The 71,389-nt window shown below is 43.1% G+C and overlaps 2 protein-coding genes across 2 annotated transcripts; one reads left to right on the top strand and one right to left on the bottom strand.

The window, feature by feature from the left end:
- Window positions 1–19,746: 19,746 nt before the first annotated feature.
- Window positions 19,747–31,251, bottom strand: ALG2 (ALG2 alpha-1,3/1,6-mannosyltransferase). The gene is made up of 3 exons (XM_089669462.1): window positions 31,079–31,251; window positions 25,325–25,670; window positions 19,747–20,666 (listed from the first exon to the last, which is right to left on the bottom strand). The coding sequence occupies exons 2-3, from the start codon at window positions 25,634–25,636 to the stop codon at window positions 19,758–19,760; spliced, it is 1,221 nt and encodes a 406-aa protein (XP_089525588.1). The 5' UTR covers window positions 25,637–25,670; window positions 31,079–31,251; the 3' UTR covers window positions 19,747–19,757.
- A 255-nt stretch (window positions 31,252–31,506) lies between these two features.
- On the top strand, window positions 31,507–38,818 carry SEC61B (SEC61 translocon subunit beta). Its single transcript, XM_089669461.1, has 4 exons — window positions 31,507–31,663; window positions 35,161–35,258; window positions 36,790–36,891; window positions 38,475–38,818. Exons 1-4 carry the CDS (start codon window positions 31,661–31,663, stop codon window positions 38,560–38,562), a joined length of 291 nt encoding a protein of 96 aa, XP_089525587.1. The 5' UTR covers window positions 31,507–31,660; the 3' UTR covers window positions 38,563–38,818.
- Window positions 38,819–71,389: the final 32,571 nt, after the last annotated feature.

Here is a 71,389-nt window from a genome sequence, read left to right as displayed (position 1 = left end):
TCTGGCCTTCCTGTTTTTGAGGCTCACCAATGGTTTCCATCTTGTGGTGAACCCTCTGTATTCACTCTGGTGAAGTCTTCTCTTGATTGTTGACTTTGACACACATACACCTACCTCCTGGAGAGTGTTTTCTTCACCAGGGAAAGAATTCTTCGGTCATCCACCACATTTGTTTTCCGTGGTCTTCCGGGTCTTTTGGTGTTGCTGAGCTCACCGGTGCGTTCCTTCTTTTTAAGAATGTTCCAAATAGTTGTTTTGGCCACGCCTACTGTTTTTGCTATCTCTCTGATGGGTTTGTTTTGTTTTTTCAGCCTAATGATGGCTTGCTTCACTGATAGTGACAGCTCTTTGGATCTCATCTTGACAGTTGACAGCAACAGATTCCAAATGCAAATAGCACACTTGAAATGAACTCTGGACCTTTTATCTGCTCATTGTAATTGGGATAATGAGGGAATAACACACACCTGGCCATGGAACAGCTGAGAAGCCAATTGTCCCATTACTTTTGGTCCCTTAACCATTTCAATACCGTGCAATTTTACACCTTCCTGCCCAGGCCATTTTTCACGTTTCAGCGCTCTCACACTTTGAATGACAATTGCGCGGTCATACAACACTGTACCCAAACTAAAATTTTATCATTTTCTTCACACAACTAGAGCTTTCTTTTCATGGTATTTAATCACCACAGGGGTTTTTATTTTTTGCTAAATTAACAAAAAAAGACCAAAAATTTTTTTTAAAAAAACACATTTTTCTTTGTTTCTGTTATAAAAGTTTACAAATAAATAATTGTTCTTCATAAATTTAGGCCGAGATGTATTCTGCTACATGTCTTTGGTGAAAATAACCCAAATTAGGATGTATTATTTAGTTTGTAGGAAAGTTATAGAGTTCACAAACTATGGTATAGATCTGAAAATTGATCAATCCTGAAGTACTGACAGCCAATCTAATTTCTTGAGGTCCAAGAATGTCAGAATAATACAGATATCCCCAAATGACCCCTTTTTGCAGAGTAGACAGTCCGACGTACTTCATAAGAGGAATGGTGAGTTTTTTGAAGTTGTATTTTTTTTGTCATAATTTTTTCGTAAAATTAAAAAAATTAAAAAACTTATTTTCACTATTTTTTTTTTACATACTGTCACCAGTGCAGTACAGCATCATCAGTACTGGCATGGCGGTGAACAGGGACACTGACTGGTGACAGTATGAAAAAAATATATATATATATATATATTTTTTTTTTTTTTTATTATTTTTAATTTTTTATTACATTTTTTTAAAAAAAAAATTTAAGATTTTTTTTTCATATTTTACTATAACCAAAGTAGTACAATGTTACCATAGTAACATTGTACTACTTTGGGGAAGTGATCAGTATTTTTTTTACACAATTTGCTTATAGCAAAGAATTACTTTGCTATAAGCAAGCATTTACCTGAATGAAATCGATTCATTCAGGTTTTTTTTTTTTGTGCATAGCTGTGATTTGGTCACAGCTAATCACATGACATGTGCATGTGATTAGCTGTGACCATTCACAGCTGGGCACTAGTATACAATGGATGGCATGAATGAAGCCATCCATTGTATACAACTGTCATGTGACCTGCTGTGATTGGTCACAGCAGGTCACATAGTACCAGCAACGGGGGCTCATACTCAGATCTGTCATCGGCCCTGTCTGAGGTACACGGCCGGTGACAGATCGCGCCGCTGCGCGGCTCTGCATTAGCGCAAACTGCGCATGTGCAGGAGCACACCAAATGGGGTGCACCCGGAATGCCGAAGCACTTTTGAAGCCGCCAAACGGCCATTGGCCGGGCGGCTAATGGTTAACAAGTGGGAGGCACATATGCAAACTGTTGTAATTCCTACACCGTTCACCTGATTTGGATGTAAATACCCTCAAATTAAAGCTGACAGTCTACAGTTAAAGCACCTCTTGTTCATTTCATTTCAAATCCATTGTGGTTGTGTATAGAGCCACAAATTTTAGAATTGTGTAGATGTCCCAATATTTATGGACCTGACTGTATAAACAAAAAAAGATTGAACATTTTGAAAAAAACTGTATTTTTTACTTTCAGCTATAAAAAATATATAGTAAACTCACAGTTAGTCATAAATTTAGGCCAAAATGTATTCTGCTCCATGTTTTTGGTAAAAACAAAATCCCACTAAGTGTATATTGATTGCTTTGTGTGAAAGTTATAGCATCTACAAACTATGGTATAGATACTGCAATTTACGCCATTTTTTGCTATAAAGCGCTGCGCTAGTTTAACTGACAATTGCGCGGTCATGCAATACTGTATAAAAATGAAATTTATGTCCTTTTTTCATACAAATAGAGCTTTATTTTGGTGGTATTTGATCATCTCTGAGTTTGTTTGTTTTGCGCTATAAACAAAAAAAGTTTGGAAAACCCCCCCGATATTTTCTCATTTTTATGAAAAATATCCATTAAACTCAAATTTCAAAAATATCCAATAAACTTGAATTTCATCATAAATGTAGGCCAAAAATGTATTTTGCTACATGTCTTTAGTAAAAGAAATCCCAGTAACTACATATTAATTTGTTTGTGTGAAAGTTATCTACAAACGTATAGACTGGAATTTACACAGCTTTTACTTTCTGACTGCCTATCACATTTCGTGAGGTTCTAAAATACCAGGACAGTACAAACAATCCCCAAATGACCCCTTTTTCGGAAAGTAGACACCCTAAGTTATTTGCTGAGAGGCATGTTGAGTCCATGGAAGATTTATTTTTTTCCACAAGTTTCTGGAAAATGACAAAAACATTTTTTTTTATTTATACAAAGTTGACAAATGATATATTGCTCACACATGCCGTGGGTATATGTGGAATTACACCCCAAAATACATTCTGCTACTTCTATCGTGTATGGGGATACCACATGTGTGAGACTTCTTGCCACATACTGGAGCATGAAATCCAATGACCACTTTGAAAGCCTGAAGGTGCGTAACTTCCTCACTACCTATCACAGTTTCAGAGGCCCTGAAATGCCAGGATAGCACCAAACCCCCCCAAATGACCCCTTTTTGGAAAGCAGACACCCCAAGGATTTTAAAAAGAGGCATGGTGAGTATTTTGCAGATCTCATTTTTTCTCATAAGGTTTTGAAAGAAAAAAAACATGTTTTCGTTTTCTTTCATTTTCCAAAAACTTGTGGCAACAAACAAGATTTGAAAACTACTCACAATGGTTCTTATCAAATTCCTTGGGGTGTCTACTTTCCAAAAATGGCTCATTTGGGGGGTTGGTGCTATCCAGGCATTTCATGGCCTCCGAAACTGTGATAGGTAGTCAGGAAGTGTAATGAGGAAATAAAGCCTGTTAAAGCCTGAAGGTGTTTATTGGATTTTGGGGTCCTGTACACGGCTAGACTAGTATGGTATCCCCATACTAGGGAGAAGTAGCAGAATGTATTTTGGGGAGTAATTCCACATATACCCATGGCAATAAATCATTTAAGTGACAATTTTGTGTAAAAAAAATAAATTATTTTTTGTCATTTTCCAAAAACTTAAATAAATTCTATTGACTCAACATACCTTTCAGCAAATTGTTTGGGTGTCTATTTTCCAAAAAGCGGTCATTTGGAGGGGGGGCATTTGTATGGCCAGCATTAGAAGTTTATGCCACACATCACTCACTCTTCTAACCACCTGAAGACCAAGCCTTTTCTGACACTTTTTGTTTACATGAAAAAAATCTGTATTTTTTTGCTAGGAAAAAAGTATAAAAGAATAAACCTTGAACCCCCAAAATTATATGTTTTTTAAAGCAGACACCCTAGTGAATAAAATGGTGGGTGCTGCAATTTTTTGTCACATAGTACTCGCGCAGAGACTTTTCAAACGCAATTTATATAAAAAAACTTTTTTTTACTTTTTATGCACCAAAACACAATATATTGGCTAACTATTTGGTAAAATATAAAAGATGATGGTATGCCGAGTAAATAGATACCACACATGACATGCTTTAAAACTGCGCATGCCCCGTGCAATGGTGACAAACTGCATACATTTTTTATATCCATAGGTGACGCTTTAAAAGCCTTTACAAGCTACCATTTTAGATTTACAGAGCTGGTCTAGTGCTACAATTACTGCCCTTGATCTGATGTTCACGGTGATACCTCACATGCATGGTGCAACCACTGTTTACATACCGGCACGGGGTCAACATTCGCGCACTACAACGAATTTTGTTTATTTAAAATTTTTTTTTTTATATACTTTTTTTATACTTTTACTTTTTCTTAGGGGTTTTTTTACTTTTTTTTTTTTTTAACTTTAACCTTAACTAGATTGTAGGGTCTCTCAAAATGCGAAAGCCAGTTTCCTGACTACCTAGCATCTTTTGAGACCCTGTGCAAATATGTGCCCTGAACTGTGCCGTGCTGTACCCTATACTAATACTCAACTAGTGTGTGGTAGCGGCGGAAGCAGTCCTTGAAGCAGAGACCAGTTTGGCCAGGATAGAAGGGACAAAAAAAAGCAGGTGTCACGCCTAATTTGATGTCTGCTCCAGACACGACATCTATTTTGGAGTGTCGTTTGGCTTGGGGTACCAGGCATGGCATCGGGAAAATGCCTCTAATGTTTCCGGCTAACTGCATCTGGGTTGGGGGTTTGGGCCATAGTACATTCTGGATGCAAAAGGGCCGTGATGATCTCTTCCTGGAATTTTAGGAAGGATCCACTACATTCAGTTGCTTTGTAAAGCACAAATGCATTACAGTATATATAGCAAATTGAAATAAGTAAACAGACCAGCGTCTGGCTTTTCGGGAAACTAAGTACGACTTCATCATCTGGTCGTTGAAGTCCACCCTGTGACAATCATGGCATCAGACCCCTGCCCTTCTCACCAAACTCTTGACCAAAGGACTAGCCAATCTAAAACCACGATGTCACGTGTGTACAATGCCACGCCCCGCTGCACCCTGCACAACGATTTTCCAGCTCACTGGACCACAAATCGATGTACCGGCAGCCTAAGCGCGATTGTTACTGAGTCAGGTTAATTACGCAATTAACCCTTCACACTGCCACCGCCTCCTTTTTGAACAGAGAAAGAGGAAACTCAGCAATATCAGCAATAACACTATGATGATTGGATAAGTGTCTGTATACCACTGTCACCGCAGACAGGTTATACGGAGGGTTAAACACACATAGTAGCACCCTTCAGCGGCAGGAATTTGTAAGTTGCATTAAAGAGCTTTAGAAACAGTTCAACATTTCAGAAAGAAAGATTTATTACTAAAAGGTCAAAAGGGTGCAATAAAAATATTTACAGAAAAAATATGTAACCAATATATATATAAATACACAGAGAACAATAGCACAGCAAAGAGATAAAAGAAAGAAGTTTAGGTAGATAACTACTTGCCAAAAAGCCTTGGGTTAAGCAGCTTCAAGTCTCATGAGCCAATAAGGATTTCTTGTCTCTACTGCTAGTTTCAATGTTAAACGCAGAAGACTCTGCTTCCTCTCACACACACACCAACTCCAAGCTTAACAGCCTTTTTCTACAATCTCAGCAGGGTGTCTCCTTACAACAAAGAACCAATTGCCTTATTTGGGGAGGGAAATGTAGGTGGAGACCTAAATTACAACCTGAATCTCCCGTAGCTTATATTTTGGCCCAAAACTTATTCTAGGGGCATTTGCCGGCCTGGGCACTAGTATATTAATGCTCAGCCGCATCTGCGGAATGGTTAGAGATGAAACATGAAATATTCACTTGAATGGTTCAGGACACATACTTTCCTGATTTTCTATGTATGCTAGCCAAGAAGTGTGACATATCAAACGGTTTGTCTTATCGTGACCAATCTGAAGATATGCCTGGTTTTTATGTAAGTCTCTCATATTCCAAGATATGAGACATAGGGGGAAAATGGATTTTGAATGTGGTATCTAGTTTATTACTCCTCTGGAATGTCTTTGAACTCAGGGAAAGGCTTAGGTTATACTTTTACGATATGCCAGATTGCACAGTTTCTTAGACAGCCAGGCCCCAGCTCCATTGGTAGTTTTATAGCTTGGAGCTCACTGCTGTGCTTTGGCTGCCTGTGACCTCTGCCAACACACAGGCCACATGTCACTGTGGATGAACAGAGAGGGAGGGGGGATGATCAAAGAGGGGGAGAGGGATCTACAAGATGGAGGGGACAGCCTGCTTTGGGAGTGAGAAATGGTATAACACAGAAAATTCTTAACAAAATGGAGGGCCGTGTCCGTATCTTTGTGCATGATTGCTACACACCCCTCCCATGTTAAGGTTATAGTCGTGGACACAGTGGGGCTTCTCAACAACAGCTGCCGTGGTAATTTGGTTGGTTGTGTCTGCGTGAATTGAAGACAGGATGAAAACATCCCGTTTGTCCTTCCACTTCAGTGCAAGCAATTCATCATTTCTCAAGCAGGCTTTTTCCCCCTTCCTAAGACGAGTATTTGCAAGCCGTTGGGAGAAGCCCCGGCGATTAGGACGCACAGTGCCACATGTGCCAATTCCAAGATTGTACAAATGTCGAAATAGTGGCACGCTTAAATAAAAATTTTCAACATATAACATAATTTCCATATGGAAAAAGGGTGACACCAAGTCCCAAGCTATCTTGCCACAGCTCCACATGTAGTCTGGGCATCTGGGGGGCTTCATGTGACTATCTTTTCCCTTGTAAATCCGAAACTTATGTGTATAGCCTGTTGCCTTCTCACAGGTCTTATACATCTTGACCCCATATCTGGCACGCTTGCTGGGGATAAATTGGTACTGGTATGTATTCTTATGTACTAGGCCGCTGGTGCTCACAAGTTCACTGAAAGGTAAAGCGGCACTACATACATAGTTACATAGTTATTCTGGCTGCAAATAGACAAAATTCCATCCAGTTCAACCATTAAAAAAAAAAAAAGTTATAATCCTATACCCACAGTTGATCCAGAGGAAGGCAAAAAAAAAAACAGCAAAGCATGATCCAATTTGCTAATGCAGGGGAAAAAATTCCTTCCTGATTCCCCGAGAGGCAATCAGATATTCCCTGGATACCCTTTACCTATAAATGTTAGTATCCAGTTATATTCCATGTATCTAAGAAAGAATCCAGGTCTTTTTTAAAGCAATCCACTGAGCTGGCCAGAACCAAATCTTGAGGGAGTCTATTCCACATTTTCACAGCTCTCACTGTGAAGAAACATTTCCGTGTTTGGATATTAAATTTTTTTTCCCTCCAGATGTAAAGAGTGCCCCCTTGTCCTCTGTGATGACCTCAGGGTGAATAACTCTACACCAAAGTCACTATATGAACCACTGATGTATTTATACATGTTGATCATATCCCCCCTTAATCTCCTCTTCTCAAGAGAGAATAAATTCAGTTCCTCTAATCTTTCCTAGTACTGGCACTCTGCTGCACATGAGAATCATGTGATTGTAACATCTCAGAAACCTGAGAATGGGGCCAGGTACACCTGACCTTAGCAGGGACCTCTTCTCCATTGTCTGAACTATCTGTCAAGGGGTGCCACTGCTGTCGCCAGGTTCGCATTCTGAAGCAGATTCTGTCAGTGAGGCTTCCACTTCGCTCTCATCTGAATGTCAGCATGCTCAGAATCCTGAAGGCCTCTTCACTAGAGTACCTTTCCAAGGACATTTTGGCCACTAAAATTATAGGTACCTACTGCAACTCAAAAGATCACCTGGCTGTCAGGGACTGCTTGAACCACTACAAACAATTTACCTGCCAGTGCTAACAGAAATCAGGCCTGATTCTGCAAACACTGTAGTTTTATATGCAATATATCAAGTGACAATGATCTATTGTCACTGCACTTGCTGGGGGGGAGGGGGGTAAGCGTAGGGGCTAATAAAAATGTGAAAGAAGTTGCTCTGGTCAGATGAGCCCAAAATGGAACTTTTTGGCCGAAAAGCAAAACACTATGTGTGGTGGAAAACTAACACTGCATAAAACAGCAAGACAATGACCCTAAACATACAGCCAGAGCTACAATGGAATGGTTTAGATCAAAGCATATTCATGTGTTAGAATGACCCAGTCAAAGTCCAGACCTAAATCCAATTGAGAATCTGGGCAAAAATTTCACTCTAGATGTGCAAAGCTGGTAGAGATATCCCCAAAAAGACTTGCAGCTGTAATTTCAGCGAAAGGTGGTTTTACAAAGTATGAACTTCAGGGGGGCTGAATACAAATGCACGCCACACTTTTCAGATATTTGCAAAAAAGTTTGAAAACCATTTTCCTTCCACTTCACAATTATGTGTCACTTTGTGTTGGTCTATCACACTGGTGGGCAACCTTTTTTTTCAACTGAGCCAAATCTCACCAAAACCACGATTGAAATTTATTTTGAGAGCCACATTTTTAAAACTGAAAATACATCCCCCATATAGTAATTCATCCCCCATAGTAATTCATCCCCCATAGTAATTCATCCCCCATATAGTAATTCATCCCCCATAGTAATTCATCCCCCATAGTAATTCATCCCCCATATAGTAATTCATCCCCCATAGTAATTCATCCCCCATATAGTAATTCATCCCCCATAGTAATTCATCCCCCATATAGTAATTCATCCCCCATAGTAATTCATCCCCCATATAGTAATTCATCCCCCATATAGTAATTCATCCCCCATAGTAATTCATCCCCCATATAGTAATTCATCCCCCATAGTAATTCATCCCCCATATAGTAATTCATCCCTCATATAGTAATTCATCCCCCATAGTAATTCATCCCCCATAGTAATTCATCCCCCATATAGTAATTCATCCCCCATATAGTAATTCATTCCCCATATAGTAATTCATCCCCCATATAGTAATTCATCCCCCATATAGTAAGTCCCCCCGTGTCAATTCACTTACCTTTGCTCCGCGCGTTCCTCTCGCCATGTTCCCGCGCCGTTCTGGTCTTCAGGGCGGACAGTGAGAGGAGAGGAGTTCGTCACGCTGCCCCGCCTACATCCTGGCTGCCCCGCCTACATCCTGACAGCTGCAGAGTCCTGACTTTTGGGGCGGCTGCCCGAGAGGAGGGAGGGGAGGGGGCGGCCGCCCGAGAGGAGGGAGGGGAGCGGGCGCCCGGCACATAGAAGAGCCGCATTGAAGTTTGTAAAGAGCCGCATGTGGCTCACGAGCCGCGGCTTGCCGACCACTGGTCTATCACATAAAATCCCAAAAATATACATATTAATTGTAACATGACAAAATGTGGAACATTTCAAGGGGTATAAATACTTTTTCAAGGCAATGTAAAGATTAAAAACTTTAATGTTGTTTGAGAGAGTTTAGTTCTGTTTTAAGCTTATTCATACTAAAACAATCAATTGCAGTGTATTAACGTGCGTTGCTTTAACCATTTCCATACCGGGCAATTTTACACCTTCCTGGCCAGGCCAGTTTTCAGGTTTCAGCGCTCTCACACCTTGAATGACAATTGCGCGGTCATACAACATTGTACCCAAACTAATATTTTATCATTTTCTTCACACAACTAGAGCTTTCTTTTGGTGGTATTTAATCACCGCCGGGGTTTTTATTTTTTGCTAAATTAACAAAAAAAGACCTAAAATTTTGAAAAAAAAAAAGTTTTTCTTTGTTTCTGTTATAAAAGTTTGCAAATAAATAATTGTTCTTCATAAATTTAGGCCGAGATGTATTCTGCTACATGTCTTTGGTGAAAATAACCCAAATTAGGATGTATTTTTTAGTTTGTAGGAAAGTTATAGAGTTCACAAACTAGGGTATAGATCTGAATATTGATCAATGCTGAGGTATCAACAGCCAATCTAATTTCTTGAGGTCCAAGAATGTCAGAATAGTACAGATATCCCCCAAATGACCCCTTTTTGCAAAGTAGACAGTCCGACGTACTTCATAAGAGGCATGGCGAGTTTTTCGAAGTTGTATTATTTTTATAATTTTTCGGAAAATTAAAAAATAAAAAAAATTATTTGGTCACAGCAGGTCACATGGTACCAGCAACGGGGGCCGATACTCAGATCTGTCATCGGCCGTGCCAGAGGTACACAGCCGGTGACAGATTGCGCCGCTGCGCCGCTCTACAGGAGCGCAATCTGCCCATGTGCGTGAGGATGCCATATGGCGTCCACCCGGAACGCTGATGACATTTGCCGCCCGCCATTCGGCCATAGGGCGGGCGGCAAATGGTTAAAGTGATACTAAGTCTAAAAACTTTTTTTTTCTCAATGCATTGCTTGCATTAAAGTGGTGTTCCACCTGAAAAAAAATAAAAGTCAGCAGCTACAAAAACTGTAGCTGCTGACTTTTACAATACAGTCACTTACTTGTCCTTCGATCCTCACCACCGCTGGTTTCACAGGCTATCTCCTCTCCCTAGCGCTGTCATCTTCATTGTGGGCACCTGGCTGTGACAGCTTGCAGCTTCACAACCGGGTGACCACTGTGCATGTGCGAGAAGTGTTGAACTTTGTGAATGGCACCGTAGTCTTCTGGGACCTGTCATGTGTCCCACAAGACTACGGAGAAAGGGGGAGGGGGAGGACAACTTCCGCTTCTGATCACCTTAGGCGATTGCAGCGGGAGTGGGAGCGGGTACCTGTCAAATTCGGGTAGCCGCTCCCCCTCAGGTGCCAATCCTTAATGGGGAGCGGGAGACAAAGACTTAAAGCAGAACTTCCCCTTTTGGGTGGCGCTCCGCTTTAAGATAAAGTTGTTCTGTGCTCCCCCTTGAGAGGGGAGAAGAGATCAGCGCTCAGCACGGCTGAATCTCTTCTCTCCTCTTTTCCTCCTCACACAGTGTCAGGAATGGACTAGCCAGCAATGGTGGGACTCACCTGCCTTTTGATCTGCAGTACCAGGGCTGGCCAGCGGATGCTCCCAGCAATCAGAGACTCAACTTTGCAGCCAGCTAACACCTGGAACTGATTATGCTGGGGTATTTAAGGGATGGCCAGACTTGCAGACTCTGCCTTGGTGTTGTGTTTCTCTTGGGCCCTGTATCCTGTTCCTGCTCTCTGTTCCTGTCTGATTCTCTGCTACCTGTTCTGATCCCTGGCTTGTCTGACCATCCCTCTGCCTGACCCTCTGTACTACGCTGCTTGCTACCTGTTCTGATCCCTGGCTTGTGACCCTGACCATCCCTCTGCCTGACCCTCTGTACTACGCTGCTAGCTACCTGCTGAACCTGGCCTGTGACCCCGACCAATCTCCGCTTGCTCCCCCTGTACCTACCTGCCCTATTGATATTGACCCGGCCTGCCTGACGATGCTTGCTTGTATGTACTGTTATCTGTGGGTGGGTGGTTGGTTTGTTTGCACTGTATTATGTTTAGTATTGCACTGCGTTTATGTTTGTATTGTTAGTGTTAATAAATTATATTGTTTATCACATATCTGAAGTCTGCGTTTCCCTGCGTCAGTCACACATCTCTGGTCACACCTGGGAGCCCTGACATTACACCAAGGCCAATCCTGACCAGAAGTGGCTGCACAGGGAAGCCATCTTGGCTTGTTGATGGGAAGGATGGATCTGGATGAGGTTGTGTATTTATATCTGCTAGTGTTTGATGACAGGGAGTATGCTTATCAAACTCTGAAGGAGTATCCCAGGGATCAACTACTAGAATGTATACGGCTCGCTCATGTTCTAGTAGATCAGGGCACAGAGTTCTCTGAGGTGCAGCCATTGATTGAGGTTTGTGCTGAGTTGGTTTCATCTGGTTCCCCCGAATGCAGGGATGAATTTTTGCCACCATTTAGTGCAGACCAGGTAGAGTCCCTGGTATGGTTATTAGAGGATGATGTGGGTTACTTTCTGGAGCGTTATTCCACATGTTCACCACAGACACTAAGAGATTGTATAAACGCAGTGCAGTCATTGACCAGACAGGCTTTGTGTAAGCTCAGCTTTGTTCAACCCATACTGCAGACATGGACAGACTTGTTGCACCCAGCCTCAGTCAGCTTACAAAAACCCAGTCCTGCTTCTAACTCTACTCCTGTATTCCCACCAGCTCCTCCAGTTACAGCCCAGTATACTTGGCTATCTACCGCATGTCAGTACCCTGTTCCCACTCGCTGCACCTATCCTGCCTTTAACCCTGTAAAAAAGCCCTCTGTAGCAACTGCTCCCTCTCCTGTTCCATCCTCCAGTTTTTCTCTGTCTCCAGCTGCTCCATTCGTTTGCAGACCTGCGTTTACTTGCAGTGCTCCAGTAGTTAAAACCAGAAAAAAGCGAAAATTCTTTCCAACCAATACCATCCTGCCAGTATCCAAACCGGAGTCCTGCCCGATGTGCCTCTGCCCGGAGTCCTGCCCGATGTGCCTCTGCCCGGAGTCCAGCCCGATGTGCCTCTGCCCGGAGTCCTGCCCGATGTGCCTCTGCCCGGAGTCCTGCCCGATGTGCCTCTGCCCGGAGTCCAGCCCGATGTGCCTCTGCCCGGAGTCTAGCCCGATGTGCCTCTGCCCGGAGTCCAGCCCGATGTGCCTCTGCCCGGAGTCCAGCCCGATGTGCCTCTGCCCGGAGTCCTGCCCGATGTGCCTCTGCCCGGTGTGCCCCTGCCCGGTGTGCCTCTGCCCGGTGTGCCCCTGCCCGGTGTGCCGCTGCCCGGAGTCCTGCCCGGTGTGCCGCTGCCCGGAGTCCTGCCCGGTGTGCCAGTCTTTGATATCCCGCCAGTTACCAGACCCGGGCGGCGGAACATTTTGCCCAGCTAGGACTGTTTGGAGCGTCCTGAGGCCGCTCCTTGAGGGGGGGGGGTACTGTCAGGAATGGACTAGCCAGCAATGGTGGGACTCACCTGCCTTTTGATCTGCAGTACCAGGGCTGGCCAGCGGATGCTCCCAGCAATCAGAGACTCAACTTTGCAGCCAGCTAACACCTGGAACTGATTATGCTGGGGTATTTAAGGGATGGCCAGACTTGCAGACTCTGCCTTGGTGTTGTGTTTCTCTTGGGCCCTGTATCCTGTTCCTGCTCTCTGTTCCTGTCTGATTCTCTGCTACCTGTTCTGATCCCTGGCTTGTCTGACCATCCCTCTGCCTGACCCTCTGTACTACGCTGCCTGCTACCTGTTCTGATCCCTGGCTTGTGACCCTGACCATCCCTCTGCCTGACCCTCTGTACTACGCTGCTAGCTACCTGCTGAACCTGGCCTGTGACCCCGACCAATCTCCGCTTGCTCCCCCTGTACCTACCTGCCCTATTGATATTGACCCGGCCTGCCTGACGACGCTTGCTTGTATGTACTGTTATCTGTGGGTGGGTGGTTGGTTTGTTTGCACTGTATTATGTTTAGTATTGCACTGCGTTTATGTTTGTATTGTTAGTGTTAATAAATTATATTGTTTATCACATATCTGAAGTCTGCGTTTCCCTGCGTCAGTCACACACCTCTGGTCACACCTGGGAGCCCTGACACACAGGACTCGAACAGCAGCAGCGTGCTTGGCCCAAACAAATTATGTAAAGTGTACCAAAAGATGGACATGTGCAATGCGGATTGAAGCTTAGGTTTCAGTTAATTGACAGTAGTTGTTCATCAGTTCAGGCCAGGTTTACATCAGGTTCAGGTCAGGATTGTATCCTGTTCACACATGTACGGTTTAGAAATGGTTCCCATTTCTATGGCAATAGTCTGTAATCCGCACCTGAACCGGACCGCACTGCTCAGAAAGCAGACAGCAGTCTTTTTCAATCCGCACTGAAAGTGCACCGGACATATGTGAACAGGCACCAAAGGAAGCAATGTAACTTCATATGTCATTAGGATTCGATGCGGTTCTAACTGCATCCAATCTGCATATACAGTTAGGTCCATATATATTTGGACACAGGCACAATTTTCATACTTTTGGCTCTGTATGCCATCAGAGTAAAATAAAACGAAACAATCCAAATGAATTTGAAGTACAGACTTTTAGCTTTAATTCAAGGGGTTGAACATAAATATCAAGTACAAATATTAGGAATTGTAACCATTTTTATACACAGTCCCTCCATTTTCAGGGGCTCAAATGTAATTGGACAATTGAATATATTCACAAATAAAATGTTAATTTTTAATAGCTTGTGGAGAATCCTTTACTGGCAATGACTGCCTGAAGTCTGGAACCCATGGACATTACCAAAGACTGGGTTTCCTCCTTTCTGATGCTTTGCCAGGCTCGAACTGCAGCTGTCTTCAGTTGTTCTTTGTGGGTCTTTCTGCCTCTAGTTTTGCCTTCAGCAAGTGAAATGCATGCTCAATTGGGTTGAGATCAAGTGATGGACTCGGCCATTGCAGAATATTCCACTTCTTTTCCTTCAAAAGCTCCTGGGATTTGCAGTGTGTTTTGGATCATTGTTCATCTGTTCTGTGAAGTGCCATCCAATCTTTGCTGCATTTGGCTGAATCTGGGCTCACAGTATATCTCTAAACACCGCAGAATTCATCCGACTGCTCCTGTCACATCAACAATAAACACCAATGACCTAGTGCCACTGGAAGCCATGCATGCTCATGCCATCACACTGCCTCCACCATGTTTTACAGATGACGTTATGTGCTTTGGATCGTGAGCTGTTCCAAGCCTTCTTCACACTTTTTTCTTCCCGTCATTCTGGTACAGATTAATCTCAGTTTCATCCTTCCAAAGAATGCTTTTCCAGAACTCGTCTGGCTTTTATTAGATGTTTTTTGGCAAAATCTAATCTGGCTTTTCTATTCTTCAGGCTTATGAATGGTCTGCACCTTGTGGTGAACCCTCTGTATTTGCTCTCATGAAGTCTTCTCTTGATTGTAGACTTTGGCAATGATACGCCCACCTCCTGGAGAGTGTCCTTCCCTTGTGTGGATGTTGTAAATGGGTTTTTCTTTACCATAGAGAGGATCCACCACTGTTGTCTTCCATGGACGTCCATGCCTTTTTATGTTGCTTAGCTCACCAGTGCATTATTCTTTCCTCAGAATGTAACATACTGTTGATTTGGCCACTCCTAATGTTGCTGCTATCTTTCTGATGGATTTGTTTAGTTTTGAAGCCTTACAATGGCCTGTTTCACTGGCATGGACAGCTCCTTTGAACGTAAGATGTAGGTTCACAGCAACAGATTCCAAATGCAAATACGACACTTAGAATCAACTCCAGACCTTTTACCTGCTTGATTGATGAAGAAATAACAAAGGAGTAGCCCACACCTGGCCATGAAACGTTTGATTGAACAAAGTCCAATTACTTTTGATCCCTTGAAAAAGGGAGGGGGGATGGCTACTCTCAAGAGCGGTAATTTCTAAACCCTTCCTCCAAGTTGTATGTACATACCCTCAAATTAAACCTGAGAGTGTGCACTTTCAGCCCATATCCATTATATAACTATAGCTTAAATATGTTTTGGTAAATACCTGAAAAAAATCTAAAACTGTGCCTGTGTCCAAATATATATGGACCTATCTGTATGTAAACTGGCACCTAAAGCCCAATTCACATTTGCAAATGGGGCCATTTGTGATTACTTTTGGAGACTCAGCAGGGGATCTATGCAAATAGGTGGTGGCGGGCAGCCCCATTGAAAGCCATTAGTGGCCATTCACTGCCCATGCAGTGATTACCTGCAACTGATTAGATCTGGACACAGAGGGTTCCCACAGGCATCAATTTGCAAAGATATCTGCCGATTCTCCTGTGGGTAATCACAAATGGCTCCATATGCAAGTGTGAGTAAGGGGCTTAAAGTGTTACTAAACCAGAACCCTGCATTCTCTATATCTGGGCTCCCAGAGTACAGAGAACATGGAAATTCAATTATTTTAGGAAATATAAACTGCTAAATACCTTTTCTCATCAGCAGTATATAGCCGTCTTGTGACTTCTATCAGTGTCCAGCTGACACTGGCTAAAGCTTGTAGGAGGAGTTTTCATTCTCCTCTCACTGTCCTATGCAGCTGCATAACCCCGGACCCTCTGCCTGGACAGTGCTGATTTGCCCTGTGCAGATCACATGCACCCTCCCAAAAGAAAAAAAAAAAAAAACACTTTCTAGCAATACACACCAGATTCAGCATATGCAGAGTAAATCCAAGAGCTCTTTGCGATCTGGAGATGGATTGGGGACAGAAGAAAAAGGGGAGGAACGGAGAAGACAGGATCAAACAGCCTTTTCACGCAATGTGGCGGATTAACCCCTAGGTATCACAGTGAGTATAACAAGCATGCTTTACTGCATATACAGACTGATTTTACTGCTGTGGGTTTAGAAACCCTTTAAAACTTGGAAATCTGGTTAATACATTTACAAAAGCATTTACTATTGTCTCTCATTTTTAGTACAAAAGTGGGGTATGGGCCTAGCAGCCATATTAACCACTTGAAGACCAGGCCTAGTCTGACACTTTTTTTGTTTACTAGTAAAAATCAGTATTTTTATGCTAGAAAATTACACCCAAACATTATAATTTTTTTTTTAATATACTTTACTGAATTTTAATGCAAAAAAAGAAAACCACACAATATACAGTATCTCACAGAACTGAGTACACTCCTCACATTTTTGTAAATATTTTATCTTTTCATGTGACAACACTGAAAAAAATGACACTTTGCTACAATGTAAAGTAGTGAGTGTACAGCTTGTACTTAGGGGTGTACTCACTTTTGTTGCCAACAATTTAGACATTGACTGTGCCGAGTTATTTTGAGGGGACAGCAAATTTACACTGTTATACAAGCTGTACACTCACTACTTTACATTGTAGCAAAGTGTCATTTCTTCAGTGTTGTCACATGAAAAGGTATAAAAAAAAAAAAAATTTACAAAAAATGTGAGGGGTGTACTCACTTCTGTGAGATACTGTATAACCCATTTTTTATAACATATAAAATAATTTTACGCTGAGTAAATAGATACCAAACATGTCACACTTTAAAATTGTGCATGCTCGTGGAATGGAGACAAACTAAAATATTTTAAAATCTCCATAGGCGATGCTTTATAATTTTTTATAGGTTACCAGTTTACAGTTACAGAAGTCTAACACTATGATATCCAAGATACCTTACATGTGTGTCGCTCGAGCATGGAGGGAGAGGGGCACATTTAAAAAAATTTTTTTTTGTTTTACACTGTCCTTTTATTTTTTTTATTCCTTTCATAAGAAATGTAAACATCCCTTGTGATAGAAATATTGGATGACAGGTCCTCTTAATGGAGACATCTGAGGGTCTATAAAACCCCAGATCTCTCCTGTATCCTGAAAGCATGAGCTTTTAAAAAAAAAAAAAAAGTGTTTACATCTGCCAGAACCGGAAGAGATGGCATGATGTCACTTCCAGACTCCAAGACCATACAGACGGCCAAGTACTGGAAGGTCTGTGATAACTAGGCAGCACCACCGGTTTCCCCAATTGCACGGGAGGGCACGGAGAAGCACCGGTGGGTGGCGGGAGGGAGAGTGCCTTCTCCCACCACCTGTAAAAGCAATCCAGTGGCTAATCAGACGCTAGGATTGCTTTTAGATGAAAAAGCATCACCAGCTGAAAAAAAAAATACCGGGATTATGGCATACAGCTGCAGCCATAACCCCTGTATATCCACTTGAAGACAATCACGTCCATGTACATGATTTGGCATCAAGTTGGTAAAGTGCATTTGAACATCACAATATAACACACTTACTGCCCTTGGTAGTTATGTTCATTCTTCCACTGTATCGATGAAGGAAGCCATGGTTGCCATCCAGGCCAAATTACATATATCTGCCTTTTTTATATGAGGGATGGGTAAATTTGTAGTAGACAGAAGAAAGATAACATTGTTTTTTTTTTCAGTGCAACTCAAAGGAAGTGATAAAAACATGTGCATACCCAAAAAATGTACTTCAAGCAGAAAGCAGATTTGAAACATAAAATTCTTGTTCATGTACTGATGGTTCAGCAAAACAATTTTTTTATATAGAATGAACATTCTAAACATAAAGAACAGCTGAAGCCAGCTAGGCCATAGATTTTTTTTAAACAAGTGATTTATTTACTGCAGTATATAAAAGGCTGCTGTTCCACCATAAGTTCCAGAAGTGTTTTTACAATGTGTTTATAGAACTAGGTAACAGCAGTTAATGTCATAGGGATAATAATATTTGTCCATCCATCTATAATGTTCATTCCATTTGCAAACATGTGAACTTGTGCCTGGTAAATCATGGGGGAAAGGCCAAAAGCCAACAGCCAATCACATTATCTAGCAGAGGTGAACAAATCCTTTTATGACTGTTTTCTGGTCACTGTGTCTGTTTTCTAAGTACCTTGTGATGTGATTAGGAGCTTGTGCGCACCATGTCCGTTGAGCTGCGTTTTTCTGCACACGGCTGCACATGTATGGTGTGAACCAGGTACAAAGAAAATAACTTTAAGTGCCCGATTCACACCATACATGTTCAATAGTGAGCAGAGAAATGGACATGGTCCAAGCAAGCCCTAAAACTCCGCCAGAGTCATATCACTTTGGATACCCACTTTACCTGATGAGCGGTCCTCTTCAATGACTACAAGAACAGTAGTTTACTTTTCTATCTCATATTTGTGCATCCAGTTACACATAATGAGAATGTTGCGGTTGTAATCACAGAGGAAAGTTTTCATTGTAGTTGCCCTTTCAGGCAATCTTACTCACTGCTCCTAGATACAAGATACATTCTAAAAACCTATAAGGAATTGTAATCACACATTCTGTACAGCAAGGCAGACTTTCCAATTTAACCCTGTTCAGTATCAGTAACAAAAGAGTCTGTATAGAAATCATTTATACTGCAAAGTGAAACAAAAAACAAGAAGCGCACCAACCTTGCGCATTACCTCAGTAACAGAATTTATTAATAAAAGATAGGTACTCACAAACAGCGAATAAAATCAGGCATGTAGTCCTCAAAGGGACTTCAAAGATAAGAAGCCAGCGCGAATCCCATCATGGGGGTAGACCAGTGGTTCTTAACCTGGGTTCGATCGAACCCCAGGGGTTCGGTGAGCCAGTCTCGCGGGTTCGGCGGAGGTAAAGACCCACACCCGACTCATATGATTCGTGCAGTAAATATTCATTATTATGTTTTTGTGTGAAAATCATGTTTTAATGGTTTTGTTCTTTGTTCTTAACGGTTTTGTTCATTTTGTGCACCTATGTATAAATATATACCTATGTTTTGAATTTTAAAAATCATATTTTATTTTTCCAATTAAGAAGGGTTCGGTGAATGCGCATATGAAACTGGTGGGGTTCAGTACCTCCAACAAGGTTAAGAACCACTGGGGTAGACACTCAGTATAGCTGACGCGTTTCAAAGGCTATGCCTTCTTCCTCAGAGCTCTGAGGAAGAAGGCATAGCCTTCGAAACGCATCAGCTATACTGAGTGTCTACCCCCATGATGGGATTCGCGCTGGCTTCTTATCTTTGAAGTCCCTTTGAGGACTACATGCCTGATTTTATTCGCGGTTTGTGAGTACCTATCTTTTATTAATAAATTATGTTACTGAGGTAATGCGCAAGGTTGGTGCGCTTCTTGTTTTTTGTTTCACTTTGCAGTATCAATCGGGCTTCCCCAGCCCTGTTTTGGAGCTGCACAACCTTGAAATATACTGGTGGTCGCTTGCTCTGGTGTTGGTTCCATCTATTTGCCACCAGTCTGGGCCCTAGAGCGCAGGAGAAATCGCAGCTGGTCTATAGAAATCATTTATATTCAGTTAGTTTACATATATAATGATAGATTTGATCAGTAAATGCTTGAGAGGAAAATTTTTCAAGAACTCTTGCATGTCCAGACTTTCCCATTGTTACTTTAAGAGATGGGTCTTTAACAAATTTTTCCATGGCATCAGCAAATGCTTCTGCAATAGGGGGGCACAGAAAACCCGTCACATTATTTACAATTGATTCAAGAGGACCACCTGAATTGACAGCTATTACTGGGCAGTACATGTACATAGCCTCGACTGGAACAATTCCAAAATGTTCATTACTGGGAGTGTATAATATGCATGTACAGTTATGTAAAAGATTCAGTTTTTGCTTGTCAGAAAATGATCTTAGAAAAGTAACATGGTTACCAATTTCAGATTTTTCTGCAAAGCTTTTCAGTTCTTGATAATGTTCAATGTTCTCCCTGACTCTCTCATCATAACCCCCAGCGATGATGAGTTGAATCTTTTCCCAGTCCATAGAATTCAGTTTAGCATGAAGAGCACATAAGGATTCAAGTGCAAGAATAAGATTTTTCTTCCGCTCATATCTATTGATTGAGAGAAATACAATTTCTCTGCCCACTGGAACAAGTTCACTGAGATCATCAAAAATGCTGCATTCAAAGTTGCTAATATTTAACGATGGATATAAGACATCTGGCTGTATATGAGATAATGAAGAAAAGGTTTCTTGGAAGATTTTAGCAGTGAAATGACTGTTGACTACAATGCAATCGGCCATGCCGGTGGTCTTCTCTTCTAACCAGTCAATGGGAGCTCTGTAGACTTTCTTAACTAGTGAAATCCTCTGAGTAAGGAGCTGATCAGGAAAATGGCAATAAAATAAAACAGGTTTTCTGTTTCTAGACAATTTGAAAACAGGAATGCATGCAGATACCTACAAAAGAGCAAGAACAAAAATTAGAAATGCATTTTGTTACACATGATGACTACCAACATATAAAAAGGTATAGAAAAGACTCACCCCCACCCTTTAAAATAATCACATTTTCTTACTTTGCAGCCTCAAATGAAGACAGACACAGTTTTTGTTTTATCCAGCTGTATTTACGAAGTGCAACTTATAACAACTAAGTGAAAGGTAGAACACCAACATGCCAGAAAAAAAATTCATAAACAGAATCAGGAGTTGGAAAAAGGATCACCCCGTGTCAGTATTCTGCTTAACCACCTTTTGCTTTAATTACAGCCTTTCGTCTGCTGGGATATGTTTCTACTAATTTTGCACATCTAGACTTTGCAATATTTGCCCACTCTTCTATGGAGAACTGCTCAAGTTCACTTAAAATTTGATGGTGACCGTTTTTGGAATGCAGTCAAGTCATACCACAGATTTTCCATGGGGTTTAGGTCTGAGCTCTAACTAGGCCATGCAAGGACAATCACCTTTTTCTCTTTCAACCACTGTGTGGTCATTTTTGCTGTGTACTTTAGGTCATTGTCGTGTTGGAAGATAAACCTTCTTCCCATTGACAACTTTCTAGCAGAAGGCAGCAGATTTTCTTCAAGAATTGGATGGTATTTTGCCCCATCCATTTTTCCTTCAATCCTGACAAGTGCTCCAGTCCCTCCTGCAGAGAAACACCCCCATAACAGGATATTACCACCTTAATGCTTTACTGTAGGAATGGGGTTATTTGGACAGTGAGCTGTATTGGATTTCTACCAGACATACTGTTGTGTTGAGGCCAAATAATTCAATTTTGGTCTCATCTGACCATGACACCTTTTTTCCATATGGCCTCAGAATCTTCAAGGTGCGTTTTGGCAAAGCTCAATCGTGACTGCATGTGGCCTTTCTTAAGGCTTGGCTTTTTTCTTGCAACCCTCCCATACAAGCCACATTTGTGGAGAATTTGTGATATTGCTGTCACATGCACACGATGACCACCCTTTGTCATACATTCCTGCAACTGCTTCAGAGATGCTGTAGGTCTCTTGGTAGCCTCTCTGACCAGTTTCCTCCAGGCTCTTTCATCCAGTTTGGAGCGATATCCTGATCCAGGGAGGGTCTGTGTTGTACTAAATACCTTCCACTTCTTTATAATAAACTTCACTGTGCTTCTAGGTATTGACAAAGCCTTTGACTTTTTTTTTTTGTATTCATCTCCTGACTTGTGCATGTCCACAACTTTATTCTAGAGATCATATGACAGTGTCTTGCCACCCATTGTTGAAAGCGCTTTTCATGCTGAGCTAATCAAAATGACCATAGCTGATCACAGTTGAAAGTGAAATGGCTTTGTGCGCCTTTGAGAAGGCGATTAGCTACACCTGATTGAGTTTACAAGTAATTTTTAGGAGGGAGGTGATTATTTTTTCCAACTGTAAATACAGCTGGATAAAACAAAAACTTGGCCTGTCTTAATTGCAGGCATTATTTTAAGGGGGGGGGGGTTGATTATTTCCTATCACCACTGTATAGCTGTGTTTCCAGGATCCTTCCAACACTGATCCTTCTGGTCTCAGCATCTTCAACAATAGAGTCACCGTCCTTTCCTCCTTCCCTGGAAGCCTTTGTATTATGTGAACTCATTCACAAAATACAAAGGCTTCTGTGAATGGGCAGCAAAAAAGGGGGGAGGTAGGCACAGTTGCTCTGTGTACTTCTCTCCTCTCTCACAGCCCTGAAGCAGAGCCATAAACCTGTCAGATATAAGTAATAGAGATAAGAACACAAAGCAGCATGCACCAACTTGCCCATAGTGTGTCTTCTCTTTTTACAAAGTGGCTGAATCCCTTGAAATCAGCTTTAAAAAACAAGTAGATAGTAAATATAGGAAACTATATACTAATATTAGCAGCATAAGGAATAAAAAAGTCAATGTTGGTTAAGTGAAGTTCTGCTTTAAGTAGGCTTTAATGTATTTTGAAACTGTTTTCAAGACCTGCTTCCCACATTGATTTCGAAATTTGTAAGTGTATGTTACAATAGCCCTTGGCAGTAAAAACTTTGTTTCATCCCTCTTCCATCAGTTTTCATTGTGCGGCCCTGCCCATTACTACACAGCCTCTGCAATGAAAACATCCCCACCAGGTCCTCCTAACGTGCATGTACAATGGTCTAGCACTACTATGATATGTATTATTTTGCATGTTCTTGTGCTATTAATACTGTGGAGGAAAGAGGAGGAGACCTGACAGTTTGAGGGAAGCATCTGTACTGGATGACAGGAGCTCAAAGCACCGTTTGCCGATCTTTGGTTAAAGAGAGGCAATATTTTCCGGGGAGTAGCTGTCCATCTGAATTGGTGGAGGGACAAGTCAATATGCACTGAATTTATGTTCTTTTATGCTGTTTACACAAAAAAAACACAGTGGTTTGTTGATGAACTTTATGCAAAGGAAGGACTGAATCACACGTTTTCGGGAATTTTTTAGAAACTACGGTTTTAAGATTGTTTTTTATTTTCTTCACATATTGCTATAGTATGGGATATTCATGCAGTTATTGTAGCACTGTATTGAGGGGTGGATAGTTCAGTTTTTTATTCTACTATATTTCAAGTACATGTCAGGGTTTAACTGCTGCCAGTCAATAAATGAACATTACAATCATAATATAGGCACTGGGAATAGTGAGTGCTGCTCTGTACTGAGTCCAGTATACTGGGAATGGTGTGTCAAGCTGGGTCCAGTATACTGGGAATGGTGTGTCAAGCTGGGTCCAGTATACTGGGAATGGTGTGTCAAGCTGGGTCCCGTATACCGGGAATGGTGTGTCAAGCTGGGTCCAGTATACCGGAAATGGTGTGTCAAGCTGGGTCCCGTATAATGGAAATGGTGTGTCAAGCTGGGTCCAGCATACCGGAAATGGTGTGTCAAGCTGGGTCCAGCATACCGGGAATGGTGTGTCAAGCTGGGTCCAGCATACCGGGAATGGTGTGTCAAGCTGGGTCCAGCATACCGGGAATGGTGTGTCAAGCTGGGTCCAGCATACCGGGAATGGTGTGTCAAGCTGGGTCCAGCATACCGGGAATGGTGTGTCAAGCTGGGTCCAGCATACCGGGAATGGTGTGTCAAGCTGGGTCCAGCATACCGGGAATGGTGTGTCAAGCTGGGTCCAGCATACCGGGAATGGTGTGTCAAGCTGGGTCCAGCATACCGGGAATGGTGTGTCAAGCTGGGTCCAGCATACCGGGAATGGTGTGTCAAGCTGGGTCCAGCATACCGGGAATGGTGTGTCAAGCTGGGTCCAGCATACCGGGAATGGTGTGTCAAGCTGGGTCCAGCATACCGGGAATGGTGTGTCAAGCTGGGTCCAGCATACCGGGAATGGTGTGTCAAGCTGGGTCCAGCATACCGGGAATGGTGTGTCAAGCTGGGTCCAGCATACCGGGAATGGTGTGTCAAGCTGGGTCCAGCATACCGGGAATGGTGTGTCAAGCTGGGTCCAGCATACCGGGAATGGTGTGTCAAGCTGGGTCCAGCATACCGGGAATGGTGTGTCAAGCTGGGTCCAGCATAATGGGAATGGTGTGTCAAGCTGGGTCCAGCATAATGGAAATGGTGTGTCAAGCTGGGTCCAGCATACCGGGAATGGTGTGTCAAGCTGGGTCCAGCATACCGGGAATGGTGTGTCAAGCTGGGTCCAGCACACCGGGAATGGTGTGTCAAGCTGGGTCCAGCACACCGGGAATGGTGTGTCAAGCTGGGTCCAGCACACCGGGAATGGTGTGTCAAGCTGGGTCCAGCACACCGGGAATGGTGTGTCAAGCTGGGTCCAGCACACCGGGAATGGTGTGTCAAGCTGGGTCCAGCACACCGGGAATGGTGTGTCAAGCTGGGTCCAGCACACCGGGAATGGTGTGTCAAGCTGGGTCCAGTACACCGGGAAAGGTGTGTCAAGCTGGGTCCAGTACACCGGGAATGGTGTGTCAAGTAGGGTCCAGTACACCGGGAATGGTGTCAAGCTGGGTCCAGTACACCGGGAATGGTGTGTCAAGCTGGGTCCAGTACACCGGGAATGGTGTGTCAAGCTGGGTCCAGTATACCGGGAATGGTGTGTCAAGCTGGGTCCAGTATACCGGGAATAAAGTGCAATGCCCTGTACAGTGTGTTGTAGATGGTGAGCGATGCAGTGATGATTGTCACGTTCACTGGGAATAGTGACTTGCTTTGTCCACTGTACTAGGAATGGTGTGTGTGCTTCCGAGTGCCAAGTCCAGGATGCTGGGAGTGGTGTGCGCTGCTGTGTCCAATGTGTTAAATATGGCCTGCACTGGGCTTGGAGTTTGATGCATGCTGTGCCCTGTTTAATGCACTGGGTATAGTGTGTATTGCTTTTATGCTATGCCCATTGTTCTGTCCAATGCAACTTCACTTCCTTCAATCACTTTAGAGTTAGTAAAGTCCAGTGTGGGCACAGCAATAGACTTTGGCTAAATATTAAACAACTTTAGGGAATAATGGGGGGGGGAAATAATAGGAGGGCACACAGCTAACGTAACGCAATGGTAGCTCTGAATCTGCAAATGTGAGATCCAAGTGTTCTATGTAAATTTAGAAAAAAAAAAAACATTTCCATTAACATACCTGGTCACAGAACACCACATCAAACTGCTCCCCGCTGAGAAATACTATATAAAAAGCTAGAAATATCATGCGAATATAAGCACAAAGAGCAAAACATTTCCCAAAAATACTTCGAGGAAGCCAGTCTCCACAACATCTAATAGAAATTCCAGAGTCCAGGGTCTCCGAAAAACAGTGGTTAGGGTCATAGTGAGCTGTCCACACTTGTACTTTACAGCCACAAGATTTCAAGGCCAGAGCTGCATCTACAACCAATCTCTCAGCACCACCAATTCCTAGGTCTGGATGAATGAAAAGCACGGTCGGTCCCATGACTATTGGCAACAGCACGCAGGCAGGAAAATAGCTATGAGAAACAAAATATTACATTAATTTACATTGGTATTTTCTTTTAAAAAGCTTGTAGTAAAATCATAAGTATACAGTGATTTTAAAGAGAACCAAGAAATCTGGCCAAAACAAGAAAGGCGACAGAACTGAAGATCACTCAAAATAGGCAAATAATAAAATGCATATCTACAGGAGGTTGCTGTCAAATTCTAAAGATATTACTAAGCATTTGATTGATGGATGGCTTCACTTTTAATATAAATATCTAACCTCAGCATCTTATTTTATAATATTCTCCATTATAAGTTCTGCCTATGAGTAGACCCCTCAAGATATTTCCAATTGACTTTTTTAGCCAGAACTTTCTCTTTTGTAACTTTCTGTTTAACCACTTCCAGACCGGACACTTTTACCCCCTTCCTGTCCAGGGCAATTTTCAGCTTTCAGCGCTATCACACTTTGAATGACAATTGCGCGGTCATGCAACACTGTAGCCAAATGATTTTTTTACCATTTTTTTGAGACAGATAAAGCTTTATTTTGGTGGTATTTATTCACAGCTGGGATTTTAATTTTTTTTGCTCTGTAAATGAAAAAGTCCAAAAATTTTGAAAAAGTGTTTTTTTTATAAAATTTTGCAAATAAATAATATTTCATCATAAATCTTGGCCAAAATTTATTCCGTTATTTTTTTAGTAAAAAAAAATCCAAATTAGTTTATAACCAAAAATTATAATTTTTAAACTTTTTTTTACATTTTTATTTTTTTATATTATTATTTTTTTTACATACTGTCACCCTAGCAGTACAGTGTCACCATGGTGACACTGTACTACTTGTGGGGGGTGATGAAGATTTTTTTTTTTTTTTACACATTGCTTTTACACCCATATAGGATGTAAAAGCAATCATTTCTCTTTCTCTCTGTCTGCATTCTTGCACTCATTGAGAAGAAGTACTGAGTGAGCTGTGATTGGTCACAGCTTGTCACATGGTACAAGGCTGTTGTGAATAGCCTTGTACCATGTGACCTCTGTGATCATTCACAGATTTCACACGTAGTAAGCAATGATGTCACAAGTGACATCTTGCTTACTACTTTGTATGTGATCACTGATTGGCCAATCAGTGATCACATGATCGGGAACTCGTACAGAGGTCCCGTCCGACGATCGGCGTTTCACTGTGTCCGGAGGACACAGCGGGCACTGGATCGCGGTGCTGCGCGCTCCCAGGGAGCGCGCACAAGCAGGGTGCGGGGAGGCCGTTTATAAACGGCCACCCGACCCTGCAGTGCCACCGTCCGGCCGTTTATATGCAACAGCCGGTCGGGAAGTGGTTAAGTTTTACTTTGTTATTTTGGTCTGACTTTCCCTGACTTTTGGCTAATTTTCACCATCTGCCACCCCCTTGCCTGGTGACATTGCCCTTACTGGATACCAAGACAGGCTCATCAGTCAGTGAAATGGCAGCTGGCAGAGTTTAGCCAAGTCTGACCTGCCTATCAAGTTGTTATTCCAAACCTAGGGGGGCACAGAGTGGATAATAGTTAGAACCTCTGTCCATTTTTATTGCCATCTATGCGAACATATATTAATATTTTTAGCTACACTACCAAATTGAAGCCAAACTCCAGGTCATACTTTTTAACCAATTACAGCAGTTTTTTTCCTTTTGGGATAAAGATTTTACATGAATAAATAAAAGCTGATCATTGTAAACACCCCTGCTAGTGGTAAATGGTTTGTCTCATACATTCTGCTGCAGAGCTTACACTTCTGAAAAACAGCTGACTGTCTCGAGTGGATCACTAGACAAAAAGAAAAGAAAAAAAAAAGCCACAAAAAAGGAAACTAATACAGACATCACATCTAAGAATTGATGCTACAATACAATAAATGTTTTCTTTTGGGTGTAATATTGCTTTAAAGTGTTACTAAACCCAGGACAGCATTCACTGTGTCTTGGGCTCCCACAGTACACAGAACATGGAAGTGCAATTATTTTAATAAATATAAACTGCTAAATATCATTTCTCATCAGCAGTTATAGCAGTCTTGTGACTTCTATCAGTGCCCAGCTGAGCACTGGTTAAAGCTTGTAGGAGTTTTCTTTCTGCTCTAGGAGGATGCAAAACCCCTGACCTTTGTCTGGACAGTGCTGATTGGCCCTGTGCTGATCACATGCATCCTCCCAAGAGAAAAAAAAAACTCTCTCTAGCAATACGCAATACACACTACACTGTGCATGTGGCTACGGGTACAGTCTGTCTTAGGTGGACATCTGAACAAGAGGAGAGGGCAGAGAGACAGGATCAAACATCCTTTTTACACCATGTGAAAGATTAACCGGGGCAGCACAGTGGCTTAGTAGTTAGCACGTCTGCCTTGCAGTAAATGGGTCATGGGTTCGATTGCCGACCATGGCGCCTCCTGCATGGAGTTTGCATGTTCTCCCTGTGCTTGCGTGGGTTTCCTCCGGGTGCTACGGTTTCCTCCCACACTCCAAAGACATGCTGGTAGGTTAATTGGATCCTGTCTAAATTGGCCCTAATATGTGTATTTATGAATGTGAGTTAGGGGCCTTAGATTGTACGCCCCTTGAGGGTTAGGGGCCTTAGATTGTACGCCCCTTGAGGGTTAGGGGCCTTAGATTGTACGCCCCTTGAGGGTTAGGGGCCTTAGATTGTACGCCCCTTGAGGGTTAGGGGCCTTAGATTGTACGCCCCTTGAGGGTTAGGGACCTTAGATTGTACGCCCCTTGAGGGTTAGGGGCCTTAGATTGTACGCCCCTTGAGGGTTAGGGGCCTTAGATTGTACGCCCCTTGAGGGTTAGGGGCCTTAGATTGTACGCCCCTTGAGGGTTAGGGGCCTTAGATTGTACGCCCCTTGAGGGTTAGGGACCTTGGATTGTACGCCCCTTGAGGGTCAGGGGCCTTGGATTGTACGCCCCTTGAGGGTTAGGGGCCTTGGATTGTACGCCCCTTGAGGGTTAGGGACCTTGGATTGTACGCCCCTTGAGGGTTAGGGGTCTTGGATTGTACGCCCCTTGAGGGTTAGGGACCTTGGATTGTACGCCCCTTGAGGGTTAGGGACCTTGGATTGTACGCCCCTTGAGGGTTAGGGGCCTTGGATTGTACGCCCCTTGAGGGTTAGGGACCTTGGATTGTACGCCCCTTGAGGGTTAGGGACTGATGTGAATGTACAATATATACATGTAAATGGACAGCGCTATATAAGTACCTGAAATAAATAAAAAATAAATTAACCCTTTCCACAGTGAGTATAACAAGCATGCTTTCCTGCATCTACAGACTGATTTTACTGTTGTGGGTTTAGTAACACTTTAAGGCTTCATGTACACAAGCAGCCCCTTTTTGTGGGTTTAGGAGCTTTTGGTGTTTTTTTGCCAACGCTCCTAAACTCAACTCCAGAACAGTCTATGTGTCCATGGAACATAGGCTTTTAGCAGAGTTTAGGAGCTGCCGTGTTTAGGTGAGGTCAAACTTCCCTCTCCTGAATGTAGAAGACCACAGGAAAACGCAAAAGGCAACAAAAACATGGTAGCGAGGTAGCCGTGATTTGCTTCTTCCCACAGCCGGTGGTCAGAGTAGGCTCTTGTACATGGAGCCTAAGGCTCCATTTAACCACATGCCGCCCAGCCACTGTAGAAATACGGCGGCAGGATGGCACGGCTGGGCAAAACCACGTTTTAAAATGTGTGTTTGCAAAACAGGTAGGGGGCGCGTGCGAGGCGCGCCTCCGCCCTACCTGTCCCGCCGATCACAGCTGTGGATGTCAGTCGCTGGGACACAGCCGGTCGTTATCGGCTGTGTCCTGCTGATTAGCGGCAATCACTGACAGAGAGCAGGACTGCAGTAGCTGTGCTTTCTGTCAGCTCTTGACATGCTGAGCTGGAGAGAAGAGTTTATCTCTTCCGATCAGCCTGTCCCCCCCAGTACACCCCCCCCCCCCCGCCCTCTAGTAAAACACTCTCCTCACACAGTTAACCCTTTCAGTAAATAAAGTTAACCCCTTCCTCTCCAGTGCCATTAGTACAGTGTCAGTGGGTTTTTTTTTGCACGGATCACTGTATTGGTGTCACTGGGGATGTCAGTGACCCCAAGTCAGTTCCCCCCCAGTGTCAGAATGTCCGCCGCAGTCCCGCCATAAGTCGCTGATTGCCGCCATTATTAGTAAAAAAAAATATAAAAATCCCAGTATCTCTCCTGCCATTTGTAAACGCTATAACTTTCACATAAACCAATTAATTTACATGTATTGGGTTTTTTTTTAGCAAAGACATGTCGCAGAATGCATTTTGGCTTAAATTTATGATGAAATTTGATTTTTAAATTTTTTTTACTGGACATGTTTTATAGCAAAAAGTCCAAAATATTGTTTTTTTTTTCTCAAAATTGTCAGCCTTTTTTTTTTTTAATAGCGCAAAAAATAAAAACCGCACAGGTGATCAAATACCACCGAAAGAAAGCTCAATTTGTGGGAAAAAAAAGGATGTAAATTTCATTTATGTGCCGTATTGCATGACCGCGCAATTGTCCGTTAAACTAGCGCAGCGCTGTATAGCAAAAAATGGCGTAAATTGCAGTATCTATACCATAGTTTGTAGACGCTATAACTTCCACACAAAGCAATCAATATACACTTATTGGGATTTTTTTTACCACAAACATGTAGCAGAATACATTTTGGCCTAAATTTATAACCAACTTTGAGTTTACTATATATTTTTTATAGCTGAAAGTAAAAAATATCATTTTTTTTTCAAAATTTTTGGTCTTTTTTTGTTTATAGCGTGAAAAATAAAAAGCGCACAGGTGATCAAATACCACCGAAAGAAAGCTCTATTTGTGTGAAAAAAAGGACGTAAATTTCGTTTGTGTGCAGCATTGCATGACCGCGCAATTATCAGTTGAATTAGTGCAGCGCTGAGTAGCAAAAAGAGGCGTGGTCATTAAGGGGGGTAAATCCTCAGGAGGGCAAGTGGTTAAATGTGTAGTTGGGGGAGTGCTAAGAATACATGGTTGAGCCGTGTTTTTGCCATTCACCTGCTGCCCCCACAAGAGGTGTAAGCCCATCAAATGTGACACATTCAGGCAAATAGGGAAATGCCTCAAGCGTCCCACAACTGAGTGCATTGCATATGGTGGCTGCGCATTTGTCAACAAAAATGGTCGGTGAGGCGGCTTCACATCACTTCCTCAACACCTATCAATGGCCTCTGAAGCACGATCCAAACACAGATCGTCCTTCAGTGGAAAGGTGTCTACAGGATGCACAGCTAAATCTACCCCAACTGAAGCGGTTCTCGTAGCACAGGCAACACATCGTTTACCGATCCTCCATCACTTTACTCTGGAAATGGCAGGAAGAGAATGAATGCAACACTCCGCTCATTACTCACAGTGAATGGCCCGGTATAGTGTGCTTGTGGCCCAATCACAGAAGACTATGCACTCCAATAACACCGAATCACAGTCATTCATAACAAACTGCAAGGCTTCCAGGAAGAGTGCCTGAGGACCACTTCCCATATCCCCGGCTCTACCACTCACTTCCGGCTTATACCACACCCACGAAGGCCCTCCCCCTACTGACTGACACCTAAACACTTCTTCTGCCAGACAGCCGACGTGTCCCTCACACCCACCTGGCAACTCTACACAAAACAGGCAATAATGAGCGTAAAACACGGCGCCATCATTGATGAGACATTTCCCATAGAATATAATGAGCCGTTATCGTCGACAAAATGGCTGCCTCTCCAAACAGCAGGCCAATAGAACGGAAGACGACGTGGACTAAAGAGGGCGTAGAACAGAAAGGCTGCCCTGCCCGTCTGAGGGAGAATCGAGCAGTGTGATTGGTTAGTGAAGCAGCTTCCTGTTACGCAAGACCTCCTTTCAGCATTGGAGTGACGCTGCCTTCCCATTTGTGCGGAGCGGATTAGCCGGGTGTGTAGTAGGCTTCATCACCTCTCAGCAACATGGTAAGACGGAGAGTGCTACATGCAATGGTCTTCTATCGGTGTGATATCTGGGGGGGGGGGCTCACGGTCTCTGGAGGGGGGTTTCCCTGAATGGATGTGACAGTCATCAGTGTAGGTAACCTAAAAAAAACCTGCAGTGTTGGCAGTTTCGGAGCTTTCTATAGTCCTGTAATTACAGCGATCTGCCTACAATTGGGTCGGTTCAGAGCTCATGTATCACTGCGAAACACGTGCCGTTATTGTGATTGGAAACATTGTGCTGATCTTATTACACATGTTCATGGAGAGACGTTCCTGCGGAATGATCTGTGACGTATGCTGCGTATGGATGCGTACATAATTGTTTTGGTTTTTTTTCCTGGTCATTTATTTTTCTCCTTTTGTTTAGACTTGATTTCCACACGTACAAATGCATGTACATGGTTGTTATGTGTGTAAATGTATGTTCTGTGATGGAAACTTTCCGATTGTGTGTTATGGATCTGAAAGCAGCTCGTGTTTACCTGTGTGAATGGCTCCATTGAAAACCATGCAGATCTATAATTAACCATTTGCTGACTGCTGTAGTGGAAAAATGGCAACAACACAGTTGTTTTGTTCTGGGAGGACATCTATAGATCTCTTTCAAAACCCTGCCCCCCTGTGTGCTCCCGGGGTGCACGTCGGTCGCGCTCTGTGATCACAGAAAGAATATTTGGACAAACTACAGTCCAGGGGCCAGATGTGGCCCTTTTGTTAGCCTTTATCTGGCCCTTGGGGCACTAGTCCTCTAATGACACCAACAGTGGGGTATAATTCCTGACACTGTTGTTGGCATTCTATGGATCCTGTATAAAAATAACAACATCAGTTGCAGGAATTATACCCCACTATTGGTGTCATTGGAGGAACAGTGCCCCATCGTTAATGTCAGTGGCAGGAATTATACCCCACTATTGGTGTCATTGGAGGAACAGTGCCCCATCGTTAATGTCAGTGGCAGGAATTATACCCCACTATTGCTGTCATTGGAGGAACAGTGCCCCATCGTTAGTGTAAGCTCCAACAAGCAGGGCCCTCTGATCCCTCTTGTATCATATTGTAATGTAAATTTAACGTCTGCCTTCATTTTGTAAAGCGCTGCGCAAACTGTTGTTGTTAGTATTATACAGGATCCATATAATGCCAACAGTTTGCGCAGCGCTTTACAAAATGAAGGCAGACGTTAAATTTACATTACAATATGATACAAGAGGGATCAGAGGGTCCTGCTTGATGGGGCACTGTTCCTCCAATGACACCAACAGTGGGGTATAATTACTGACACTAACGATGGGGCACTGTTCCTCCAATGACCCCAATAGTGGGGTATAATTCCTGCCACTGACACTAACGATGGGGCACTGTTACGCCAATGACACCAACAGTGGGGTATAATTCCTGACACTTAACGATGGGGCACTGTTCCTCCAATGACAGCAATAGTGGGGTATAATTCCTGCCACTGACATTAACGATGGGGCACTGTTACGCCAATGACACCAACAGTGGGGTATAATTCCTGACACTAACGATGGGGCCCTTTTCCTCCAATGACCCCAATAGTGGGGTATAATTCCTGCCACTGACACTAACGATGGGGCACTGTTCCTCCAATGACACCAACAGTGGGGTATAATTCCTGCCACTGACATTAACGATGGGGCACTGTTCCTCCAATGACCCCAATAGTGGGGTATAATTCCTGCCCCTGACACTAACGATGGGGCACTGTTCCTCCAATGACCCCAATAGTGGGGTATAATTCCTGACACTAACGATGGGGCCCTGTTCCTCCAATGACCCCAATAGTGGGGTATAATTCCTGCCACTGACACTAACGATGGGGCCCTGTTCCTCCAATGACCCCAATAGTGGGGTATAATTCCTGCCACTGACACTAACGATGGGGCACTGTTCCTCCAATGACACCAACAGTGGGGTATAATTCCTGCCACTGACATTAACGATGGGGCACTGTTCCTCCAATGACCCCAATAGTGGGGTATAATTCCTGCCACTGACACTAACGATGGGGCCCTGTTCCTCCAATGACCCCAATAGTGGGGTATAATTCCTGCCACTGACACTAACGATGGGGCACTGTTCTTCCCACTTGTTGTTGTTATTATTATACAGGATTTATATCGCGCCAACAGTGTTTACAAAATGAAGGTTGACATTACAGTTACAATACAATTTGGTACAAGAGGAAACTGATACGAATGATGGGGCACTACTCTTCCTCCTACTAATCACCGAGCCTGTGGCAATGTGACTACCCCCCCAGAGTCTGCAGGACCATAGACTGGCCCTTTGGAAGGTTTAGAGACCCCCGCTTTAAACTATGTGTGGGAGAATGCTGCTTCAGAAACCTTTAGAAGTGCCAACAAACCTGCCAGGTGTATTACTACTATAATTGTATTGCTGGTCATTTTTAAAGCAGAACTAAACCCTCCTCTCCTCTGCAGTCAAGGTAGCTGGCATCTTAGCCTTTGTTTCAGCTGCAGTTGCCATGGAGCTGCCCATGTGATCAGTGATGACACCAGCCATTTATCTGATGGCTTGACAGGTTGGTTCAGAGCGGAAGCAGCTGTGACCGTTCTCATTCACAGCATACGTTGAGCTTGTGGGACCGTTCTGGGAAACTGTTAAATCGATGGGTTTAGTTCTATTTAAAATTTTTAGTTACTGGAAAAGCATATCATTTTGTTAAACTAAGTTGTATGAATGAAGCTCGGGAATGGATGTGGATAGCTCGGTGCCTGCTGACCATGCACATGAAAATGTGATTGTACAATCTCTTTCAGATGAACCGGTTATGTAGTGCTAGGTGTTGCCTGCTTGGAGCCAAATTCACTGTTTAGGTACGCACCCACATGAACTAGTTCTGGTAAATCTAGAGCATCTCACATGTGTTACAGTCTGACCATATGGTCTCCATACAATCGACTTTAAATAACCAAAGCTATGTAATATGAGCATCCATCTGAACCAGCAGCCAATCTGCTACCAGTCACAGGGCCTCCCACTGCATATTTGGTAGATCTAAAGGAGGTTGTACAGTCCGATTCTAACTTGCATGCTGAGGTTTCAATGTGTTGTAGCCAGGTTGAGGTTGAACCCATTTTTTTCATGTTTATCTGTAAAATGACCCCCATAAGAAGTGTGTTCTTTAAAAATAAAAATCCCTCGTGGAAATAATGGTTTGTAATTACCCAACTGACCTTGCCCTATGGAGGTAAAGTTGCTCTGTGAGCACAAACTCGCCACCCGAACATTTCTGTGTTGGTGGCACAAGGATGGTTGTAGTGCACGTCGTCATTTACCTGTAGCCTAATCTAGGAACCCTTTCATCCTTCAGTTCTAGCCTAGCAATATTGTGGGCCTTGTCCAATAAGCCTATGTGAAGCTAGATCTATGATTCTTCAATAGTGGCTTTTATAAATAATTCCAACTGTACACCTTTTATATTTCAGCCTGGCCCTGCTGCAAGTTCCACCAATGTTGGTGCCTCTGGTCGTTCACCAAGTAAAGCAGTTTCTCCAAGAGCAGCAGGATCTACTGTGAGACAAAGGTAGGACAAACAAACTTTCTGGGCTGGACACTAGTTGGTTTATTCAGTAAAGCTGAAGAGTGCAAAATCAGTCTCACCTCATCATATTTACCAATCAGATTCTAACCTCAGCTTGTTCAATTAACCTCCCTGGCGGTATTCCCGAGTGTAGCTCGGGGTAAAATTTCAGTACCAAGAGAGGTAACCGCGAGCTACACTCGGGCTTATCATGCGGCGTTGCTCAGGGAGTCCCTGCAGCACTTACCTTGTCCTTCGCTCCCGCGATGTGTCCCCTGCAGCGTCCCCGGCCATCTCCTCTGGCCGATACCGGCTTCCATGTTCCGGTCCCTGTGACGTCGGGACGTACGGGGGCCGGAAACGGCAGCAAATTTGAAATTTTTTAAATGTCATTTTTTAAAAAATGATTATTATATAGTAAAACATTGCTGTTTCAATGCATTTCACATACATTTTGTCCCTACTGCTTTGTCCTGCGCCCTGCCTGCATTTTGTCTGTTCTTTCTGCCTGGAAACTTAGAAAAGTCCATGGCGTCCAAAAAGCGTCCCTTTAGGTCAAAAGCGGTTTTAGACCGGCTAGAGAACAGCGATAGTAAATCAGAACCACTTGCAGAATTGAGTGATAATGATTTGTGGGGGAAATTCGTCATCAGACACTGAAAACGATTTTGCGACTTTGCTCAGCGATGTGCGAATTTGCCTCTGTATTTCAAATTTCAGTGTTTTTGGTTTGATTATATTATTGAATTAAATATATTATTATTATATTATTTTTTATGATTTATTAAATTATAAATTATGATTTTGTGTTTCAAGTTTTATCATATCTGGAATGTTTACTAGACTCTTGTTCGGACAGATTTCAGTAAGTTATTCCTAAAAATTACAGCCTACAATAAAAAAAACTACATATTTCCATGCAAAAAAAATGGTACCGCTTTCAGCACAAAAAATCAGAAATAATCAGACCGCCAAGGAGGTTAAGCTTTGACAATACAACCTGGAAGCTGATTGGTTTCTCTGAAGAAGTGAGCCTATTTTTGCACTCTCCAGCTTTAGTAAATAAACCCCTGAATTATACTCTAAAGTCAGAATGACTTTCTGTGGAGTTCGCACGTAATGCATTTGGAACAGAACTTCTGGTTGGTTGAGCTAGATCCATCTAATCAACCAGCTTTTGAATGCAGAGACTTGCTACATCTTGAGGTATTGGCATTTGACACCTAAACTACAGACATGTCTTAAAACGGACCTTACATAAAATCAAAGGTCTGTTTTACTCGTCTCCCCTTCCCCTTCCCCTTACTCCCTCCACCCTCAAAAAAATCATTTGAACATTAGATTGTCCAAAAATTAGGAAAAAAATATTCACTTTGGCCTGGCTTCTCAGGTCTCCAGGAGGGGTAAGTGATGCTGCTGTGCCTCCCATAGAAATGGGCATTCAGAATCTGAAAGCAATTGCACTCCTTCCCTGTGAATGTTACTATTTGTTTCTAAGTACATTCTTTATGATCTCTCCACCTCCAACCAAAAGAAAAACTACAAACAGTGGTGCAAGAAGTGCTGGACGGACCACATCTGCTGGCACAGGAGGCATGTGGCGATTCTATACAGAGGACTCTCCAGGTCTTAAAGTGTAGGTTTTATTGTCTTTTTTTTTTTTTTTCCCCCTCTATATTGTTTAGTTCAGATATTATCAATGTATTCCTACACCTGCAAATTGTGTGTACATTTTTTTTTTTATCCATTCAGTCAGACTGCTAATTATTCAATATAAAGGAGTGATCTAAAGGATTTCTAGGGTTTGTCAGTGTAGGCATTGTTCAATGCAAGTGAATAACCATTTAAATAAAACCATTTCCTAAATAAATATACAAATTCAACTCCCCCACAGCACAATCAACATCTTCACCCCTAAAAATGTGTAAAATAATATAATACAGAAAATGCTACTAAAGAGTTGAAAACTCTTCAATAACACACTACAAGTGAAGTCCAATCCCTAATAAGTCCACAAAATATAAACCATAGTCTTCCTGTGTAATCATGGTGAAAAATTGTGTCCAAAGGAAATCTAAATCCTTCCAACGATTTCCACGATAAATGACCCCTCAAAAAAAGAAACATCACATAGTGCATTATCTTTTATATTCTACATATAAACATGTGATACAAGTGAGTATCCCATCAAAACTTTGCAGTGAAAAAGAACTGTGAATCAAACGGTGAAACAACACTGTGTGTGTGTGAATCACTCTTCAGTGCCCAAACACAAGCCAACACAGGGTACACTTCTAATTATAGTAAGGAGTGGGTACCCTTACCAACAATCCCAAATAATCACGCCTATAATATAATCCAATAACTGGTGAGAAATGGCCCTCCAGTAGATCTTCACACGGCATATACAGTTTCCACGGCACTACCTGGATTCATCAGCCATAGTACTCCATGTGTCCCCATACACCTTGCTCCATTCAGATGTACATATATGAGAGACAATAGTAATGTAATACCGCCAAGATAAATGCAATAATAAACTTTAATCAAACTGCTCACATTATTCCAGCCTTTAAAACCGTTTTCTATACAATAAAAGTAACCTTTCCGCCATCCAGGAAACGTCCAGGCTCTCGCCGGTGATCCTTTCCCTTTTCCAAAATGGCCACCGGTCTACTTCCGGTTCCCATGTGCGTCTTGATGTCACTTCCCTTGACGCGTTTCGTCATCGACTTAATCATAAGGGATACGATCGTTAGACAAGGAAGTTCTTTTTATACCCCTCCTCTGTATGGCGCCGATACACGTGCCGCCATATTTGAGAGGGGAACGTTGCCCTTACTATCGGCTATAAAAAAAATTTCCATAAAGATGAGTATGCGTACATAACTTTTTATGAATTATTTTCCCATTTGTTTAGACTTAATTTACGCGCGTTCAACAGTGTTTACATGTATTTATATGCATAAGTGTGTAAATCGCATGTTCTTGGTTTCTGTTACGTATGTGAAAGCAGCTCTTATTTATGCAGTTGTGTGACTGGCTCCATTGAAAACAATGCAGCTGTGTTCATATATTTTTAATGGCCGCATGAATGAAGTCTCAGCCACTGTGCTGCCTGTGCATCATGTCGCTGTAGTTTACATCTATCACATTGTATGTATGTTCATGGTTATTGCTTAATACCATTTTTTTTTTTTTTTTTTCCCCCCCCTATAGAGGGCCTGTTCCAGTACTGGTGATGAGTCTACTTTTTATTGCTTCTGTGTTCATGCTTCACATCTGGGGTAAATACACACGTTCTTAAACTCGCTCAAGGGTACTTTGGACCAAATAAGTTTTGGACTTCTTCTTCAGAGAACTACCATCTTGCATCTAAGTGTAGACATAACTTGTGGTTTTGTCAAACTTTTAAAATATGATTTTTTTGTAAATAAAACAAAAAAAGATCAAAAAAGTGTAAAATGTGTCTGCTATCATTTAATATTCTGGATGATGTAAATTCACACAAACCTATTGCATTAATTGTATATTACTTGCTAATAAACAAATTAAAAAAATCATATTCTCTTTTAAAGATTTACTTAATGGGGCCACATGAGGATATTGAACAACAGCAGTTTTGTGTGGGTGTGTATACTTTTGCAATTAGGTTTAGATGCACTTTAAGACAAATGTGATTACAAATTCACCATGTCAAAAATATAGTGGAAGAAAAGTTTGTTTTGAAAGACAAAACTAAGGTATAACTAAAGACAAAAATTATTTTTAGTTTTGGACAGAGCAGAGATGGATTAAAACACCTATTGGGTTTTTTATTGCCCCCATTAGGGAGATTCATCCTGTCTACTTGTCCTGTTTACTGTATCATTGAAAGTTAATTTAAAAGAAATCTCACATTTTTGGTTGTCCCCAGAAAAGTAATGATGTGGAAATCTTCCAATGGGGACATTGGTGCTGGTGTCCAATAGCTTCCCTTATTTTTCAAGGATTTCCTCTCGCTTCCTGTTTGGCTGTAGGACAGGAAGTGCAAGTAAATCTCCCCCAATGGGACACAGATCGCAAAAAAACTCTGGCAGAGGTTATAACCCTAACCACTTGCCAACCAGCCTCAGTACATATACTGACCATGATGAAATCACGTGTTAGTCATGACGCAAACTGTAGGCACGTGGTGACGCAATATCCGGCGTGGACGCCATCTTGGTACTCCAAAACTAACCCATGCAAATTACATCCATAGCATGAGGTTGAAATGCTTTGTATCTACTGATACCAAGTGAGTGAGCAGTTGGCATTATTATGGCTATAGATGTATAATAAATGGTATTACACTATGGAGGCTCTCTTTTTCATGTCATTAATATGAGCCATATGAGAGTTGGCTATATTACGGGCACGTACACCTAAAGGGAACCTGAAAGTGATCTGAGATGTTAAACGCATGATATTGAAGTGGCCTATACTACTGCTTGGAAGGATACCACAAAGGGGAAATTGTGGAGGATCCAGTTGTGATCCCAAAAGCGGTTTGACCCATTGGGTCATAGTAAGGAGGTGAGGAGGTAATTCAGCCATTCTTTGGATTTATCACCAGCAGCTGTATTGCACATCCACAGCACCACCTGCATGTTTTGGAAAAATGAGTGGAACACTTGGCTTATATGCACATCGTTTTTGGACTTTTATATTTTTAAGAATTATTTTTGGTTTTTCGTATATTTCACTATATTTTTAGGTATTATTTTGGGATTTATTTTGAGGAATATGCAGTGGGGAGGAGGTTGTGATTCTTAGGTATTGTGAATTTTTGGGAGTGTTTTTTTGGTCACTGAGCACTATTCACTTTATATGAGGATTATCCCCCAGTGCAGGGATTCACTTATATGTGGCACTTGTTTTGTTTGCTTTTTAGGCTGTGTCCAGCCACTGATCCCAATTAGGGATTTGGGTATTGGTTAGCACTTTGTGTGTGTTTACCACATTGGGTCCAATTAGGACCCAGTTAAAGGAAGAGGAGAGAGAAAGCAGGTGAGAAGAAAGGGAGAGGTGGGTTGGCTAACATTGTGAAAAGGCTACATAGCAAAAAAATTTCTTGAGAATAAAGACTTGGAAGTCGACACCCGCTCTAGAACTTCAATCAGATTTGACCACTATGACATCTCCATACTATTCTTGTAAAAATATCAACAAGGTATCAGGCCACATCTCAAAAATATGTTTTTCTTAATCATTCAAAATCTGCCAAATTACCCTATATGACTAGATAGGAGTGAGATTTTGATGAGGATCTAGACCCCAGTGAGTTAGATAAGTTGGCCCTCAGTGCCTCCAAGTCCTATATGAACACTTCAATTATGGAAGGAAACTATAAAGTGCTTTTAAAATGGTACATGGAATACCTTCTTATGTCCCAGGTGCGTCCCCTAATTGTTTCAGGGAATGCAGGCAGGAATTGTTGGAATATCATATTTGGTGGTTGTGTCCAAAGGTCAAAAGATTTTGGATCCAAGTTTACAATTTTATATATTCTTTAACACATATTAATCTTAAAAAACAATTGCCCTGCCAAGCTCATCTGAACCAATCTATTAGAAGAAACACTAAAAAACTGATCTCATTTATTTTCCTAGCACCTTGTTTGTTTTTCTAACACCTAAGACAGAAAATACCAGGTATTGGAATCCCTTGTCCATCTTGTTTTGCATTGATCATCTAAGTGAATGACGTGCACAGTGCTTGTTGTGCCTCCTGGGATATACATGTCACATATCCCAGGAGGCATAGCCCTTTATTCAAAAAGGAGTAGGGGGTGTACCTAGCACCACATCATCAGGAAGCATGCTGGCTAAACCTGAAAGAGTTGGCAGGTCTCTCGATGATGTCATAAGCAACATGGAGAAGAAATGTCACCATAACATTAAGGATTATTCAAATGGGTCCAATACATACAAAAGCAATGTTCTGGAGCCACGCAGGTCCCCTGTATCAGGCAAGTGATGAAGAGGGGCCCCTGCGTGCCTCCGAAACATTGTCTTTGTATGTACCATGTGAACACGAAATAATGGTTTGAACAGGGGCGGACTGACAACTCATGGGGCAATAGGGGATCATGGGGCCCCTTTGTCCTTGCTCAAAATCAAAAAAGCCTATGAAAAAGGTACCAAGGGCATCTCATGGGGCCCCCTACTGACCCCGGGCCCTCGGGCAGTGCCCGAGTTTCCAAATGGTCAGTCCGGCCCTGGGTTTGAACCCATTTGAGGAATCCTTGGTGTGCTGGGGACATTTCTACTCATTGAGTGTCTACGATTCCCAGCCTGTGGTCACTGCAGCACCCATCAATGCTGAAAAGCCATCTTTAGGAATGTGTGGGAATATTGTGATTGGACAAGCAACATGACAGCGCAAGACAAGGTGGTGGCAGAAGACAAGAGGATCTCAGCGGGACAGCGCTGGATCCTCTGTGTGGGTGAGTATCTGAAATGTGCGCAACGGACCACCCAATAAACAGGGGTAAAAGAAAAAAAAACGGGAGAAGGGGGTAAAGATCCACTACTAATGTTTTCTTCTGGAAATACTGTACATCACTTTGGCAAATATGATACATGACTTCCAACTATAGAGACATACATTTTTTATGGCGAAGAAACGCCATTTATGCCAGCAATATATATATCCTATTTTACATGTGTATTTGTTATGGTCGCAAGTGAATCACATGGAAGTTTTTATGTCTTGTTTTTGTACATCACTGTCATCTTAAAAGTAATATAAACTATTGGAAAAGAAAAATGTAAAATTGTGGTGCTGAGCTTAAATGGTGTGACGTATGGGAGCTTTCTGCAACTGCTGGTAAATTTCAGCAAAATACCCAGAGAAAAGTCACAGCTTGAACAAGTAAAAATAGAAGCAGAACTTGCTCAGAGAACAGAATACTCACTAAGGAAACAACTGAGAACAGATGAACAAGTATCCAGTAAATAATGTATTGGACAGTGGCTAGGTGTCTAAAGCTGGCCATTCATTAGTACATTTTCAAGCAAACATTTGCATGAAAATTCACATAAAAGATCTCAGTACATTTGATGTTGATGATGATGACAAATGTTATTCAAAAGTACTTCAAAATTTCGTTTTCTTTTAACATTCAGTTTTGGAATTAATAGACTTTCTCGAATGAAAGCCAAATAGGCTGTTAAAAATTTGTTCCAGAAAAATTTCCATCCTGCTCCTTTGAATTGTCTTGTCACTGCAGTCAAAAATGAACATTGGTTTGACGCCACTAAATGTTAGAAAATCGAACAAATGTTTTTGGAACAAAATTGTTGACCGAATGTAATGTGCATGAAATTCGCTTAGTGGAAGCTATGATTGTTATTTTAAGTTCAACCTGTAGGCTAAACAAAAAAAAAATCTGAACAAGAGAAATCTAATAGATTCCTCCATTCATGCTGAACAGTTGGGAGACGGAGAATCTCCTTGTCTTCTTTTGTATTCTGAGAGCTGGCACACACAGCTGTCAGTTAACCAAAACAGTGGCTGCATTTGATTTGATGCAGCAGCTGTTTGGCTGTCAATTTTCTGCTCAGCTCTTTCAACTTTTCAATTACCCTAGGTAACCTAAGCGTTTTCCGCAGCATTTTGCAGAAATGCACTACAGTCCATTTAACATGATTTCCTATGGGACACGTTCACGTCTCCGCGTTTTCACCCGGTATGTTTTTAATGCAAAAAGTTGCGTTTTTGGTTCTATAGACTTCAATGGAAACGCTGCAGAAAAGCATGTAGTGCATTTTTGAAGCGTTTTGCATTTTAAATCTGCCTAGCAACAAGAAAAAAACAAAAAATGCATCAAAAACGCATGTGCAAAAACGCAATGCAAAACGCACTACAGAAACGGATCAAATGCAAACTGCAAAGGTGTGAACCTCGCCTTATATTGATGTTGGTCCTGCTGTCCAAATGTGGTACCACAGACTAATTAAAAAGATATACCCATATGTACCCAATCAAGAATATTCTACGTTTTTGTTACGAGGATAACTATTCATGCTTTTTAATGCCATGTCATGCAAATGGGGTGCCACATTGTACTTTTTAACTCTTAAAGTGATACTAAACACAGGACCCTGCATTCATTCGGTCATCCTCAGTACACAGAACATGGAAATGCAATTATTTTAAAAAATATAAACTGCTAAATACCTTTTCTCATCAGCAGTTATAGCAGTCTTGTGACTTCAGCAGAGCACTGGTTAAAGCTTGTAGGAAGAGCTTTCTGCTCTAGGAGGATGTGAAACCCCCTGACCCTCTGTCTGGACAGTGCTGATTGGCCCTGTGCTGATCACATGCACTCTCCAAAGAAAAAAAAAAAACATCTCTCGCAATACACACCAAAGTGAGCATGTGTATGTGACTACGGATTCGGTCTGTATTAGGTGTTCATTTCAACAAGAGGAGGGGCAGAGAAGACAGGATCAAACAGCCTTTTTACACAATGCAGAGGATTAACCCCTTAGGTTCTATAGTGAGTATAACAAGCATGCTTTAATGCATATACAGACTGATTTTACCGTTGTGGGTTTAGTAACACTTTAAACCCAGAAAGCTGACGTAATTTTTGATTACTGTGACAAATACCTATTGTGAAGTATATTTCTGTTTCTGGCTTGACATCCTTCTTAAAACAATCTTTTTGTCTACTGACAATGTTGAAATAAGGGTCTTTGGGGAGCAGAACTATGCCGGGCTAATACCATTTGCTAAACTGACACTGGGACAGTAATGTGTGATGTACAGTTGTGTTCAAAATAATAGCAGTGTGTTGAAAAAAGTGAATAAAGCTCAAAATCCTTCTAATAGCTTTTATTTCCATACACACAAATGCATTGGGAACACTACACATTCTATTCCAAATCAAAACATGAAGAAAAATAGATCAAATTTGTGTTGTTCCTCTAAAAAAATTGAAGAAAAGTGAATATTAGACGGTTCAAAAAAATGGCAGTGTTTGTATTCTTCTTTACAAACTCAAACATTCACTATATAAACTGAGAAATGTTTGAAGATTTTGCTTTCCTTTGAATCACTTAATGAATATTTAGTTGTATAAGCACTGTTTCTGAGAACTGCTGTACATCTGTGTTGCATGGAGTCAACCAACTTCTGGCCCCTGTGATCAGGTATTCCAGCCCAGGATGATTGGACTACATTCCACAGTTCTTCTCTATTTCTTGGTTTTTTGCCTCAGAAACTGCATTTTTGATGTCACCCCACAAGTTTTCTATTGGATTAAGATCCGGGGATTGGGCTGGCCACTCCATAACATCAATCTTGTTGGTCTGGAACCAAGATGTTGCATGTTTACTGGTGTGTTTGGGGTCGTTGTCTTGTTGGAACACCCATTTCAAGGGCATTTCCTCTTCAGCATAAGGCAGCATGACCTCTTCAAGTATTCTGATGTATTCAAACTGATCCATGATCCCTGGTATGCGATAAATAGGCCCAACACCGTAGTATGAGAAACATCCCTATATCATGATGCTTGCACCACCATGCTTCACGGTCTTCACAGTGTACTGTGGCTTGAATTCAGTGTTTGGGGGTCGTCTGACAAACTGTCTCCGCCCACTAGACCCAAAAACAACAATCTTACTTTCATCAGTCCACAAAATGTTGCGCCATTTCTCTTTAGGCCAGTCAATGTGCTCTTTGGCAAATTGTAACCTCTTCAGCACGTGTCTTTTTTCAACAGTGGGACTTTGCGGGGGGCTTCTTGCAGATAGCTTGGCTTCACATAGGCGTCTTCTAATTGTAACAGTCCTCACAGGGAACTTTACACCTTTTTTCATCTTCCTGGAGCTGATTGTTGGCTGAGTCTGCGCCATTTTGGCTATTCTTCTATCCATTCCAATGGTAGTTTTTCACTTTCTTCCACGTCTTTCAGGTTTTGGTTGCCATTTTAAAGCATTTGTGATCATTTTAGCTGAGCAGCCGATCATTTTCTGCACTTCTTTATATGTTTTCCCCTCTCCAATCAACTTTTTAATCAAGGTACGCTGTTCTTCTGAACAATGTCTGGAATGACCCATTTTCCTCAGAATTTCAGAGAGAAATGCACTGTAACCAGCATGTACAAGATTTGCTGCCTTCCTTCCTTAAATAAGGGCAATAATTGCCACCTGTTTGTCAAAGAATGAATGACCTCACTAATAGAACTCCACACTGCTATTATTTTGAACACGCCCCTTTCAATTAGTGATTCAATTACACAGAATCAGAAGCATGCATGTCATGACTGTTGGATTTCTATTACTCTACTACACCTGCTAGTAAATTATTTGCCATGTAGAAATGTCATTTCTACCAAAAACAGTGATTGATCCGGTTAGTGATGTCTGACTGCTATTATTTTGAACACAACTGTATATATCCTGGGAAACTGTAGGTGTTCAAATACAGTACCTCATCCTCACCTTGGCGAGGAATATGGAAGTGAAATAAGTTACTGTTGGACCACCCAGACCATGAACTAGAGGAAGGAGGATGATTTCACCAGTTCTTCATCATGCCTGGCAGCACTAGGGTAGTCGGTTCGAATTCTAACAATGGGACTACCTGCATGGAGTTTACATGTTCTCCCTGTGCCTGCGTGGGTTTCCTCCCACACTGCAAAGACATGCTGGTAGGTTAATTGGCTCCTGTCTCAATTGGCCCTAGTATGTGTATGAATGGGAGTTAGGGATTTTAGACTGTAATCTTCTTTAGGGCAGGGACTGATGTGAATGTATAATATATAAATGAAAGTGCTGCATAAATTGGCAATGCTATAAAAGCACCTGAAATATATATATAAAAGGAATAAATGTAAAATTAGTGGTACTGTTCTCTTTGTTTATTTCAGAGTATTATGATATGGAAGAAACTACAGAGGTTACATTCTTCATCAAGCTTCCACAAATGGACCACAGCTTTAAGCTGTGAATTTTTTTAAAAATATTTAGATTGAAATCCCTGCCCAGTCTTGCTTTTATTTGGGCAGGGGTGGTTTTTACGAGTGAAAAAATACTGAAAAAAAAATGAATATTTAAATAATGAAAAGAGAAAAAATTGGGCAGGTGAACAATTTACATTGATTCCCTTTCCATGTCTATATTTATTGATTTTTTTGTTCATTTAAGGATGTCCTGCTCTCCCCTTCTTGCCACCCATGTACAGTCTGACACATCTTTGTATATTTCACTTGGGCCCAGCTTGCAGAAAGCATCAGCTGTTGGCTGTTCAAAGGATGCTGCTGCTTCGTGTTGCTGTTCTCTGAATGGAGCTTGGCATCCTCAAAAGGGAGGACAGGCTGTAACCCTGTCCTTTCTTGCTCCACTCCCTTATTCATTTTATCACTCCCAGTCAGGGGCGGACTGACAACTCATGGGGCCCCCGGGCAATAGGGGATCATGGGGCCCCTGTGTCCTTGCCCAAACTCAACAAAGCCTATGAAAAAGGTACCAGTGCATCTCATGGGGCCCCCTACTGACCCCGGGCCCTCGGGCAGTGCCCGAGTTTCCAAATGGTCAGTCTGCCCCTGCTCCCAGTCTTTCATCTGAGGACAAAAGGAGAGATGTGCATGGCTCCACGTGCAACCAGAGAGAAATGTGAACCTTATGTGGACTATGTCCATCATTATTAAACAGGATTAACTGTTTTCACAGGCTCGCTGAGCTCGGCTGTTTTGGGAGCGATCTGTGTGGATGGCATCAGGACACACACCCCCTTTTCTCATGTTCATGCATGAGACTCCTAATTAGTCTGTCAATCATAGGAGAGGGGGTGTGGCGACACAATTTTTTTTTTTATCTGTCGAGTTTTTTTAATGTAGGAAAGTGGAGAGGATTTCAGATGACTGGCTGCTCCTTTCCTGGCCAAACTGGGGACAGAAGACTTCTGCTGTTCTCCATTTTACACAGAATTGACGCTGTAATGCTTATGGAACGCATTCAGTATACCCTACTGGATAAGATGCACTTATTTGATAAAAAATGGGAGTCATGGAGGGATTATAGACCTTTATTGCATGATTAACAACATTTCCAGTTGCAATCTACTCTTTTCTATTTCTTCTCTTTCTTACATTAATATACTTTTCTGTATTGTACTTTTCAAAAGTGCCTTGTTTTTGCTGTAAATATCATTTGAAAATGTACTGTTCTTTTACAGTCTACTCTTATACAATAAAACCTTTTGTAAACAAGAAGACTTCTGCTGTTATGTTGTGTTACATAGTTAGTCTGGCTGAAAAAAGACAAAAGTCCATCCAGTTCAACCATTAAAAAAAAAAAAAAAAGTTATAATCCTATACCCACAGTTGATCCAGAGAAAGGCAAAAAAACCAGCAAAGCATGATCCAATTTGCTCCTGCAGGGAAAAAATTCCTTCCTGGTCCCCTGAGAGGCAATCAGATATTCCCTGGATCAACTTTACCTATCAATGTTAGTATCCAGTTATATTCTGTGTATCTAAGAAAGAATCCAGGACTTTTTTAAAGCAATCCACTGAGCTGGCCAGAACCAACTCTTGAGGGAGTCTATTCCACATTTTCACAGCTCTTACTGTGAAGAAACCTTTCCATGTTTAGAGATTACATTTCTTTTCCTCCAGACGTAAAGAGTGCTCCCTTGTCCTCTGTGATGACCTCAGGGTGAATAGCTCTACACTGAGTTCACTATATGAACCACTGACGTATTGATACAGGTTGATCATATCCCCCCTTAATCTCCTCTTCTCAAGAGAGAATACATTCAGTTCTTCTAATCTTTCCTCATAGATGAGCTGAGTGTGAGGTAGACTGATCATTTACAGTTTGATTTTCTGGGTTTACAACCACTTTGATAGAATTAAATTAATAGAATGCACCATACTTTTTCCACTTACCAGAGATACCTAAAGATTGGGTTAATCTGCCAGGGTGCCCTATCATTGCAAGTATAGATACTTTGACCAGTTCTGTTTCTCCATATATTGATTTTTTTTTCCTGCAGAACATTTCAGTTTAACAAACATTTTGTTATGCAAATTCCTGTGCCGGAAGTAGGACTTCTTGATCTCCAATAAGGTCTCATGCATACAGATGTGAGAGGCTGAAAATATGCTGTGCGTAATATTACGGGTGTTTTCTTGTGCCCAGGGAGCCACAGGTGCTGTGTACAGCCTGCCATACAAATAAATAAATGTGATTCATTTAGTTATGTATTGAAATTTGAAATTTTCTTTATTCGGAGATTCTGATGTGTCCAAATATCTAAATAACAATATTAATGAATTTTAAAAAATAAAATAATTTATAACGAAACAGTGACATTCATTAATTTCATTCAAGTACCAAATGATCCAAAACTGATTTGTGGATCGCTTGTTGTTAAGGAACAGCCAGCCGCCGTGTCCTTAACAACTGTAACTCATCTGCTGTCAGAGGGCCTCCCCAGTGACAGCAGAATGTAATCAAAACAGCCCGATATAGCTGGTTTTTAACCACTTGGCGTCTGCCCTATAGCAGATTTACTGCTACAGGGCAGACGTTCTGTGCAACATCACGTATATAAATTTGATTTTGCACTTCTGCCATAGGGAACACATGCGCTGCCAATTTTCGCATTTTATGGTTTATTTTTCAATGCTCCTTTCAGCAAAATGCTGTGATATATTTCCGTGGTATTTGCAGCTCAGAGAGCCTATTGTTCTCTACTTGTTAGTTTTTCTACAGTCCTCAGAAATATCCTACACCTGTATATGTTGCACTGGTACTACACTATGGATCTCCTGGTTCAGGTTTGATCTATTGGTACATGATGTCTTCAATCACTATCTGACCATACATGTTGGAGTGCCGTTGCACTCACTGACTCAATCAGTTTGGTCCTATTTTTCCAGAGCACTTAATCATCTGCATCATAGACCGTTTGGAACTCTAGGTAGACCTGCACTGTACCTTGATGGAATGATACCAGCCACTTACCCTTCAGCCAGTATACTACCCATCCCTATGATCCCTGATTGGCTGCAATATCATTGTATTATCCTGTTATATACTTGCTTCTACTCATGCTATGACTACAGTACCAATAGTGTCATGGAACATTAGGGGACTGCATGATCCCTTGAAGTGTACCATGGTGTCTACCTCCCTGAGTAAGCACTTACCTGCCATTTTTGCCCTGCAAGAAACACATCTTACACCTGACTCCATATCTTGTTTGAACTTTGCATGGGTGGGGAACACTCCACTCAAACTACCTACTTGCGGGGCGGGAGTGTACTGGTACAGCTCCCTAGATTTCCTGGAATTCGACCATCTCATAGATGATGAGGGTAGATATGTTATATCATTGTGCCACTTATTCACTTTGAAATGTATCTTGGCATTTATTTATATCTCACCACTTTTTAATAGATTGATCCTGCAAATTGTGCTAAAGTACCAGCTCCACCACTCAGATGTACTCCTATTTATAATGTGGGACTTCAATGGGTATTTTTATCCAGCCTTCAAAAAACAGCCCCTGCTACTGCAAGAGAACACTGTCACCGTACTGCCCTATCGTAGTTTACTGCAGAAGTGAGTTGGATTGATCCTTGGTAGAGATGAGCGAAGTATTCAAAAATTCGATTCGACTGATTCGGCGAATTCGTGGAAAAATTTCGATTCGAGTCGAATATATTCGCTGCGAATTTAACTTATAAAAGGGTGTTTCTAGGCTTCAGAGAGACTTTATATTAGTGCAGAACACTGTACCTTTAATTTAAATGCCCTTGGAGTCTGCTGGGGAAGAGAAATAATACTGACAGTCAGTATGACATGCAGATGAGTGCCGTCGATCTTAGAATCACCACACACTTCACTCATTTGGGCAGTCACGGGGCCAAAACCAGAGTGTGGAGCCACAGTGTGGCGGTGGAGGCAGCAGCAATGGGAGGCCATACAGCACCCTATGACAAAAATGGAAACCACCAGCAGTGTGAGGAGACCTGAAAGTGGCACATGGCAGAGTGTGGCGATGGAGACAGCAGCAATGGGAGGCCGTACAGGGACCCATGACACACTCTGGACCTGGCAGCAGCATGAGGAGGCGGTACAGGGGCCCATGACAGATTACGGGCCTGGCAGCAGCATGAGGAGTTGGTACGGGGGCCCATGGCAGATTATGGGCCTGGCAGCAGCAATGGGAGGCCGTACAGGGACCCATGACACACTCTGGACCTGGCAGCAGCATGAGGAGGCGGTACAGGGGCGCATGACAGATTACGAGCCTGGCAGCAGCAACTTGGACAGGAGGACGTTCAGCTTCTGCACCGTCGGGTGCGTGCTCGCAAACTGTTGTCTCTTGGAAACGGATTCCAAGAAAGACTGCTGACGGAATCCGTGAAGAGGAGTAGCAGGAGAAGGAGCATCTGAACGAGCGGAATATGCCAACAAGCGACAACAGGGGCCCATGACAGATTACGGGCCTGGCAGCAGCATGAGGAGTCGGTACGGGGGCCCATGGCAGATTAGGGGCCTGGCAGCAGCTATGGGAGGCCCGTAATCTGCCAGCACCCTATGTCAAAAAATTGAACACACCAGCAGTGTGTGAGGAGACCTGAAAGTGGCACATGGCAGAGTGTGGCGATGGAGACAGCAGCAATGGGAGGCCGTACAGGGACCCATGACAGACTCTGGACCTGGCAGCAGCATGAGGAGGCGGTACAGGGGCCCATGGCAGATTAGGGGCCTGGCAGCAGCTATGGGAGGCCCGTAATCTGCCAGCACCCTATGTCAAAAAATTGAACACACCATAGTGTGAGGAGACCTGAAAGTGGCACATGGCACAGTGTGGCGATGGAGACAGCAGCAATGGGAGGCCGTACAGGGACCCATGAGAGACTCTGGACCTGGCAGCAGCATGAGGAGGCGGTATAGGGGCCCATGGCAGATTAGGGGCCTGGCAGCAGCTATGGGAGGCCCGTAATCTGCCAGCACCCTATGTCAAAAAATTGAACACACCAGCAGTGTGTGAGACCTGAAAGTGGCACATGGCAGAGTGTGGCGATGGAGACAGCAGCAATGGGAGGCCGTACAGGGACCCATGAGAGACTCTGGACCTGGCAGCAGCATGAGGAGGCGGTACAGGGGCCCATGGCAGATTAGGGGCCTGGCAGCAGCTATGGGAGGCCCGTAATCTGCCAGCACCCTATGACAAAAAATGGAACCCACCAGCAGTGTGAGGAGACCTGAAAGTGGCACATGGCAGAGTGTGGCGATGGAGACAGCAGCAATGGGAGGCCGTACAGGGACCCATGACAGACTCTGGACTTGGCAGCAGCATGAGGAGGCGGTATAGGGGCCCATGGCAGATTAGGGGCCTGGCAGCAGCTATGGGAGGCCCGTAATCTGCCAGCACCCTATGACAAAAAATGGAACACACCAGCAGTGTGAGGAGACCTGAAAGTGGCACATGTTTGGGGCATGATTCATGGCGGATTTGGTCAGTTGTGTCAGGAACTGGTGGTTTGAAATCCAGACTAATCCACGCCTGATTCATTTTCACAAACGTGAGTCTCTCCACACTTTGGGTGGACAGTCGTGTCCTCCGCGGAGTTGCAATACCTCCTGCCGCACTAAACACGCTCTCCGATGCCACGCTACTGGCCGGGCATGACAGCCTTTCAAGGGCAAATTCAGCTAGTTGGGGCCAAAGGTCAAGTTTCGTTGCCCAGTAGTCAAGGGGATTGTCTACCTCGGTTGGCAGGGTGCTGTCCAAGTAGGCCTAAGCCTGTTGTTTGAGGTCCTGCTCCAGGTCCACCTGATGCTGCTGCTGCTGCTGCTGCTGCTGCTGCGGCTGGTTAGTAGTTTCCTCACTGCGCTGGTGAAGAAAGCTACTCATCATCGACTGCAGACTGAGGCAGCTGCTGCTGGTGGAGCTGCCACTGCTCCTACCACCCCACCCCTCCCCTGCTGCCATGGCAGCGGAACGCGAGCGCACAGGGCCCACAGTGTCTGAGGATGGACGTTGGCGCAGACAGTCAGAGACCAGCTGACTACATAGGTGGTTTTTATAGTACGTTATTTTGGCCTCCCTCTCAGCAGGTGTGAAAAAGGCCACCATTTTTGAACGGTAGCGAGGGTCCAACAAGGTGGACAGCCAAAAGTCATCCCTCTGTCTGATGGTTATTATTCGGCTGTCGGTACGCAAGCAAGCGAGCATGCTATGGGCCATTTGTGCCAAGGAATGCGAGGGACTCCCTGCCTCCATCTCCACAGCATACTGCCACGGTGCGTCTGGGTCCTCTGTCTCCTCTTCCTCCTATTCTACCAGATGCTCCTGCTCCTCCACTCCTGTCCGCTGAGTGGAAAAACCACCCATTTCACTCAATAATTCCTGAGCACCAATGTCCTCCTCTACCTCCTCCTCTTCTTCCTGTCCTGCCCCCACAGGGGTCATGTGGCGTTGAGATCTGTGCGCCACGTCTACCGCACCCTGACCAGCCATTGTTAACAGCATTTGTTCCAGGACGTGTAACAGAGGAATGACGTCGTTCATCCCATAGTCCTGCCGACTCACGAATAGCGTGGCCTCCTCAAAGGGCCTGAGCAAGCGCAGGTGTCACGCATGAGCTGCCAATGGCTGACATCTAAGTTACACAGGGGAGTACCTTTATCCGCTTTTAACATCAGGAAATCTGTGATGGCCTTTTGCTGTTCGTAAAGGCGGTCTAACATGTGTAGGGTTGAATTCCACCTTGTTGCAACGTCACAGCATGAGGAGTCGGTACGGGGGCCCATGGCAGATTACGGGCCTGGCAGCAGCAATAGGAGGCCCGTAATCTGCCAGCACCCTATGTCAAAAAATTCAACACACCAGCAGTGTGTGAGGAGACCTGAAAGTGGCACATGGCAGAGTGTGGCGATGGAGACAGCAGCAATGGGAGGCCGTACAGGGACCCATGAGAGACTCTGGACCTGGCAGCAGCATGAGGAGGCGGTATAGGGGCCCATGGCAGATTAGGGGCCTGGCAGCAGCTATAGGAGGCCCGTAATCTGCCAGCACCCTATGTCAAAAAATTGAACACACCAGCAGTGTGAGGAGACCTGAAAGTGGCACATGGCATGAGACACTGTGGACCTGGCAGCAGCATGAGGAGGCGGTACAGGGGCCCATGGCAGATTAGGGGCCTGGCAGCAGCTATGGGAGGCCCGTAATCTGCCAGCACCCAATGTCAAAAAATTCAATACACCAGCAGTGTGAGGAGACCTGAAAGTGGCACATGGCAGAGTGTGGCGATGGAGACAGCAGCAATGGGAGGCCGTACAGGGACCCATGACAGACTCTGGACTTGGCAGCAGCATGAGGAGGCGGTACAGGGGCCCATGGCAGATTAGGGGCCTGGCAGCAGCTATGGGAGGCCCGTAATCTGCCAGCACCCTATGTCAAAAAATTCAACACACCAGCAGTGTGAGGAGACCTGAAAGTGGCACATGGCATGAGACACTGTGGACCTGGCAGCAGCATGAGGAGGCGGTACAGGGGCCCATGGCAGATTAGGGGCCTGGCAGCAGCTATGGGAGGCCCGTAATCTGCCAGCACCCAATGTCAAAAAATTCAACACACCAGCAGTGTGAGGAGACCTGAAAGTGGCACATGGCAGAGTGTGGCGATGGAGACAACAGCAATGGGAGGCCGTACAGGGACCCATGACAGACTCTGGACTTGGCAGCAGCATGAGGAGGCGGTATAGGGGCCCATGGCAGATTAGGGGCCTGGCAGCAGCTATGGGAGGCCCGTAATCTGCCAGCACCCTATGTCAAAAAATTGAACACACCATAATGTGAGGAGACCTGAAAGTGGCACATGGCAGAGTGTGGCGATGGAGACAGCAGCAATGGGAGGCCGTACAGGGACCCATGAGAGACTCTGGACTTCGCAGCAGCATGAGGAGGCGGTATAGGGGCCCATGGCAGATTAGGGGCCTGGCAGCAGCTATAGGAGGCCCGTAATCTGCCAGCACCCTATGACAAAAAATGGAACACACCAGCAGTGTGAGGAGACCTGAAAGTGGCACATGGCATGAGACACTGTGGACCTGGCAGCAGCATGAGGAGGCGGTACAGGGGCCCATGGCAGATTAGGGGCCTGGCAGCAGCTATGGGAGGCCCGTAATCTGCCAGCACCCTATGACAAAAAATGGAACACACCAGCAGTGTGTGAGGAGACCTGAAAGTGGCACATGGCAGAGTGTGGCGATGGAGACAACCCACCGACTGTTTTGCTCGCTGCCAAGCTGCCACCCTCTTCTCCTGATGATGCGGAAGCAATAGCCTGATGACGACGAGGCTGCCAAGTGCGATCAGCCTCATCATCATCAATTAGGGTCTCCGCCTCACTACTAGCCCCCTCGGCTGCGTGTGGGTCAGGAGACAGACCTGTCTCTAGACCGGCTACCGAGCCACTCTCCTCGCCACTACTTCTTCACCTGGCTGCTGAAGAGGCGGATGTCTCCCCCCGTTCCTGACCGCCCTCTGTTAGCTCTTCCTCACTGTACTGGATGACACCGGGAGCACTGGCCTCTGGCTGCGAATAGTGCTGCCTCGACCCCTTCCTCTGCTGCCACGTCTGCTCGCTCCGAAAACATTGCCTCCTCTGCCACTCCTCTGCATGTTGTCTGACATACTCTTTAATTCAACGATTCTGTGTCCCTGAGTAACAATTCTGTGTCCCTGAGTAACGTTTCTGTGGCCCTAAGTAACAGTTCTGTGGCCCTCAGTAACAATTCTGTGTCCCTCAGTAACAATTCTGTGTCCCTCAGTAACAATTCTGTGTCTGTCCCTCAGTAACAATTCTGTGTCTGTCCCTGAGTAACAATTCTGTGTCCCTGAGTAACGTTTCTGTGGCCCTAAGTAACAGTTCTGTGGCCCTCAGTAACAATTCTGTGTCCCTCAGTAACAATTCTGTGTCCCTCAGTAACAATTCTGTGTCTGTCCCTGAGTAACAATTCTGTGTCTGTCCCTGAGTAACAATTCTGTGTCCCTGAGTAACGTTTCTGTGGCCCTAAGTAACAGTTCTGTGTCCCTCAGTAACAATTCTGTGTCCCTCAGTAACAATTCTGTGTCCCTCAGTAACAATTCTGTGTCTGTCCCTGAGTAACAATTCTGTGTCTGTCCCTGAGTAACAATTCTGTGTCCCTGAGTAACGTTTCTGTGGCCCTAAGTAACAGTTCTGTGGCCCTCAGTAACAATTCTGTGTCCCTCAGTAACAATTCTGTGTCCCTCAGTAACAATTCTGTGTCTGTCCCTGAGTAACAATTCTGTGTCTGTCCCTGAGTAACAATTCTGTGTCCCTCAGTAACAATTCTGTGTCCCTCAGTAACAATTCAGTGTCCCTCAGTAACAATTCTGTGTCCCTCAGTAACAATTCTGTGTCCCTGAGTAACAATTCTGTGTCCCTCAGTAACAATTCTGTGTCCCTCAGTAACAATTCTGTGTCCCTGAGTAACAATTCTGTGGCCCTAAGTAACGTTTCTGTGGCCCTAAGTAACGATTCTGTGGCCCTAAGTAACGTTTCTGTGGCCCTCAGTAACAAATCTGTGTCCCTCAGTAACAATTCTGTGTCTGTCCCTAAGTAACGTTTCTGTGGCCCTAAGTAACGGTTCTGTGGCCCTAAGTAACGGTTCTGTGGCCCTCAGTAACAATTCTGTGTCCCTCAATAACAATTCTGTGTCTGTCCCTAAGTAACAATTCTGTGGCCCTAAGTAACGTTTCTGTGGCCCTAAGTAACGGTTCTGTGGCCCTAAGTAACGGTTCTGTGTCCCTCAATAACAATTCTGTGTCTGTCCCTAAGTAACAATTCTGTGGCCCTAAGTAACGATTCTGTGGCCCTCAGTAACAAATCTGTGTCCCTCAGTAACAATTCTGTGTCTGTCCCTAAGTAACAATTCTGTGGCCCTAAGTAACGTTTCTGTGGCCCTAAGTAACGGTTCTGTGGCCCTCAGTAACAATTCTGTGTCCCTCAATAACAATTCTGTGTCTGTCCCTAAGTAACAATTCTGTGGCCATAAGTAACGTTTCTGTGGCCCTAAGTAACGATTCTGTGGCCCTCAGTAACAAATCTGTGTCCCTCACTAACAATTCTGTGTCTGTCCCTAAGTAACAATTCTGTGGCCCTAAGTAACGATTCTGTGGCCCTCAGTAACAATTCTGTGTCTGTCCCTAAGTAACAATTCTGTGGCCCTAAGTAACGTTTCTGTGGCCCTAAGTAACGATTCTGTGGCCCTCAGTAACAAATCTGTGTCCCTCAGTAACAATTCTGTGTCTGTCCCTAAGTAACAATTCTGTGGCCCTAAGTAACGATTCTGTGGCCCTCAGTAACAAATCTGTGTCCCTCAGTAACAATTCTGTGTCTGTCCCTAAGTAACAATTCTGTGGCCCTAAGTAACGTTTCTGTGGCCCTAAGTAACGATTCTGTGGCCCTCAGTAACAATTCTGTATCCCTCAGTAACAATTCTGTCTGTCCCTGAGTAACAATTCTGTGTCCCTAAGTAACGTTTCTGTGGCCCTAACTAACGATTCTGTGGCCCTAAGTAAACGTTTCTGTGGCCCTAAGTAACGATTCTGTGGCCCTAACTAACGTTTCTCTGTCCCTAAGTAACGTTTCTGTGTCCCTAACTCTCTCCCTGCATACAGCCAGGTCTGCCTCTGTTGAATGACTGGAGGCAAATGGAGAATTCTAAAATGGCCGCTATTTATAGCTCGACCATTACACTGTGCTGGCTGGCTGGCTGCTGATTGGCTAATGCGATCACATGTCATGAATGAATGCATTATGGGTCAGCGCGCCTTGTCTGCGCGCCTTCCCAGACATCCCCGCTCCGTCGCCGCACATGTCGCCGCCATTTTAGGAAAAAAGAATCAAAATTTTCCTAATATTCGAAACGAATTCCACTTCGCCTACTTCGATTCGCTCATCTCTAATCCTTGGCGTCACAGTCACCTAGGGGAAAGACACTTTCCCTGTTTTTCTAGATCCTATTTATCCTTGTCCCGTATAGATCTGAGCTTGTGCTCTTTGCTTGCTGAATGGTATGTCCATGATATTTCATATGCCCTCAGAGGTATATCCAATCGCTCCCCTCTGATTGTCAAATTGAAGGCTTGCTTTCCCTCTACTTTGCCCAAAGCCCCATGGAAACTCAATGCCTTTTGGTTGCACCCTTTCCCATCCACTGATCGTGTAGAATTACACATATCTGATTTTTGGACCAATAATGCAGGTTCCTCTTGGTTTGGCACTACTTGGGAATTCTTTAAGGCCTTCCTTCATGGGTTCTTCATCTCAGGGATTCAGGCTATTAAACATGCTACTAATGAAAGGGATAGGGCAGCACAGTTGGTGAACAGTTTGAAGCAGATATCTCCGATATGAACAGGAAGGCTTGGCTGTCAGCATAAGAAGTGTATGGCTGTATTACCTCTTTATCTGCGAAACAAAAATGCTTCTTCCACATTGACCTTTTATGAGGAAGGGGAGCAGACTGGTTGCCTTTTGGCTAAAATAGCACATTCCCATCAGGTATTCCCCTCCATCGGTGCTCTATGTACAGATGAGGGGTCAGTTACTAATTCTTCAGATCATATAATGGCTGAACTTGTACATATTCTACCTTGTATCAGTCTAAACAAAATTACTGTGGACTTCCTCGCTGAGTACCTTTGTACTATACCACTGCCATCCCTTAGGCCTCTAGAAGGCATCTGGATGCCCCTCTGACTTTGGAGGAGCTCCAGCTGGCGACCAGTCAGTTTCCAAACTCAAAGGCCCCAGGAGAGGATGGCCTACCCATGGAAGTGTATAAATACTATTCGGAAACTATATTACCACATTTACTTGAAGTGTTTAATGATGCAAAAGACTGATGTTGCCTTCCAGCTTTCATGACCAGGGCCAATATAGTCCTGATATTGCACCGGGTAAGGACCCGTTAGACTCTGGATCGTATAGACCCATATCACTCCTTCAGAGCAATGTGAAGATCTTGGCTAAAGTCCTAGCCCTTAGATTAAAGGTCATATCCTCTATTATACACTCAGATCAATCTGGGTTTATGCCCCAAATATCTATGGCTATTAATATATGCAGACTATTTCTAAATATACAGTCAAGAGCGGATAATATGGGAGATCGAGCCTTACTGTCCCTTGATACCCATAAGGCATTTGATAGCATTGAATGGGCTTACCTTTGGGCTGTTATGCGCAAATTTGGGTTTGGGGAGGTCTTCATTGCATGGGTCCAAGTATTACTTTTTTTGACCAATCTTCCAGCAATGCCAAATCATGTTCCATATTACAGACACCTCCAGGGATATCAACCCTATTACACACCTTTGTGTCATCAGCAAAAAGACTTACCTTACCCAACAAACCTTTAGTTATATTACTTATATATAGATTAAATAAAACAGGAACCCGGAACAGAGCCTTGTGGTACACCACTAGTGACCGGTCTCTGTTCTGAGTGAACCCCATCTACACCCACACTCTGGTATCTATCCTTTAGCCAGCTGCATATCCACTGAAACACCCAAGGGCTAACTCCTAGCTTGTACAACTTTTGTATTAGATCATTATGCGGAACTGTATCAAATGCCTTGCTGAAGTCAAGATATGCTATGTCCACAGAACCAGCACTGGCTGTCCACCAGTCACGGGGAACTTCTCCTGTTAGAAGAGATTTAAAAAAAAATATCAGTTAATGGTCCAACATCTATACCTCAAAGTTCTCTTAGAACTCTGTGATGAATACCATTGCTTTATTAATCTTTAACCAAGCCAGTTCCTCTACTAGCTCTGTCTCTGGAAATCCTAAAAATGAACCATCATTAGTAGAACCAATTTGATTTCCCAACTTATCATTGTTGGTATAATTTATTCCTAAGCAGACTGAACAAAAGTAATTGTTTAAGTGGTTTAACCACCTCCCGCCCGCCATATAGTATTATGACGGATGCAAGATGGTTCTCTCGTTCTGGGAGGACGTCACATGACGTCCTCACCATTCTCATTCAAAGTGCGACAGCGCTGAAAGCTGGAAATTGGCCTGGGCAGGAAGGGGGTATAAGTGCCCTGTAGGCTAGTGGTTAAGTGGTTTTAAGTGGTCTTCCTTAATATAAGTAATGTGCCCAGTTTTCATTTTAGTGATCCCATCGTATTTTTTCTTTCTATCACTAATGTACCTAAAAAAGGTTTTATCTCTTTTCTTAATAGATTTAGCAATTTCCTCCTTTTTCTGTAATTTGGCAGCACTGATAATGTGTTTGGCTTCATTTTGTCTATTCTTATACTCTTCTCTGTCAGCTGCACCTCCTGTTTCCTTGAATCTCCTATATGCTGATTTTTTTCCTTTACTTTTCTACTTATCTCTTAAGTGAACCATATTGTTTTTTTTTTCTGTTTATTCTTACTAACTTGCTTGACATATGATCTAGTTGCCTCCAGGATGGTAGACTTTAAAGTGGTTACTAAACCACGGATCCTGCATTCACTATATCTGGTCTCCCACAGTACACACAACATGGAAATGCAACTAATACATTTTTAGTAAAGTTTCTAAATACCTCTTCTCATCAGCAGTTAGAGCAGTCTTGTGATTTCTATCAGTGTCCAGCAGAGCACTGGTTACAGCTGGTAGGAGGAGTTTTCATTCTCCTGTAGACCTCTGACCTCTGCCTGGACAGCACTGATTGGCCCTGTACTGATCACATGGCAAAATAAGCATGTGCAGCTTGCCCCTAGCCTCTGTTCTATCGGGAGATATTTGGGAGATGCTGGAAGAAGAGGAGGATCAGAGAAGAGAGGATCAAACATCCTTTTTACACAATGTGGAAGATTAACCCCTTAGGTTCCACAGTGTGTATAAAAGCATGCATTACTGCATATACAGACTGGTTTTACTGTTGTGGGTTTAGTAACACTTTAACAGTGCCCAATGATTACTTACTCCAACCTTTCAACTAATTTTTTAGAAAATCTAAAACTTTTGTTTTTGGATATGATTTTTCAGTTGTCATTTTAATATCAAACCAAAAACATTGGTGATCACTACAACCCAAAATTTCCCCCACCTCAACATTAGACAGTTGATCCCCGTTTGTCAGTACTAGGTCGAGAATATGATCACCTCGGGTTGGACTTTTTACTAACTGTTTTAGAGAAAGTCCATTCAGTGCTTCCATTACATCTGCTCCTACTTGTAATAGCAGTTTGAAAATTCCACTTAATGTCAGGCATGTTGAAGTCACCAATAATCAAAACCTCCCCCTTCATTGCCATTTGAGTTATCTTGTCAATCAACAAGTTATCATAATCTTCAGTCTTTCCTGAGGGTCTGTATATTACACCAATGTTAAGGGAAGATCCCTGTCTGGTTGGAAGGCAGACCCAGTGGGTTTCAAATATCTCATTTGGTTTTTGAATTAATGTTAGCCTTATGCTATTTTTGATATATATGGCAACTCCAACTCCCCTCTTCCATACTCTGTCTTTCCTGTATAGTGTACACCATGGTATAGTTATTTCCCAGTCATTTAAATCCTTGAACCACGTCTCTGTAATTGCAACAAGGTCCAAGTTGTCCCTAGATATACGAGCTGTCAGCTCACAAAGCTTGTTGCCTAAACTACGAGCATTAGTGCACATGACATGACAAATACTGCTGTCTACTGCTTTATTTTTACCACCAGAAACTTTAACTGAAATGACCCCATCAGCCCAGTTCTTAGCAAAACAAACCCTCAGATTTGTTTCATCCTGCTGGGGACAGAAATGCTCCTCAACAATTACATCTCTGCTCTCATTTCGCAGTCTAAAATGCATGTCTAGATGCACCTAGAACAGGCCAAACAACATTTATTCTTCAGTGAGCAACGTCTATTTGAACATGGTGAACACGCAGGCAAACTATTAACATATCTTATACATCATGATTTATTATTATACAGGATTTATATAGCGCCAACGGTTTGCTCAGCGCTTTACAATATAACAGGAGACAATACAGTAGCAATACAGTTCAATACAAGAGGGAGCTGAGGGCCATGCTCCTTGGAGCTTACAATCTAGGAGGGAGGGGTGAGTGGTACAATAGGTAAAACTGTGGGGGATGGAATGGTTGGAAGCGTAGAGGATACCAGTATTAGCAGAGGGCGGGATAGGCTTCCCTGAAGAGATGGGTTTTCAATGATCGCCTAAAGGTAAGTAGAGTAGGTGATAGTCTGATAGATTGGGGTAGGGAGTTCCAGAGGATGGGTGACACCCTGGAGAAGTCTTGGAGACGAGCATGGGAGGAGGAGATAAGGGAGCTAGAGAGTAGGAGGTCTTGCGAGGAGCGGAGTGTACGGTTTGGGTGATATTTAGAGATAAGATCGGATATGTAAATTGGGGCAGTGTTGTGGATGGCTTTATATGTCATTGTTAGTGTTTTGAATTTCATCCGTTGGGCAACTGGGAGCCAGTGGAGGGATTGGCAGAGAGGGGTGGCAGATACAGAATGGTTAGTAAGGTGTATGAGCCTGGCAGCAGCGTTCATGATAGACTGGAGTGGGGATAGCCTGCGATGAGGTAGGCCAATGAGGACGGAGTTACAATAGTCGATTTAAGGCCCTCAGTTGTTGTCTCTCTAAGGTCCCGTACTGGTGCGCTCATTACAGAGCTTGTTTGGTTGCCGCAGTTGATGAGATTTCCATGGCAATATCTCAGCTAGCCACTGCTAAAGTGCCTGGCTCTGATGGTATAGCATTGGAATTCTATACCACCTACTCTGACACTACCATTCCTCAATTGCTTAGATTATACAACATTCTTTTCAATACTTCTACTCTGCCCCCACAAAGCGGGAAGCCATAATTTTGGTCCTCCCAAAGCCTGAAAAGGATCCCTCACTACCCGACTCTTACCGTCCTATCTCATTATTACAAGTTGACATCAAGATTCTAGCTAATATTCTAGCTTCCCGCCTCAGCAAAGTCATTTTATCCCTGGTACACCCTAACCAAAAAAGCTTTATGCCCGATTAGAATACAGCTATTAACATCAGGCGTTTATACATGAACATCCAAGCTACACACGACAATGTTGGTACTACAGTGATAGTGGCTTTAGACGTTGCTAAGGTATTTGATTTGGTGGCATGGGGATACCTTTGGGAGTGTTTGATGAGATATGGATTTGGTCCCAGGTTCATCAAATGGGTACAACTACTATAGCAATCATCTATAGCGAGAGTTTTGGTAATGGCTGGGTGTCGGACCACTTTCCTCTGAGTCGCAGTCAGGGGCGGACTGACCATTGGGGAACTCGGGCACTGCCCGAGGGCCCGGGGTCAGTAGGGGGCCCATGAGATGTCCTTGGTACCTCTTCATAGGCTTTTGTGGGTGTGATTTGAGTGTGGGCAAGGACACAGGGGCCCCATGGTCCCCTATTGCCCGGGGCCCCATGAGTTGTCAGTCCGCCCCTGGACTGACAACTCATGGACTATGCAGTGGTATCCCCAGCTAATACATATACAAAACATGTCCACAATGACACAATTTGTTAGCTTTTAACCGTTGATTAGGCCAGGGCATCCAAACGCATTTCAAAGCTTTTTCCAATAGCTCCTTCCTCAGGGAATTATACCACTCTGCAATACAAGGTTCTTATCACAAACATATTACAACAAATAATCGTGAATTATTTCCCAATAAGAAAATTTCTTACATGCATCAAACTCTGTTAGATATGAAGTCCATCTCCTACAGCCATGGAGCGATAGACAGTTGCCGCCAATACCCCGATGGAATATACACAAGGACCTCCGAAACCTCACTGCCCACTGTTGTAAAAAGGAGGGGAAATTATACTACCATATCAAGTTTTAGATAGAATAAATTCTATATCTCCTGAGTAGTAAACTCATTTAGTTATATATAGCATAAATCAATATTAGAATTTGTACGTAATATTCCTCTTCATTGAGGGGACTATATATCTCAGTATTCCATATTACCTCAAGAATGGTTTCCCTCCATATTAAGCAAATTAGAAAGCCAATCCAAAAGATGATTACACTTACAGTGAGCTATCCATGGTTGGCGTTTAATCAAAGTGCCACGTAGTAACATTACTTCCAGCATCATAACACGATGTGTGCTTGCGTTATGTCCGGTTTCCGAGCTGGGTTCTTGGAAGTCCCACAGTGGTACATGGCGGCCGATAAAGGAAAAATCGGTCATTGCTGCCATGGATGCTGCCACCAATACTTACGAAAAACAGCCGTTTGTGGATTTTCCAGCATGACCGATAAAAAAACACGAGAAGATCCACGAAAAACGGCCGAAGGCAGTGCCCCACTAACGGTGTGAATGTCAGCCGATTTTTCAGTCGGACGAAAATTTGTCCGATAAGCGACCCATCTATGGCCTGCTGTCAGAGCCTGGGATCGAACCTGGTCCTTCTGCAGTGGGAGGCAATGTCTCTTCTCACTGAGCTATCTGGAATGCTGGATAGCTCCCTTGACAGTTCTTGGATAATCCTGCCTTGTGCCTTGATTTCTCTTGAACCTTGAACTCCTTGCTCCTCCCATGAACTTCCTTATAAAAGCCATGTCCATGCACTTCCTCCTTGCCAGATTATTGTGCCTTACCAGCCAATATCCTGCTTACTGTTCCTGCTGCTGTCTTCATCTACGTTACCGACCTTTGGCTTGCTACTGACTACGATTCTGCCTCATCCTATCTACTACCATTGGTGACCGATCCTTGGCTTGTGACTGACCCTTGGCTTGTAACTGACTCCGCTTCTGTTTGATCCCTGAACTGTTTGATCCGCTTTTGGTTTCCAGCCTACTCATTCCCTGGTGGGGTGATCCTGAGATCTGCGACCTGGCATTCACACACAGCCAAATCCATCTCCACCATTAGGAGCTCTGGGGAAGACCGCTGGATGCTTAGACCCCGCACCTCAGGTGAGCCTGCGTTATTCCCAGGGTGGGCCGCTGGTGTACCAATCCTGCTGGTTTCAGGTAAGCCTTGCAACTGCTGTAGCAACTGGCCTCTGAACCTGACCTTATATCGTGACACCTGCTTTATTGATACTACTGGTCATTCAACCTGATATGTAAATTGGCAAAAGTTGTACTTGTAATGATAACACTGCAATATTGATGGTCACATCTGCTTATTTTTTGCTTTAATAAAGTTGGTTTTTTTTAACCTGAAAAAAAGCTTACATAAGATTTCGTGTTTGGGTTTACAAATAGTTTTAATGTGATTTGTATTCAGGGGCGGACTGACCATTTGGGAACTCGGGCAGTGCCCGAGGGCCCGGGGTCAGTAGGGGGCCCCATGAGATGCCCCTAGTACCTTTTTCATAGGCTTTTTTGGGTGTGGGTGAGGACACAGGGATCCCATGATCCCCTATTGCCCGGGGGCCCCATGAGTTGTCAGTTCGCCCCTGTTTGTATTTATTATATCACTAAGACTATGCTCCATGTAGAGCATGAAATAATGGAGGGAAATTAATTCAACTGATTTTTAACTTGTCACAAGAGGTCAAATATGGCTCAGGATGAAAAGCAGTACCTAATTGTACTGTCTCTGCTGCCTCCAGTGATACAAATGTGACAATGATAATAAACTAAATACAAAGCTTATTTTCAAAAGCAATAAATATGGGTTAAAACACTCTTTGCCAAAGATATTGGAGATATTAAAACTTGAATGCAGTGATGCATCATGTCTTATCTTTAGTATAATATTTTAGGCACTGGTGAACACGATGGCCCTTAGAGAGAACGTGCCACTACAATTTATGAGTCACCCATTGCTTCTTTGACTGAATCTTGTCATCTGTGTGCTTGTCAGGATGAATTTCAATCACTATTACCCTAGAGGAAAATGTCATGTATTGTTTCTACTCGTCTGATTTCTAGCAGATAATATTCCATCTTCACCTCCTTAATAGAAATCAATGTCCTGAAACATCAAGTTATTTTCATTAAAGTGCTCAAACTCAGTGTATTGTTTATACAAGCCACACTCCAGAATAATGTCATATAGTTTACCTGTTTATGTGCAGACATCAAATAGGGCAGATGTAACATCTAGGTTGTAATATAAACTCTTGTCACTTGTATATCCAAAGCCTAAAATTGCATAAAATCAACTAAGTTGTACTTATAAGATTAACCACATGCCGCCCAGCCACTGTAGAAATACAGCGGCAGGGCAAAACCACGTTTTATAACATGTGTATTTAAAACAGGTAGGGGGCGCGCGCAAGGCGCGCCGCCGCCCTACCTGTCCCGCCGATCACAGCCGCGGATGTCAGTCGCCGGGTCACAGCCGGTCGTTACCGGCTATGTCCCGGCGATCGGCGGCAATCGCTGACAGAGCACAGCTGCAGTAGCTGTGCTTTCTGTCAGTTCCCTGACAGCTCCAGGACACGCTGATCGGGACAGAAGAGTTTCTCTCTCCCAATCAGTGGTGTTCCCTGCAGTACACACCCCGCCCCCTAGTAAAACACTCCCCTCACACAGTTAACCCTTTCCCTGAATAATAAACTTAACCCCTTCCTCCCCAGTGCCATTAGTACAGTGTCAGTGGTTTTTTTTTTTTTGCACTGATCACTGTATTGGTGTCACTGGGGATGTCAGTGAACCCAAGTCAGTACCCCCCAATGTCAGAATGTCCCACTATAAGTCACTTATCACCGCCATTTATTAGTAAAAAAAAAAAAAAAACTAAAAATCCCAGTATCTTTCCCGCCATTTGTAAACGCTATAACTTTCACGTAAACCAATTAATTTACACGTATTGGGTTCTTTTTAGCAAAGACGTGGCAGAATACATTTTGGCAGAAATTTATGACTAAATTTGATTTTTAAATTTTTTTTTTACTGGACATGTTTTATAGCAAAAAGTCCAAAATATTGTTTTTTTTTCCTCAAAATTGTCAGCCTTTTTTTTTTATAGCGCAAAAAATAAAAACCGCACAGGCGATCAAATACCACCGAAAGCTCAATTTGTGGGAAAAAAAAGGATGTAAATTTCATTTATGTACCGTTTTGCATGACCGCGCAATTGTCCATTAAACTAGCGCAGCGCTGTATAGCAAAACAATGGCGTAAATTGCAGTATCTATACCATAGTTTGTAGACGCTATAACTTCCACACAAAGCAATCAATATACACTTATTGGGATTTTTTTTACCAAAAACATGGAGCAGAATACATTTTGTCCTAAATTTATAACTAACTTTGAGTTTACTATATATTTTTTATAGCTGAAAGTAAAAAATACCGTTTTTCTTCAAAATTTTTGGCCTTTTTTTGTTTATAGCGTGAAAATAAAAAGCGCACAGGTGATCAAATACCGAAAGAAAGCTCTATTTGTGTGAAAAAAAGGATGTAAATTTTGTTTGGGTGCAGCATTGCATGACCGCGCAATTATCAGTTGAATTAGTGCAGCGCCGAGTAGCAAAAATAGGCCTGGTCATTAAGGGGGGTAAATCCTCAGGTCAAGTGGTTAAGACACAAATGATGAATGATTGGAAAATGAAAATACTAATGTACTGTATTGCAATGTAGAAAAAAAATAGCTACTGTTAGTTTGATGGGTGTTGTGTAAAAAGGGATGCTATAGCCTAAGGGCTTCCTCAATGTAACACTAGTAGAAATGTGTTCTAAAAACTTTGTTTTCAGAACATTTGTTCATTTTTCTGATGGTTACTGGAGGAACGGCTACAAACATTAAATTTATTCACTCTCGAGAAGAGACGCTTAAGAGGGGAAATGATCACAATATCCAAATCTTGGAATGGTGACTCTAGCATTGGGAGGAATCTTTTTATTCTTAGGTCTCTAAAAAAGACACGGCCATACAATGAAATTGGACGAGAAGCTGTTGAGTCTTAACCACTTGCCATCGGCGCTATAGCCGAATGACGGCTACAGAACGGTTGTCCAGTTCTGGGAGGGCGTCATATGACGTCCTCCCAGAACACACCTTACTGCATGCCCCCAGCAGCACGCACCAAGTGATTTCCATGAACGCTGTGTCCTACAGACACAGCTGATCACATGATGTGGTAAAAGGCCAATCACAGCGGCCTTTTACCATGTGTGTCCAATGACACAGCAGATCACCGGGTAAATGCAGTTGCTGGTTGTCTGCCGATAACCAGCAATTGTCAGAAAACAGATTGGTGCTGATCATCAGGGCAGCAGGGATGATCGGTGCCCAGCAGTGGCACCCACCTGTGCCCAGCAGTGCCATCCACCAGTGCCCAGCAGTGCCCCCCATCACTGCCACCCATCAGTGCTGCCAGTCAGTGCTGTCAGTCAGTGCCACCCATCAGTGCCGCCTATTAGTGCCCATCATTGTTGCATATCAGTGCAGCATCATCAGTGCCCATCAGTGCTGCCTATCAGTGCCCATCAGTGCTGCCTATCCATGCCACCTCATCAGTGCCGCCTATCAGCGCCTATCAGTGCAGCCTCATCAGTGTCCATCGGTAAAGGAGAAAATCACCTGTTTACAAAATTTTATAATAGAAACAAAGAAAAACTTTTTTTTTAATTTTTTGCACTTTTTTTGTTTATAGCGCAAAAAAATAAAACACCCAGTGGCGAGTAAATACCACCAAAAGAAAGCTGTATTTGTGTCAAAATCGGCATGGGCATAAGGGGGTATAAGTGCTCAGTAGGCAAGTGGCTAAACTGCGTAGGGGGTTCTTCACTGTTAGGGCGGTAAGGATGTGAAACTCCCTTCCACAGTTGGTGGTGTCAGCGGAGATTGTAGATAAGTTCCAAAAATCCTTTAGATGCGTTTCTTAGTGAACACAGTGCACAGGGATATAGAGAACAGTGGTCACACACACAGGTTGAACTGGATGGACCAGTGTCTTTATTCAACCTTGCCAATTATGTAACTATATAGTGGGCTTAAATAGAAGATCATTTTTGACTCTAGTGATGAGAAAATTCAAAGGAGCAGGATGGAAAATTTTTCTCGAATGAACTGAGAATGTGGTTTTTGTTTTGGGGAAAATTGTGCATTACAGTATTGTAATTCGTATGTTCTAGGAACATAAGCAACCTGTTTATTACATCTGGAATTCCATTCAAGTAGCAGGTTTGGATACAATTTGTAGGACTTTTGAATTAAATTAGTTGACTCAGTTATGTTAAGATCAAATGTTCTAACGTATGTTTTTTTACATTTCCATACAAATGTTCAAATTAAATTCTACTGGTGTATGGCCAGGCTAACACTAAATTTCCATTAAGTACACTTAACCTTTTGTTTGCATACTTATCACTTCTGAGCTGGGATTCTTTGCACTGAAGAATACTGCATGAAAATCCCATCACCAAAATCTTTTGCTTCAACATACAGTGGGGCAAAAAAGTATTTAGTCAGCCACCAATTGTGCAAGTTCTCCCACTTAAAAAGATGAGAGAGGCCTGTAATTGGCATCATAGGTAGACCTCAACTATGAGAGACAAAATGAGAAAAAAATCCAGACAATCACATTGGCTGATTTGGAAAGAATTTATTTGCAAATTATGGTGGAAAATAAGTATTTGGTCACCTACAAACAAGCAAGATTTCTGGCTCTCACAGACCTGTACCTTCTTCTTTAGGAGGCTCCTCTGTCCTGCACTCATTACCTGTATCAATGGCACCTGTTTGAACTTGTTATCAGTATAAAAGACACCTGTCCACAACCTCAAATAGTCACACTCCAAACTCCACTATGGTGAAGACCAAAGAGCTGTCGAAGGACACCAGAAACAAAATTGTAGACCTGCACCAGGCTGGGAAGACGGAATCTACAATAGGCAAGCAGCTTGGTGTGAACAAATCAACTGTGGGAGCAATAATTAGAAAATGGAAGACATACAAGACCACTGATAATCTCCCTCGATCTGGGGCTCCACGCAAGATCTCACCCCGTGGGGTCAAAATGATCACAAGAACGGTGAGCAAAAATCCCAGGACCACACGGGGGGACCTAGTGAATGACCTGCAGAGAGCTGGGACCAACGTAACAAAGGCTACCATCAGTAACACACTACGCCGCCAGGGACTCAGATCCTGCAGTGCCAGACGTGTCCCCCTGCTTAAGCCAGTACATGTCCGGGCCCGTCTGAAGTTTGCTAGAGAGCATTTGGATGATCCAGAAGAGGATTGGGAGAATGTCATATGGTCAGATAAAACCAAAATAGAACTGTTTGGTGGAAACACAACTCGTCATGTTTGGAGGAGAGAGAATGCTGAGTTGTATCCAAAGAACACCATACCTACTGTGAAGCATGGGGGTGGCAACATCATGCATTGGGGCTGTTTCTCCGCAAAGAACCCCATAGAAAACCTTTGGAGGGAGTTGAAAGTCCGTGTTGCCCAGCGACAGCCCCAAAACATCACTGCTCTAGAGGAGATCTGCATGGAGGAATGGGCCAACATACCAACAACAGTGTGTGCCAACCTTGTGAAGACTTACAGGAAATGTTTGACCTCTGTCATTGCCAACAAAGGATATATAACAAAGTATTGAGATGAACTTTTTATATTGACCAAATACTTATTTTCTACCATTAATTTGCAAATAAATTCTTTCTAAATCAGCCAATGTGATTGTCTGGATGTTTTTTCTCATTTTGTCTCTCATAGTTGAGGTCTACCTATGATGCCAATTACAGGCCTCTCTCATCTTTTTAAGTGGGAGAACTTGCACAGTTGGTGGCTGACTAAATACTTTTTTGCCCCACTGTACCAAAACATAAAAAGAATGGATCACAGTGGAAGAAAACTACATCCAGTTTCACTACTGCAAGCTACAGTGTGCATGCAATTGGCAACATAAGATGCCTGGTCTGAAAAATGTTAATTTCTGCTGCTACCTGCAGAAAATAAGGTGAGCAGTTTGTGAACACAGCATGAATTCCTGGGGATGAAATGGGTCAATTTTGAAGGACCTACAGTATGTGATGCTATCAGGTCAATGTGAACATCTCTAAAATACGTTTTCAAACACACTGCTGAATCCAGTCATCGAAAGAGGCACACCAAGGCTTTGCTAAATGTATATTTTCCATAGCTACATACATTTGATAAAGTCTGTGTAAGCTACAAAGGTCTAGATCACGAGCTGATATAGGAGCAAAGGCATTGACAGCATCCCTTTCTAAGCGAGGTATGTACACAAATCAATGGCAGTATTTTACGGTTTGTCCTTCCTGCTGTAACTATCGCTTTCTCTGGACAGCAAAATTAAACTAGAAAAGCTACAATTTCTGGTGAAATTGTGTGAAGTGCTCTTGCCTCCACCAGTAGTCTACAACTCACACTCTAGCTTTTGTCACTCTGCTGCCTGCTCACACACCTGGGTTCCTATGGCAACTCACTCTACAGCAAGGACAGAGAAGAGCGGTTAAAAACAAACTGCTCCAACTTGCTCACTGAACTGGCGGTTGCCACATTCAAACGGATGTAGTTTAAAAATTATAAATCCTACACCGAAGAGCTTTATATTGTGAGAATCACAAGACCCAGACCTACATTTTGATGCATAGTATGTCTGTGAAATGTTAAAAATGATGCACAGTCGCAGTTTAGAAATTGCCCTTCAAATTTGAGGTAGCTAGAGTGGAGTTTCAATGAATGTCAATGGGTGGCGTGAGTTGCAAACAAATGGTCATATTGTGAAAACTATCAGGACTATGGCTTAGATGTGGACATTTTTAGTGGCAGCAGGGATAGCTGAACGTTTTGATATAAGATTTGTGTAGGTTGGCTTGAAAATGAGGGAGTGATGGCAGTTTAGAAATCATGTCCTGATTTTTCAGCTCACACTCTAGCTTTTGTCAGCTCTTACTCTAGTTTTGAACATTCTGCCATTCATTCCTATGGGACCAATTTCACCACAAAAACACCGATATTTCGTGAACCATTCGGCGAAACGTTCCACAAAGTAATAGCACACCAATCAGGAACAATCCGAATGTTTCGGTATATTACTGTCTATGTAGTGTAAAAACTGTGGGAGGAGTTAGCGTGGTAAATGTGGCTATAATAA

This window comes from Staurois parvus, unplaced genomic scaffold (assembly GCF_062004578.1).
Source record: "Staurois parvus isolate SC_StPar_1 unplaced genomic scaffold, SC_StPar_1.0 ptg000077l, whole genome shotgun sequence".
In the NCBI taxonomy this organism is placed as follows: Eukaryota; Metazoa; Chordata; class Amphibia; order Anura; family Ranidae; genus Staurois; species Staurois parvus.
Note: the sequence above shows the minus strand (reverse complement) of the source record. Positions and strands in the feature narration are given on the sequence as shown.

What these genes read in the sequence shown, in the direction of transcription:
- ALG2 (XM_089669462.1), bottom strand. Translation starts at nt 25,636, where the DNA reads ATGGGACCGACCGTGCTTTTCATTCATCCAGACCTAGGAATTGGTGGT. An exon ending in ATGTGGTGTTCTGTGACCAG is followed by an intron (nt 20,667 to 25,324) that starts GTATGTTAATGG and finishes GCTCTTTTGTAG; the next exon opens with GTATCTGCATGCATTCCTGT.
- SEC61B (XM_089669461.1), top strand. An exon ending in GGATCTACTGTGAGACAAAG is followed by an intron (nt 35,259 to 36,789) that starts GTAGGACAAACA and finishes TCCAACCAAAAG; the next exon opens with AAAAACTACAAACAGTGGTG. An exon ending in GACTCTCCAGGTCTTAAAGT is followed by an intron (nt 36,892 to 38,474) that starts GTAGGTTTTATT and finishes CCCCCCCTATAG; the next exon opens with AGGGCCTGTTCCAGTACTGG.